The 62881-nt window shown below is 40.0% G+C and overlaps 4 protein-coding genes and 2 long non-coding RNA genes across 8 annotated transcripts in view; 4 read left to right on the top strand and 2 right to left on the bottom strand.

Annotated features, from left to right (window-relative positions):
• The first annotated feature begins 3342 nt into the window (after positions 1–3342).
• LOC144054161 (HUWE1-associated protein modifying stress responses-like) lies at positions 3343–9856 on the top strand. The gene is made up of 4 exons (XM_077569302.1): positions 3343–3425; positions 4155–4430; positions 9269–9473; positions 9556–9856. Exons 1-4 carry the CDS (start codon positions 3416–3418, stop codon positions 9572–9574), a joined length of 510 nt encoding a protein of 169 aa, XP_077425428.1. The 5' UTR covers positions 3343–3415; the 3' UTR covers positions 9575–9856.
• Positions 9857–19555: 9699 nt separating this feature from the next.
• On the bottom strand, positions 19556–23016 carry LOC144054157 (uncharacterized). The gene is made up of 2 exons (XM_077569297.1): positions 22600–23016; positions 19556–21857 (listed from the first exon to the last, which is right to left on the bottom strand). The coding sequence occupies exons 1-2, from the start codon at positions 22721–22723 to the stop codon at positions 20395–20397; spliced, it is 1587 nt and encodes a 528-aa protein (XP_077425423.1). The 5' UTR covers positions 22724–23016; the 3' UTR covers positions 19556–20394.
• A 3335-nt stretch (positions 23017–26351) lies between these two features.
• Positions 26352–45862, bottom strand: LOC144054155 (uncharacterized). 3 transcript variants are annotated; one of them, XR_013294615.1, is made up of 4 exons: positions 35632–36041; positions 34116–34362; positions 28262–28375; positions 26352–27871 (listed from the first exon to the last, which is right to left on the bottom strand). XR_013294615.1 is itself a non-coding variant. In XM_077569293.1 (3 exons), exons 2-3 carry the CDS (start codon positions 34123–34125, stop codon positions 29660–29662), a joined length of 4383 nt encoding a protein of 1460 aa, XP_077425419.1. In that variant the 5' UTR covers positions 34126–34362; positions 45726–45862; the 3' UTR covers positions 29129–29659. The 3 variants fall into 3 exon arrangements, 2 of the variants coding, with proteins under 2 accessions (XP_077425419.1, XP_077425418.1); XM_077569293.1 differs by lacking the exons at positions 26352–27871; positions 28262–28375; positions 35632–36041 and adding exons at positions 29129–33440; positions 45726–45862 and having other exon boundaries at positions 33524–34362; XM_077569292.1 differs by lacking the exons at positions 26352–27871; positions 28262–28375 and adding an exon at positions 29129–33440 and having other exon boundaries at positions 33524–34362.
• Positions 45863–46073: 211 nt separating this feature from the next.
• On the top strand, positions 46074–49318 carry LOC144054166 (uncharacterized). The gene is made up of 2 exons (XR_013294621.1): positions 46074–46483; positions 47313–49318. It is a non-coding gene; the product is annotated as an uncharacterized LOC144054166 (long non-coding RNA).
• Positions 49319–61712: 12394 nt separating this feature from the next.
• LOC144053140 (tyrosine--tRNA ligase, mitochondrial-like) overlaps positions 61713–62881 on the top strand; it is a gene marked incomplete at its 5' end in the record, with an annotated part of 6010 nt that continues 4841 nt past the window's right edge. The window contains 1 exon segment of the mRNA XM_077567252.1: positions 61713–62065. Coding sequence (XP_077423378.1) covers positions 61713–62065 — 353 coding nt within the window.
• Positions 62449–62881, top strand: part of LOC144054165 (uncharacterized) — an 809-nt gene continuing 376 nt past the window's right edge. Inside the window, exon 1 of the long non-coding RNA XR_013294620.1 lies at positions 62449–62720. This is a non-coding gene — a long non-coding RNA (uncharacterized LOC144054165). The remainder of the gene's footprint in view (positions 62721–62881) is intronic.

Below are 62881 nucleotides of genomic sequence, written 5' to 3'. Positions count from 1 at the left end.
CATGAAGCTTCATTTTACCATCACTACTTTCGGATCCCTTATTGCGCTACTTTTTGGCATTCAATTTGACGAGCTTCTTTTTTGCGATGGAACCAGCAAGAAAGAGGAGATTTTCCCCTGTTTGGGAGCACTTTGAGGAGCTCTCACCTCAGAAGGCAATGCACTGCAATTACTATTTAACAGATTCCAATAATGAAATAAAATAAAATGTGACAACACATAAAATTCACATTTTTCTTTTCTGAATACTTTTAGGCGAAGTGTCTATTAGTCTTCAAATGATGCCTTGAAAGGACGAATTTGAAGGAGCTTTGGATTTGTGACATTTGTATCTTACTATTGCCTTCAGAGGCCATATTTGAGGGGATCTTTTACGAATTTTATTAATGTCATCATCAAGCTTCCAATGTAGGGCACTGAAGGTGCCTTTGACTCGTCATTGGCCTTCAAGTAAAGCCTTTGAAATATCCTGCAATTTGGGCTAACTTTCCGTCATGGGCCTTTAAATGCTTTTCAAAGCGGTCATTGGCCTTCAAATACAGCCTTCAGAGGTTCCTTTTGATTTGGGACATGTGCGCTGCATTTTCACGTCATCTGCCTTCAATTGCAGATTCTGCAAAAATTCTTGCAAAACATAAAATTTTTGTATGTGTTAAAAAATAAAAATGTATAGAAGAATTTATAATGCACATGATGGATGTCATAATAATGCCTCCCTCTCCTAAAATGCCCAAGTGTTACTTACTATCTATCACATTAATGAAGTTGAAAAGCAGTAGATAGACCCATATGCTTTTTTTCAGAGCCGGTACTGGGACCGATTATCGGTGGTCAGGGAAGCCGACATACATTTGCAGGAAAAAAAAGTTGGCGTGAATTTTTTTTAGAATAAAAACTCCAGCACTTGACTGCTTAAATGCCTTTAAGCACGTGTTTATTAAGCAGATTTTATGATTAAAGGAGTTTTAGATCTTAGAAAATAGACAACTTTGTTTTAAAATTCTGACAGAAGGTGCATCGTGGTCCCAAGCTCAACATTCTGTCTTATAAAGTTAAATAAAAACAAATATCTCATTAAAATTGACTATAGTAAATAAGTTTCCCCCCAAATAAATATAACTAAAATTTTCAATGCTCATCTTTGACTTATCTTTGTTTTAAAGTTCTAAAACAAAAAGTGTATCCTCAACGTAGAAATGAATGTCTGATCAACGCGGCTGTTATCTCTCCTTTGCTTTTTGTGGGTGTTCCGTAATTTTTGTGTGCCGCAAATGGTGCTGCAGTCTTCACCATACAGTTTTTTTCTGTGGTAGAAAGTAGCGAAACAGACAATGAGTGACTTACACTTGGAGTGTTTGCCATCACATTCTGCATCAACTATAATATGGCTTACACGCACAGACACATATCGGAACGCACATGCACTCGCTAATTGCCTACTTTTATCAATATTTCCTAACCGTTCACCCCGCATGCTAACTCCCAAATAGCCGCTAAAAAACGGCTATTAGGTTAGCCCGCGGGCTAACTGTTTGCTCGCGGGCTAACCTAGTAGCCGTTAATTCGTGAGCTAGCCGGTTAGCTCGCGGGCTAATAGCCGCCAATTCGCTAACTAACGCATTGTCACCTGGCGGGGGCAGCTTTATTTATTTAAACTGCACACCGGCCCGGTGGCCCTTTTGCATTTGATTTTTCTCTTCTGCATGTGAGAGTCTAGAGAAGAATCCATCTTTCTCTGCTCATTGGCTGTTAGCACTGCACGAGCAACCAGATGTTGCTGTGGGTGGGCCAATGCTGCAGGGAATCAACAGCCACTGACTCAGAGCAGACGGAGGAGAAAAGCGCCCGTCGGAGCAAAAAAACCAAACAGTTTTTAATATACCAGCCATCGAAACAAACCGATATTAATAAAATGCTGAATATCGGCCGGGCCGATCCTAAAAAGCAGCAGATTCGCACTGGTCTCTTAACAACAACAAAAATCCAGTCTGGCTTGTCCGAGACAAGAATTTCCTCATGGGGAAGAGCTAACATGACACACAAAAAAGTGTGCAGCAAAAATATCAGCAGTGAATCGGCCAGTGATTAATTGAACCGGTTAAAACATAAAATATTGAATAATGAATTTTAAATATTGAAAAAACAAAAACATGTTGATTTTTATTGTATTTATTTGTACTGGCCTGGTCGGCCTAGTTGAAGGAAAATTCATGTGGTCCGACACATTCACATCGTTGCCCCCGTGCACTATTAAGGTCAAATCCTGTTGATTTCGTCCCATTTTAGTGCATAGTGTTTCATCACTATTTTTTTCAAGTTTTAGTCCTGGGGTTGTTCAAATCTTTTTTTAATTTTTATGGTGGAGAAAAAAATTTGTATTGTAGTTTTTATGGTGGAGAAAAAATGAGTAAAGTAATTGTACCAAATACTGTTGTAAGGTTTTCACAGGTCAAAATCCCAGGAGGACATTTTGGAAAGAAAGGAACAAAACACAGGCGGTTTTGCAGTAAACACAGACGGCTCATCATTTTGATGAGATTAATGGCAGAGGATTTGCCTTAAACGTGGTGTGACTCTGAGCTGGCCTTACTTATGCTCCAGATGTTTGATGTTCGGAAGCCACAAAAGCAATCGCACGACTTTACGTTGGGACTGACGGGAGGTGGGTCACGCAGACCTGCGAACACTTGAGGTTTGCATTGTCGTCTGTTAGGACTGAGACCACAAATTCTTAAAATTATGTTTTTTAAAAAAAAAAACGTTTTCCGAGGTTAGCTTCCATCCCTGCGGATGCGCTTTGCTTACACTAAGAACAGCAAAAGAAAAGTCGGGTTGGCAATAATTGCTTTTTATTTTTTCTTCTGCATTTAGCAGCTTTTCTGCTTTTAGTAAGTATCTTTTAAAAAAAACTACTTGCAAGTTTGAACATTTTGGAAACTATTGTCATGAGATGTGTGCTTCTGAGCTGCAAATAATGTGCTGTGTTTTGCTCTAATCGCAGTATCATGCTCAGCTCAGCAGCATCTGCAGCACGTGACTTGTGGTCAACAACTTTGACAACATGGTCATTTGCTCACTAGATGCTAATTGGATCAAATTGAATTGGCTTCATCTGGTGGCCAAATGGCACAATGACATTTTCAGTGACTCCAATTACTGAGCAGAAGTTACTCTATCGTGATTATTTTGAAAAGCGGCTGATAAAAATAGACAAACCGAATCAATTGGGCTCTAATCTGCTTGGTTGAATGTTAATTGCTTTTTGTACAAATGAAGGAGGAAATCGGTGAAGAACAATTGGAAGGGAGATTTTATTTGAAATGTGTGTGAAATGTGATTCACAGACAGAGAATGTCAGCAACAAGGTCTTTCCCTCTGGGTTTCCTTCCAGAATGCAGCCACTGCCGTTACTAACATGTACAAAGGTGAGTCATGATATCGGAAAAAATCATTTGCAGTTGTTTGTTTATTTCTATTGTTCAAAGTGGCGGTTTTCACAAATAACTAGAGGGGTGAGTACATGAATTATGCTTAAGTTTAACGTTGTGTGGCCAAGGTTAGCATGCTTGTTTTGTCTCAGTGCATTGTTTGTAATTGTGTTTATTTCTACTGTGCAAGGTGGCAGTTATTGAGAGATTGATTATATATCATAGCATGTAACTTGAGTTATTCAAGATGGGACGTTTCTTCTTCCTTGAGTTGAGAGAAAAATTTTGAATCGCAAGCACTTTGTTCTTTCCGAACTTTACAAGCCAACTGTAAGTTTTCTGTAAAACTAAACTGAATAAAGATATGCATTTAACTAAGCACCACAGAACTGTCTGAGGAAAGTTTGGTAGCTTAATGCTAAACGCTGCACACGGGCATAGAAAACTAACATTTCTGTTGGGGTGTTAAAATCGTGTAAGGAGTGGATTTTTGAACTCAAATGGTGCTGCTAGCGCATATAACAAGACTTCCAAGCATATATTCTTTATCCTCTGCAAAAACAACAAATATAATCACAGCTTACTGGGTAGTTATGACCGTCTTCTTTGCGCTGCTGCCATATAGCTTTGTAGTGCAAATTCAATTCTTTACATTGTGTTGAATTGGGTCATTACGGGCGGCGGTGCTGAGCATGAGTAAGCGTTGTTGTTTTTGTCGTGGTCTAGAGAGCATGGAGGCCCGCCAGCGCAGCTACGACCTGGGGATCCAGATCGGCTACCAGCGCCGGAACAAGGAGATGATGGCCTGGGTGAAGAAGCGGCGGAGAACCATCCGGCGGGAGGATCTCATCAGCTTCCTGTGCGGCAAGAACCCCCCTCCCAGGGCGTCCTGGGCCCCGCCCCGGGGAGCTGTGGTAGCCGCCAGCCGGCCGCCGCCGCCCGAGAAGGGCAGCTCCATGGAGACGGACCTGCAGCCCTTCAGAGAGGCCATAGCCCTGCACGGTGAGTACGGATACCGTTTACAGTTGGGGTGTAACGATAACGGCAATATCGTGATATCGCAATGTTAAAACTGCCACAAAATATCGTCGTCATCATGTCACGATATTAAAAGCTGCACATGGAAAAAAAAAATCTGATTGATTTCTATTTGTGCAGTTCTAGCACCCTCTGGTGGCTAGTTTTTTAGTGCAGTTAAATTTTCGCAAGGCATGTTTTGGCCCTTCTATGTTTAAAATCCATGCTAATGGTCAGATGAAGGGGAACGTAATATGATTGTGAATCGAGTCAATATGTGGAAGAACTCAATATGTATATATACTGAGGCACATACTTGCTCATGCACGCACATATTCAGATACAGATTTCAGCATATTGACAGTAATTGCTCACTTATTTCTGTATACAGTCATTCATGAAAGAAGACTGACTATCTTCTGTTTAATCAAACTAAGACATTTGCAAACATCTGTTTTTACTTTGAAAAACAATAACCAAATCGGTAACATCAATCCCCCTTTTTTTAATCACTATACAGATAGGAAGTACCAAATAAACACCAATCGCTGGTTAATAAACGGTAAAAATGGGGGGGGGGGAAATGCTTTTGTAATACACTTTAATGCAGAAAGAATAATTGGTTGAGTAATCGATTAAAAAAATATTTGATAGTGACGTCACTAGTTGACATAGGTGGAAAAACTAGTTTCATTCTAGAAGGCAAGAGTGTGGGAGTCAGTCTTGAGTCTGCGGCGATCTCAACAACTTATTATTCGTAAATGCCTTAACAAGCATTGTACTTTCAACCACTGTTTTATTCTTACCTAGCGTATTTAGGAAAAAATATTTTTAAATATACAATTTATTAAATCGACATATACTGTACTTGTACTTTTAAAAGCATATTTTCCTCAAGACCATTCCACTGTGACTGTCATGATTTGGGTCAGCTGGTGGGCTCCACCCACCATACACACCTGCTGCCCATCATGCCATCAGACCTCAATATAAGCCTGATGGACACAGCAAGGAGTGTCGGGTGATTACCTCGAGACGCTACTCTCCTGACCCGACTGGTTTCGCTCCCACAAGAATTTTCTCCTGCTTCTCATGACTTGCCTTTTTGCCGCCATCGAGCGTGATTTTGGTTTTGTTTGTTGTCCGCCTGTGAGCGTGATTTTGTGTTTGTTTTCGTCCGCCTGTGTGCGTGATTTCGAGTGTGTTTACTTTTGACCGCCTGTGTGCGTGATTTTGAGTGTGTTTACTTTTGTCCGCCTGTGTGCGCGATTTTGTGTTTGCGATTATCGCCACATTAAATCAAAGTTGTCCGCATCCCTGCCGTGGCTCGCCTTCCTCACTGCATCTGGGTCCTCCCTTCTCAAGCCGTGACAGTGACTGCATTGATTGAGTTGAGTTAATCGTTAAAATTAAAAATTACAATTTGGTGTCAAACAATACAAATGCACCAAAACTACTACATACTTAAACCTGCTATGTTAAAATGGGTGGAAAAGCTAACCCAGTGCTGGGTTATGCACAGCACATTGGGTTGAGGATTTGACCCAAACCATTGGGTCGAGATTTTAATCCCAACAGGTCAAAACTACCCAAACTGATGAGTTAAAGCTGCTAAGGATGGGTTGCCGGGTTATCAGTTATCAAGTGTGGTTAACAACAGCCTCATAAGCCGCCGCGTTTCCACCGCAGGAACATCACAGAAGCCGTCGCAAGGCGTTGACGTGTGGATGGAAACGTGGCAAAATGGGTCGAACTCGGCAGTGGAGACGAAAACCGCCACAAGCGGGCCGGCTTGCCAACGTACTCGCTATCTCTCCAAACCATCTTCATCTCTGCCACCTCTAGCTCCGCCTCCCGCCTTTCCTCAGCCCAAACAACATCGCTGGTCTCGCCAGTTTTATAAACCTTTCCAATGGGATATAGATTTGTGAAAGCAATATGAAATGGATCAAATTTTGGCACGAAGGTTTTGGCGTGACGCCGGCGGAAAATCAAACGTGAATCTTGCCCAGCTTTCAATTTAGAACACTGAATTTGTCATCAGAGCGTCCCTTCAGACGACACGGTTCGGTTGACAACGTGACTAAGCAATTTTATGATTTGTTCAGACTGACACATTTTGACATGTTCAGTGAAACAAATGTTTACTTTTGAGCCGCGTGCTCTGGATTTTGAGAAACAAAATAACTTTTGCAGGGGATCTTTTGCGATTTGTACAAATTGCCCTGAGAAATGCACATGTAATGTTTTGCTCATTTCAATTCTGACCTGAGAAATGAAGACCTTTCCAGCATGCATTATTGTGATCTATTTTTTAATCTTGCACCTGACGAGTACCCCGTGTTTAAACTAAACTAATTGTAAAACCACAATGAAATGCAAGTATGTTTTACCCCACCATTTTTGTCCTTTAACTACTTCTACATTTCTCAACTGATTCAAACCATTCCAACTTCAACATGTTCCAAAAATTCACGCTTTGTGGGCTATTACTTTTCTCATTCCTAACTTTCACCGGTTTCCCACAATTCAACCTTTTTCATGGCAAAAATCCAAATTCAATCGAAGACGTTCAACAATTCAGTTGAAATTAAAAATGTTTAGCCCATTCAAGTCACCTTGACATCAGTGGTCAACACTCCCCCAATTAGCACATGCCATTTTTTTTGTGCCAAAATGTTGTACAATTTTTTTTAAAGATGTATTGGTTTGGATTAGAGCTCGAATCGTTCCAATTCAAGTCATTCAATTCGATATAATTTTATCTATTTCCATATCGTTTAAATCATTCAATTCCCTGATTTTCACTCACATATTGCACATTTTCACCAATAACATTTCACCTCATTCAATATCATTCCACATCATTCAATGCATGCATTTGGCCACTACCCTTCTAGTTAATTCTATATCGTTCAATTGCATTTAATATCAATCCAAATATTTCAACATCATTCAACTTAACTTCATATCTTCAACAACTTTTTGTTCAATATGATTTCACGTTTCTATATTTTTCCATTCAGCATTTCAGCATTCACATTTCCAATGAAAATAAAGACACACTTCGGCAAACGGAAGCTCGTTATTGGCAAAACACGCAAATATCGCCCTAATGTAACAACACAACATCTGCTTTTTAAAACATTTGTATTTGCTGGCTCATTCTCCTTAATGTCTCTCTCAGATGACATTGTTGTACTAATGATTTCCAGGATGCTAAATATACACATTTAAAGCAAGATCGACCTTTAGCCTTGAGTCAAAGACAGATACGAGCAACTCTCCCATCCTGAGCTGGATACAAAATCACAACCTGTGTGGAACAAATGACGGCTGCCAGCAATGCTGGGAACTCGACAAGGACAAATAATTACTTGCTAATACTTTTTTTTGCTGTCTGTACTTTACTTAAAAGAACTTGGAGGGAGAAAAGTGTCATACAAATGAAAGTCCAGTTATCATTTTCTTCGCTTTATTTTTCCTGACCGTTTACATTCACTCCCTAAATTTTAAAACATTGGTGCATGCATAACTCAACAAAAATATAAACGCAACACTTTTGTTTTTGCTCCCATTTTTTATGAGATGATTCAAAGATCTAAAACTTCTTCCACTTACACAACAGCACCATTTCTCTAAAATGTTCTTCACAAAACAGTCTAAATCTGTGACAGTGAGCACGTCTCCTTTGCCGAGATAATCCTTCCCACCTCACAGGTTCGCCATATCAAGATGCTGATTGGACACCATGATTAGTGCACAGGTGTGCCTTATAGTGTTAATTTCGTCAACGAAAACCAAACAAAAATAATTTCATCAACACACATTTTTCACCGGACTTCGACAGGACGAGACTAAAACCCTCATTATTAAGCAATAACTGCGACTAATGCATTTTCATCGACTCATGAAGATGAGACGAAAATCAAGGGACATTTTAGTTCATGAACAAAAACGAGACGGAAATTATATGATTTTGTAAAATCTTGTCTGTGCTAATCTGTCACTGTGACATTGTCATGTGACACACAGTGACACGCCCCCTTTTCAAATCTGTAGCTAGCGAGTGCAACATGCGCAAGCAAACACATGGGACAGACAGGAGGTGGATTCACGGTGAACGGTTAAAAAAAAAATAGTTATAACGTAATATTAAACCAACGGCTATAACATTCCAACAATGATATTAATCCGACCGCTAACTAATGCTGGCTAATTTATTAGCTCGAAGCATGGAGCCATAGTAGCCACTTGTTGATATACTGTCATTGTGTGTCATCTTGTTTTTCATCAAAAAGATAAGAGAAAATTTTACATGAAATAGTTTTAGATCCGAAATGTTCAACATAATCTGCTGACAAAAGAAAATTCAGCGGTAAAATGATTGTCCTGAATAAAACTAGACTAAAATATTGACAGTTTTTGGTCAAATGTTGTTTACTTGGTCTAAAATAAAGACTACCATGCTAGATTTATAGTCAACTAAAATTGGACTAAATAAAAGCGGGATGTGGTTGACAACTATAATCAAAACTAACAAGCGTGATTGAAAGACAACATTTTAAAATGGTGGATCAAATTAATGCTAGTGCTTACACTAGACTCCGAAAACTCGTGATATTGTGTATGTGGAAGAAGTTTGAGATCTTTGAGTTCATTTCATAAAAATGAGAGCACAAACAAAAGTGTTTCGTTTATATTTTTGTTGAGTACATTGGCATTTATCACACTCTTTTTTTTCTCTTTTCACACTCTTTTTGTCATGTGTGCATGTCACGCCTCTCTCGCTTGTTCTGTGTTGATGTCACGGCCTTGAACAGCCGAAACGAAAGCTAAGCAAGCATATAAAAAGGGCCCCTCAGCTCACATTGACTCACCGCAGCCATCCAGACCGACTCGCGCTCTCGCACAGCCGAGACCTTCCTCCACAGACACAACTGAATCCAGACATGATGAAGATGGCGATGATGATGATGGTGGTGATGATGACCGTGGTCATCATGGACGTGTCCAGCCGTCCCATGGGTACGCACTCACACTCAATCTGCTACCTGCCTTTTGGCCCATCTATCTCGGGTGCTGACTCCTGTCTTTTTTTTCTTTGCAGATACTTACTGGGATACTAACCCGGATCGTCCCTTTGAGGGTGCCCTTACCGAGTCGGAAGGGAACACCGCTGCCCCCAACTTGGAACCGGAGGGGCGCCAAGTCGGGTTCTTCAATTCCTGGTCCAGGGCGAGGGATAACATCAAGAACTGATTCCTGAATGTCAAGATCGAGTAAACCGGGCACGCCAATGGGTTTCTGAGGCCGATTGGATCAAGGTGTAACCAAACAGCTCCTGATTGGCTGTCTTCTGTTAATTTTTGCAATCACCACATAGTAGTAAATAAAGGCATGGCAAAAGAGATGGTTGTATCTTTTCACTGGTATTTATCACAAAAAAACATGTCTTACAAAGAGTGTTTGAAATGTGGTATTTATAATGTCACTTTAAATGCCAATCTGTTTAAAGGGATACTTGAGTCATTTGGCTATTTTTAGAAGTAAGAAGTTAATATTTTGTCTACCTCTTACTGCTGAAAATGTCTAAATGGCTCAAGTAACCCTCTGAGAGGACTTATGTATCAAATTAAAAGGATAAAACATTTAATAATAATAATCAAGCTCTTAGACAAAATTCACAGCAGCAAAATATATTGTTTGTGCACGCACATGCCACATGAACACTCGTGTTTTGCATACACAAACACACTCACGGTACTCAACAAACGCGTGTTGTGACAAATGTAAAGGATAAAAAAAAACGCATTGAAATCTTATAATTATTTTTTGTATACTGATTAACCACAAACATGCAATAAGACTGGCCTCGTTTATTGAAGGATTTGCCTGTGAAATGTTTGTTTTAAATTGCTTTTGCTATTTGTAAATAAAAATGTTCACACACAAAAAAAACACACTGGCGTGTCACTGACAAGTGATGTCATCGGACGGCGCCTAGGTGCAAGTTCCCGCCAGTGGCCACTACTTGCACAGTTGCGACTAGGAGAAGGATGTTGTTACTTATGGCCATATTGCCATATGCAAGTTACAAGTTAACAAGTACGCTTACATTGCAAAGCAATATCTTCTCTGCCAGTAATCCCTGACACCAAATAAAATAACAACTCCCTAAAAGTAAAACAGGGATGAAACAGTAGTATTAGTCAAATCTGTTCCACAAGGCCATTCTGTCTCTATCGTTATCATCCTATCACCTTTTTATCTCCACCAATGAGGTAATGTGATCACAAGGGATTCTTGGTTTTTCTGTTGGTTAGCAAGATAACCCATAAAGTAATGTACAGATTTAGATTAAGTTTTCAGGTAATGTCCATAGGTGGACTATGAAAAAGTGATCATAATTTGGGGATGATCTGGCTCACCGTCTATATCCAGGAATTAATTTATTTTGAAGTTTATGCTGTGCTTTTCCAATTAATCATTTTATATAAAATATTAATATCATGATAATGAAGTATGATTTTCCTGTGACGAAGCAGCCATTCTTGTTTTTATATTTGTTTTACAGGTGGGGTTTTGTGACACATGCTGGTATTGATGGTAATTCCAGGCTTATAACATACATCCACAGCTTTGACAGTGTTGAAATATTTTGTCCAAGCCACTTGCCTGCATGGGCTGCCCTCCAGAATAAGGTCAGACCATGGTGGGGAAAACACAATGGTTGCTCTTTTAATGAACCTTCAACAAGAAGGACAAGCAAGGCACATTACAGGCCAATCTGTGCACAACCAATGTATCGAGCGCCTGTGAAAAGATGTTTTCCATCAGGTTGTGCACTACTTTTACATGCTTTTCTGTTCGTTTGAAAATGAACAAATATTGAACCCCGAAGACGGCATTCACAAAATGGCACTACAAATAGTGTACAAGCCAGAAATTAAAAAAAAGACTGGATTTACTCAAATGTGGTTGGAACAACCATAGGATGAGAACAGCAAACAACCATACTCCAACACAAATTTGGATGGAGGGAATGTTAGCCAACAGTGAGGAGGAATCAACAGCTCTCAACAATGTCTTTGGAGATGACCCTTATAGTCAAGAAAATCTGGAAGCCGCCTTGGCAAGACACGGCATACAGCTCACCCAGTTACAAGCAAACGATGAAGACCTTGAACGAGCAGTGGCTGTGTAACAGCCACTTAACAACCTGGATGTTCAAAATTAAATAAACAGGATAACATATTTGAGAGACTTGGTGAGCACTACAGAGTTACAAAACATTCTAGACAGAACATCAATGTAGCCCACTGCCTGACTGACAATGATTAGACCTTTCCAAATCCGAAAGAGTCTCCTATTGCCTGGGAAAGCATCTGATGCAGTTCGTCCTCCTGAGTAACACCTCTTGGCAGGTACAAGCACATCATGCAGGTTGATGCATAGGGCAAATGGCGCATGCCCTCATGCCATTCATAGAAGTCGATGCAGACTTTGGTCTGAAAGCCAAGTGCAGGAACTTCATCTGTATGTGAACATACATGAAAATAAAGTTATATTTGACTAAATTACATTTTGTAAGCACTTGTTTTGGTATGTGCATTGTCTTCAAATGGCAAAACATCTCACAACAACAATTTGTGGTATATCAAAGTATATTTTAAGCGTGACATTTTGTTTGTGTAGGGCATTATATTGTATATTTGGTGCTACAAATGCTTAGATACCTTCAATCATATTCAAAATCATTTCCCAGCTGTAGATGGTGTCCTACTCTGCCTGCCGATGGTTGGTTCCTCTGCTACTGTAATTATAAGTGAGGAGGGCTTTGAAGGCTGCCTTTGACAAAGGTTCATGCATGTTGGTGAACAAAGGCAAGAAGGCAATCCAGTTTTGCTTGACAATGTCCCACAACTTTCCGAATGCGTTCATTCCCTCTGTGAACTGGTGTATCATACTGGCAGTTCTAGAAGACAACAGAAAGAAACCATGCATTTGGAACATTAAAAAAAAGAATGAATAACTGGGCCAAAATTCATATGACTGTATTGTTTGTAAGTAATAACTTTATTTTTACGTCATAACTATCTGTTTATAATGGCTTGGCATTTTAGCATTCATGACCAGGACAGAAAGAAAACAAAGTCCCTATACTTGAACCTTTAAAAGATTTAATTTCATCTCTCTCTAGTTTTGTAAATGACAAACAAATGTCCAACTGTTGCTCTTCTGGGAGATTGTGTCTGTCTCTGTAATTTGTAACAGTAACATTATAATTTTTTTATTGGTAATTTGCGACATGCGGTTGTATTATTGTTGATACTGTACTGCCAAACCATCAAACTGTCCCCAAAAAAGTACATTTATATTAGTTATTGATTCAAAAAAAAATGCAGTCCAATATTTTATTTATGTTTTAAATTTCAAAATATAAGCTACTAAAGGCAGGGTCAGTTTAATATAGACACATCATTTTGTAAGTAGTAGTATATGTCATGTTTACTTTCAGTCTTGTTTACTCCCTGTCATGTTTTCCCCTTGTCTTGTCATTTCCTGTTTTATTGTGAAAAGTCTGACTCCTCTCGTTTCTGGTCACTTGCCCTTCCTCGTGTGGTGTCTGTGTCAAACTTGATTGTGTCCACCTTTCCCCATTACCCTCATGTGTCATCCAATCAGTGCCCTCAGCCAGGTGTGTCTTGTCATGTCATTAGTGTTGGTGTATTTAGTCGGTTGTCTCCCCCCTGTCTGTGTCGGTTCATTTTTGCTGTTGCCACGTTCGTAAGTCTTTCGCCACGTCACGCTGACCTCTTTGCCTTATCCGGATCCATGTCATGTTGTTAGTCTCGCCTTAGTTGTTTTTTCATGTTTTGCTTCAGGTTTTGTTAGTTCAGGTTATTTTGTATTTTGAAGTTAGTTTTTTTTTTGATTAGATATTAAAACGTCTTTTTGGACTGCACCTCTGCCTCCTTGCCCTGCCTTCCCGCATCTGGGTCCTAAAGCCCCCATCTTACTGACAGTATACTGTAAATTTATGTTTTGGAGTGGCACTGTTTCATTGTGTTTAAAGATGTGAATCTTGTTTACTTTGCGTATGTTTTTACCTGAGAAAGATGTAGTGCTTTACCACATATGCATAAATTGTTGGTATGTCTTCAACATGAGCATTGGATATTCCTGGGATGCCACACTCAGAAATCCAGTCCCCTAAGTCATGGCGGAGTGTTGTCATGTCCTCTGTTGTCTTGCACTGTTGAATCTTAGAGAGAAACATGAGTGGGAACAATGCTGCTCAGTCTCAGATTGACCTTTGTTTTTTTTCCACCCATAGAATTAAATGCAACAACTGGTGGCAGATTTTTTTTAAATTACAAATCTCAATACATGTTTACATGATAACCGTTAAGTACCCTCATGACTTTGCTTTGCACATCTGGGTCAGGCAACACATTCCAGTCAAACTGCTCCAGTGCTGGCTCCTGGCCGCACATCAACTGAAAGAGGCAAGGATCCAGGGCCTTGATGCATGGACCACCATGAGCAACTGACCAAGCAATAAGTTTGCCACCTCTGAAATATTTTTGCTGGTCAAGAGCTTTTTGGTCATAACGAAGACCTGACCGGCCTTTCCCTCAAAAATCCGAGAGAGGTCTGTACCTCTATCATCAGGAGTCTAGGAAAACAAAAAAAAGACATTAATTAAACTTCCAAACTGCTTATGCTCACTAGGGTTGCAGGCTTGCTGGAAGCCATCCCAGCTGTCTTTGGCCGGAATCAGGGTATCAACCCTGAACTGGTCACCGGCCAATCGCAGGATACACATAGACAAACAACCATTCAGAGTCACAATTACACCTACAGAAATTTGGAGTGTTCAATTGGCCTACCATGCATGTTTTTGGAATGTGAGAGGAAACCCACACAGGAACCGAGAGAACATGCAAAGTTGCAAACTCCACACAGGCCGGATCCACAATCAAACCATGAACCACAGAACTATGAGATAGACATGCTAACCAGTGCACAAGGACCAACAATTTGTATTACTGTGCTGTTCACCAGAATAAATGTTTACAAAATATGTATAAAATGGTATTAGCATTCAGACCTGAAAAATTCACGCTGCGGTCCCCCCATATCATCTGCATCTTCTCCTACAAACTCGATGTGTGGTGGATGGCTCCAACAAAAACTCACTCTAGAGAGTGCTTTAATGGCACTCTCTAGAAGCTTACTCCTTCTGATACAAATGGTGGATGCCATAGTGCCAGAAATGTGATCCTCGTGATAAGTCCTCAAGATAGTGACAAGATCCACTTCTTCCTAATATATATGAAAAGAACAGTACATTAGAAATGAATGGCAGAAACACTGGTAGAAAGTGGCAAAATCATTCATTCATAAAAAATTTAAATGCAGTCAAAAACAACTACAGAAATTTATTTTTAAGTTATAACTTACTAGAGGACTGTCATTTTCAAAAGGATCTGCAATGATGTCATCATCTCCCCCATCTTCTTCAGTATCATCAATAAAAAAGTCATTGGCAGGAGTCCTACAAAATATGATTACACAAGTCATAATTACACACAGGAATCCCGGAGACCTAAACCGTTTGTATTATAGAAGTACTACATTGTGATTTAGCTAGATGTACGGAGATTTCATTTATGCATGTGTATCTCATTTATTGTGATTCATTCAGTCATTTTTTTTCACAGAAATTTTGACTACTCCTTTGTTTTCTGTATTTGTCATATAGTTTCATAACTATCGTAAAGGAAAAACTTTGTGTTGTCCGGCATAATCGATGAGAGGGATGTTTAGCCCTCTGTCAATATACAGTATACAGCACAAGTGTTGAGGACAGAATTGACATTGAATAGAATACAATGCAACACGTGGCTCCTGTTTCTAAACCTACAAAATACCTGTTCATAGGTTGCACATGTTGCTCTGTAGAAGAGCTTGAAAAATAGAAATGGTGCATGTGATAATGGCATAAAATGATAAAGCCTATAGTCATATTTCTAGAACATGCTCAATATGACTGATTATTTATCATCACATCTGGGGTCCCAGCATTGAGCCACTGTGCAGGATCCAAACTTGACTTACATTCAGCTCTCTTCTATTGAGGTGTACACAGAAAGGGTGACTTCCAAATAGGGATGCACAATAATGCTATTTTCAAACAATACCGATAAACCAATAATTTAGAAAGTGTCGATGTCGATAACCAATAAGTTGATAATTGTTTCCAAAATTAACTTGTGTGTGTTTACTTTTGAGTCCTACTATAATTCTAACATACTACAAATACAATGAAACATTGTGTAAAGCACCATGAAGCTGAATTTTCTTGATATCTCTGCTTCAGACAACCAGTAATCCATTTTGAGTTTGCCAAAACAAAACAGTCATGTTTAAAAAATGCAACAAAAAACTATAAGAGTAACATTTTGGGGAGATACAGTAAAGAAAGCCCACAATGGCGACTGCCATGTCGCCATAATGCATCGTCTGTGAACATGAGGTTGTGCGCATTATGACGTGACAAATATGTGACACTGCCATAGAAGAGGGGAGTGGTTGGGCACAAGCACAACAGATGGAGCAACGTGACATGATATTAATATTGGTGGATTTCTTTATTATCTGGTTTATATATATATATATATATATATATATATATATATGATGTCAAATTGATTGATAATTGCTGATAACTATCAGCGGATTTCTTCATTATCTGGTTTATCTGTTTGACGTCAAATTGGTCAATAATTATCGGACACCGACATTATCGCGCATCCCTACTTCCAAACCTAAATCATTAACATTTAGACCACCATTTTCTTCAGTCTGAATTATTAAGTACACACAAAATACAGTATTGTTCACAAATACTTACGAGTACTGCGTTGAAGTCCGTCCTTGGTGCACTTCCTTCATTGTCCATGGATGTAGGCAAAGACTGGGAACTTGCACTACACTATAAAAAAAATACAAATAATAAAAAATAAATGGAATTTTCCAGCACCAAAAAAATAGTCAAATAACAGAAATGTATTATTTCTCATAAAACATGCCATTTAAGAAACAATACTTGGAATTTCTTTCTATTACATCCTGGAGATAACATCCTCCTGTACAAATCCATTGAAATCTGCTGTCGAGATTCCTCATTGACTGCTGCAACAGCTCAGCTGGGATTCCATCATTGTTTGATTGTAAATGGCATGTTTTAAGGTTTCAATTACTATGAACAAAATATGTTTCTTCCATCACACTTGGTTTTATTGGATTGTTAAAAAAAAGTTCCCTTTTTTTTGGTCACCCTAACAGTATAGGCTATGACAAAAATAATGTGATTCAGCTTCCAAAACATGTAAAAAAAAACTGTTGAAAAACTAGATATTGGGTTTAAAATTGCAACAATTTACATTATGGTACTGTAATTCATTTACCATACATAGCATTTTTCCACCTTATGATGCCCTCAAACAGCTTTACATTTTGACTACTCATTCACCTTCTGATGATGCAGGATCAGGAGTTCAGTATATTGCTCAAGGATACTTCCTTATGGTCACAAAGGGGATCAAACCCACAATTTAATGGATACTAGCCAACAACTTTACCACTGAACCATGTCGCTGCAGTTTTTAGCAATTTTAGATCACATGAAATGTATACTTAGTTGGTAGCGCTGATGCCCCATGGCATCCCTAAATCAATTGCAATTATTTGCTTTGCATATTATTTATCCTCTCATATTTTCCCCTTTCCCTATGCATCTTTAGATGTCCTTTCAAAATAAATGTTAATACAATGTCAATGAATGCTACCATCTAGTCAACTAATTAAGAATTTATTGTACAATTATATATTTTTAGTATTCATTTCTCAGAAATTGTAAATGTCTCTCATTTTTAAAGGGTTTTAATGTTGCATAAATTTGAGAGGTTATTGCCTTAAATAACAGACAAATATTTGAGGAATTACGATTTATTTGTGAACCTATTTTAATAATAAATATATGCATTACTAATAAGTTTTTCTGTAAAACAACAGAAATATTAAGTTGTGAAATATTGTGTCAGAGTTACAGAGATTTTATGTTATTTTTACATTCAGGTAAGAACAGTCTATTTTTGAAAATTAAATCTTTTTTTTTTATAGGAAAACCTGTAAATTCAAACTAAATAAATATCGAAATTCAGTTTCTTTAGATTAAAAAAAAATATATTGCAATGTAGAATTGATGTTAGATGTGAAAAATGGCGAGTGTATTAGTGCTCCAGGAAGTAGAGAACATGACCTGAGGGACTGCAGCTGAGGCTAGAGATCTGAGAGCTGATGATGAAAGCGATTGAGATTGATTATTGTGTGAGACTTCCGGTTCCGGTCTGCAGGCTGTTGTGGTAGCAGTTGTAGAAGCAATTGTCTCTGGTGTCCTTTCAGATTCAGTGATCTAAGTTGACAACACAAACTGTTTTAATAGTAAGTCAACACAAACTGTCTTATTAGTAAGTCACTACGCTAATATAAAAAAAGGAATGTTTGATCAATACAAAGACAAACACTAACCTCTATTGGCAGTGAAATATTTGTCTGGGGAAGAATATATATTCTGCTTCTGCCAACTGCTTTTCTGAGGTCCTTCAAAGTATTGGCCTGAATTTTACTCAGAAGCCTCGATTTGTCAGCTCTTGCCAGGTGAAAGCCAACTACGTTTAGGCTAACAGAGGGGAAGCTTTGGCAAATGTAGTTATTAAACTCTGGAAGAGTCCATGATAACTGCACAAAACATCGAGAGGAGGTTGCCCCTAGTAGCTCATGACTTGGGGTCCCTGGAAAATAATAATAATAATAACAATAAAAAAATCTAACAATATTATATCAGTACTGGTTCAACAAGTTTATATATATGTTTTAATCTGGCTAGGTATTTAATTGTGCTATTTTTTTTATATATAGTTTGATTTGTTATACTGCGTGTATACAAAAGTTTGTTATGTCTGTGTTTGTGCAAGAGATAACTCATGACAAAAACGTCACTGGCATAAAGCTGCCAGAATGTAAATATTTTTTGAAAAAAGCACTTAGTATTTTTTATATTTAACGCTACAATACTGCACAACCAACGAAGCAATATTACACATTGATTTTCTGCATACACAAAAAATAAAACACAAATACAATCTCACTGTGCAAATCAATAGTCTGTACATAACCCAAAGCAATTCTGGTTAGTTGACAGCATTGTGAAGCCGATGGAACCGCAAGATGATCAGCATTTGGCAACAGAAAGAGCCTTACTCTCCAGATTCCATTTGTTCCTTGTGTTTCTGTATTAACAAGAATGTGTTAATGAGATGCAATTGTCAGTAGCACATTCGGCAAAATGGGGTATCGTAATCTCATCATAAAACTACAGTATACAAGTACAGTAGATTATGGGACGTGGGGTAAAAAATAAATACATTTAAATTCCGTGACGACCATCTGGGGTGGGCGATGAACATTCTTAAATGTGCTCAAGAACCTTCAAAAGAACACTTTTTTTTCACACGCACATATGTTGCAAATTAATCAAGTACTGGTCCACTAAAGAATCAGTTCCATGGCTCAAGCCTGCCCCTAAATGTTGGCATTTTGCCTCAAAAATTTAAGATACTGTATAAAAAAAAGTATTTAATTTTTTTAAAGCAAACGTTTTCAGGAAGGAGACAATCTTGCCTTCGATTGACGAATTCCGTGATTTTGCACATATCCAAAATAAAAACTTGTTTCCCCATTTATTTCATTTCATTTGTTCATTTATTTAAGGCCGCAATCAACATCAACACTATATCAATTTTTCCAGACAATACTCAACTAAACCTAGCCTGAAAAGGAGTTGGAGGAAGAAAAACCTATTAAGTCCCACTCCCAATCTCATCAATATCAAGCTTTGAAAACAAATTTAGCTATTTTCCTGCAAATAATAAAAAATAAAATCCCTTCATAAGCAAGTGGAGTAAGCACATTCACTGACACTAGATTTCAAGAATATTAAATTTGGGATTGTAAAACAAGACAGAAAAAGGCAAATGAAGCTTTGCTAATAATGGCAAAACAGTTTATTGATAGATGTAGATTTACTAAATGCAGACCTTTGTTTTTGATTTATTGTAAGAAAATGGAATTGAAATAGAATTGAAAATTTGAAAGTCGTGAGTGTGAGCACGTCGTTGAGATGAAGGCATGCGAAGAGCAGTACTTTATTCAGGATCATAATCAGGTACACTTTTTCATCTCACCACAATGAACCAAAGGTTCTCCCGAATTGTCAGCACTCGTCCACGCAATACAAATAGAGCACAAAAATAGAGATCATTTAAAATCAGTCATTGTAATTACCTTTCATGCATATTAAACATGGAAAATGTATTATAAAAAAATATATAGGGCACAGAGTAGAGCTGTCAGAATTAATCAATTAATCGACAACTACTGTAATAATCGACTAATTGTTTGGAGCCATTTTTTTCTTCAACCCCACCTTTTTTTTCTTTTTAAATCACTATAAGAATATGAAGTATGAAATAAACACCAATAATAAACAATAATCAGGGGGAAAATCCTTTTGTAATACAGTGTTATGCAAAATTCCAATGAATCTGATTAATCGATTCTAAAACTATTTGATAGTGACAGCACAGCACAGCGCTAATGAACGGACATTTACAAGTAAACATGTCAGATTACAGCCGTCAGATAGTTTTCATCTGCAGCCCCTTGTCAGGTTGATGTAACATTTTAAATATGAATTTAAATGACAAAATAGGGTAAGTCAAGAGTAAGACACACACCACACAACACATGTACACGGATCATTGGAAATTTCTGCACCATTTTAAATGTAAATTCATAAATGAGATCATATCTAGCTTCATTCATCGCTGCTATTCTCACCAGCACACGTGTGCCTCTTAGCTTCAGCCTTACTTGGGAATCTTTGACAACAAAGTGAGCAGGTAAAAGGCTTCTCTCCAGTGTGGGTTCTCATGTGCATTGCTAAGCATCCCTTCCGAGCAAAATTTTTACCACAAACTGAGCAGGGAAAAGGCTTCTCTCCAGTGTGGATTCTTGTGTGTCTTTTTAAGTTTTCTTTCTTAGCAAAATTTTGACCACAAACTGAGCAGGCAAAAGGCTTCTCTCCAGTGTGGGTTCTTGTGTGCATTTTTAAGCTCCCCTTGTCAGCAAAATTTTGACCACAAACTGAGCAGGCAAAAGGCTTCTCTCCAGTGTGGGTTCTTGTGTGTATTTTTAAGTTTCGCTTGTCAGCAAAATTTTGACCACAAACTGAGCAGGGAAAAGCCTTCTCTCCAGTGTGGGTTCTTGTGTGTATTTTTAAGCGTCCCTTGCGAGCAAAAGTTTGACTACAAACTGAGCAAGCAAAAGGCTTCTCGCCAGTGTGGGTTCTTGTGTGTCTTTTTAAGCTTCCCTTGCGAGCAAAAGTTTGACCACAAACTGAGCAAGCAAAAGGCTTCTCGCCAGTGTGGGTTCTTGTGTGTCTTTTTATGCTTCCCTTGTGAGCAAAAGTTTGACCACAAACTGAGCAGGCAAAAGGCTTCTCGCAAGTGTGGGTTCTTGTGTGTATTTTTAAGTTTCCCTTGTGAGCAAAAATTTGACCACAAACTGAGCAGGCAAAAGGCTTCTCGCAAGTGTGGGTTCTTGTGTGTATTTTTAAGTTTCCCTTGTGAGCAAAAATTTGACCACAAACTGAGCAGGCAAAATACTTCTCTCCAGTGTGGGTTCTTATGTGTATTTTTAACTTTCCCTTCTGAGCAAAAATTTGACCACAAACTGGGCAGGCAAAAGGCTTCTCGCCAACGTGGCCAATCAAATGGGTTCTCAAATGACACTTGTAGCCAAAAGTTTTCCCACACTGAGAACATTTCCAACGTTTGCTGTCAGTGTGACATGTCACATCACCGTCAAACTGTTCATAGTCACTAGTGTGAGGAGAGTGTGACGCGTCTTCACCATCTGACGTTGGAGGTAACCGATTGTCTGCTTGGTCCTCATCATCTTCTGTTGTTATTTGTTGTCTTGAGCTGCTGCTTGGAAGCTCCGCCCCTTTGTTCTCTGCATATTGACATTCATCTTCAGTCTTCAAATGGACAGCAGTCACGGGCAACTCTGTGAAATGCTCCTCCTCTTTAATGTATGGCGGCAGCCACTCCTCTTTTTTTATGTTGGGAGGCTGTGGCTGCTCCTCTTCTTTAACTTGAAGAGGCTGTGGCTGCTCCTCTTCTTTAACTTGAAGAGGCTGCAAATCCTCCTCCTCCTCTTTCACACAAGGGAACTCTGGCTCCCTCCGCTCAGGACAAAGATATTTTTCACTGATGTCTGCGGGACACAAGATACACATGGTTTCGTAAAGTCCATTTATTGGGATGTTATGTATTTTATATTTAAGATTATCACATGGGCCAAATCCGTGAAAGAATAACAAATCCGGCGAATGTTACGTATCGTCTCAGTCTTCATTTTGTTCCAGAAATCACTTATCATAACTTTGTAACCCTGATTGTTCCGGATATAATAAAAAAAAAATGATATACAAACATTGAATATTAGGGATGAAAACACCAACCACTGTGTGGACGGACTCCAGTAGTCCCGGGAGAGGAGCTACAATACATAATTTACATTTTAAAAAATCTAATAAACAAAATAGCTTTAGTAGCTACTCAAACGGCTTGTATTGACGTGTAATAATCATTTTAAGCAATTACATCATTACAAGAGCTCAAGCCGTTAAAATTACGGCTCTGGGTGATCTAATTAGTCGTTTTAAAATTCGGATGACATAGTATTAAAGCAAGAAGCGACTCCTGTTCTTTTTCAGTGGATTAAAGATTTAGGCTTAAGAGTTTTACATCACATCAACTGTGCGCTCCGCTAAAGTCTCCCCGCACCGGAAGGTTGGGTGCACTCGTACGTCGAATGCGGAACTGATTTGTGCATATAGTCCATGGCGACTGAGGAAAAACTGTAATTGTACGTAACAACGTGCCCGGATGAAGATTCCTTTCAAAAATAAATACGGACATATTGTTGAAAAGTATGAATTAAACAAGTGACAAACCCGCTCTGTTCAACACAACTCGAGGCTGCTTGCAAACAGCGTCCAGTAGTTGACGTTGTCGCTCATTCTCCTCTTGTGCTCCACAAAGCTCCTCTTCGTACTTGACTTTCGTTCTTGCGCACATTTTCACACCAAATCACGACACTTTACGCACACATTTGACGGCCGTATCCTTTTTGGCGGCTAGCAAGCTAAGCTAAGCTAGGCTAACATAAACAGGGCCGAGAGATTTCGACGAGCACTGTCTGATACGATTTAATCAGACACGAAATGTAGCAATTAAGTTTGACTTCAATAAAGAAGTGACGGAGGCACAGTGTCGATGTTTAAGTCCGTTCAGTACGAAATTCGTACTTCTCGGGTCGAATCCCTGAAGCGTGTACCGACTAATGTAGATGAGTGGTTCATGAACGGCGCAGTCGATGCGCGTGTTGATGACGTACTTGGTGACGTTTGAAAACCCGCGAAGCGGATGTACCACGTGACTGATTCAGGAAATGATTCGGCTTAGCTGAGAAGGTTGACTTGGCTGAGCTGTTGGTCGATATGGTAATTGAGGATTCCCAGCCGTTTTCCTTGGTGGACGGCAGTGGATTCAAAAAGCTTATGAAAGCTTTAGCTCCTTCCTACGTTGTACCTACACGGCAGGTATGTATGTCACAACATGAAGCACTATATTATCGGATGAACCATTTCAATACTTTTCAATTCAATAAATTATACCTTTTTTTTAGACTTTGAAAACCATGGTGGAAAAAAGGTACAAGGAAACCAAGGATAAAACAAAAGCCATTGTGGCAAAAGCATCTGCATGTAGTTTGACATCAGATATGTGGACTTCCATCAATACTGATGCCTATCTAGCTGTCACATGTCATTTCTTTGATGAAACCACGTCTCTCCAATCAGTTGTACTGGGGGTGCAACATTTCCCTGAGACACACACTGCAGCAAACATGGCTTCTATGAAAACTTCGCTAATGTCTGAGTGGGGTATCAGTGAAAAAGTGACATGTCTAGTGACTGATGGTGCAGCAAATATGGGAGATTGTGCCAGAGAGCTTCATATGCATCACACTATTTGTGTGGCACATACTCTAAATCTTTTGATAAAAAAAGCTCTTGACCAATGTCCTGAATTATTCCACATCCGGACAAACTGTCGAAAGATAGTTGGTTATTTTAAGAGCAGCACTACAGCAAAGGTAAGCTCCTTACTTGTCATATGTAACATATTTTATTTTTTTCTATATATTTATTTGACACTTGATTTTGTTGTAGGAGAGACTAACTCAGATGCAAGTTCAAATGGGCTTTCCGGTGCTTAAACTTATTCAGGAGGTTGTGTTAGAGGAGTAAAATTAAATTGTCCTCTTTGCGTGTTCCAAAAATGAAGATAGATTTAATGCAAGAAAAAACACCTTTGCAAAGATGATTTAATAAAAAAAATCAGAGAATCTCTGGACATCATAACAGCCTCTATCATCACTTAAACAGGTGGGATTCAGAGCGTCAGAATGTGTCTCTTCCGGGTGTCGAACGGCTTTTATAGTTGAAGGACCTCCTCTCTTTTATTTGTAGACAAAACATATCTCTGGGTACTTTTCCATGAGCAGATGGCGAGACAAGGTCAGATGTGGGTGTATGTTCAGGACTGAATGTGTTATATAGTTGAAGGATTTTCCCCATAGCAAAATCTCACAAACAAGTTGCAAATAAAGAGTGTGTGTGTGTGTTATTTCAAAGCAGATTCTGTTCTCAAGATGTGCGTGTGCAAATAAAGCAAGGAATTTTGGACCAATCAATGTGTACCCGCCTAAGGTCAGACCATACCGAGATCAACGCCATCTGCTCTGCTAAGGACACAAAACATTTCGACAAGGTTAATATAAAGAATTGGAATGTTAATAATGTGTAACAATGGTTAATAAAATAAAATGAAGAATTAAAAAATGTTATAATATCTATCAGTTGATACAAGGTGGAACAGCACTTATCTCATGCTTCAGCGTATGTACACTTTGAGAGAGCCTTTCGGAGCAGCTTTGGCTGGTCTACGTACTGATCTGACAGCCTTGTCTGCTGAACAATACAGAATTATTGCTGACTGTTTAAAAGTATTAGAGCCATTTCACTATGCTACAATTGAGCTGTCTGAGGAGAAGAAGGTTTCCGGGTCAAAGGTAATTCCGCTCTTGTCCATCTTGCATCACTCTCTGGAAGAAGAGGAGATTCGACTGCTTCAAACTCCAGAGAGCACATCCATGGTTGAGTTTCTGCAAAGACAACTAAGAGAGAAGCTGAACAACCTCCAGTCTATGAGCATTATGTTTCTGGCTACTCTGCTTGACCCAAGATTTAAAAAAAAACTAGGCTTCTTTAGTCCCAATAAAGAAGCAGAGGCAGAAAAAAGGCTCACGATGGAATGCGCAGCTATTATGAGGCGCAGTGTCCTCATCTACTTCATCATCATCATCAGAACCTTCCCAGTCTGTTGGAGGTATTTAATATTTCCTAGTTGTGCTAATATTGAATAATAATTACTAATATCTGTTTATCTTTTCTAGGAAGCAAACTGTGGCATCATTTTGATACCTCAATTCATCAAGCAAGAACCACAAATGTCACGGCAAATGCAACAGTTGAGGTGCAAAAGTATCTTGGAGCACCAAACATCCCCAGAGTTGAAAGTCCCCTTCTGCTTCATCAGTACCATGTGAAAGAGTTTTTTCAAAAGCAGGTGAAATTCTCTGCAAAAAAAGAAACCGCCTGAGTCCAAAAACTTTGGAAAAACTATTGTTTTTGAATAAAAATGAATAAGCACTTTATTTTACCTCCTTATTTCACATTTTCACTTGTTGCATAAGCACAAAGTAACACAGAACAATTCATGTTAAAACACTCTTCAAATATATATTTTTTTGTATTCAGAGCATGATTTACACCCCACCATTTTATTATATGCAACAAGCATGTTATACATTTTTCTGTCCACATGATGGCGTAGTCGAGGAAATTAATCATCTTGAAGCCCCGACGTGTGTGTGAAGTATTGCCTGCAGGGCTTGGCTGCTTTATGGGGCTTCATTTTGCCATCACTAAATTTTCCAGGTCATGTGATTTACTCAAAATCTGTGTGGAATGATGCAACAAGGGCACACTAGAATCTTTTTAGCTCAACTCCGAAATGTGTTGCGAATATCCGTCCCAAAACAAACCACCTCGGTTGATAACTTGGTTCCTTCTTAATGGAGAAAATACGTTTGGCTAGGTAGCAAAGGTAGCCCACAGTTTGCCAGTCCTGGTGCACGTGTTCACCTGAGTAGTAAGTACAGGAAGCAGCCCATGACATAGGTGGGCCTCTTCATCCTCTTGTCCAACTTTTTCTTAGTACTGTACCTGCTCAGAAGACCAATCAATAGAAAAAGGCCGCCGTGAGCATCAAGTTACTCAGTGTCACCTAAAGCCCTGAGCCCCCATAACTTTTATGAGTCTGCTCTTATTCATACTTTTCCTGTATAGCGTGTATATGAAGTAGCGCTAGTCTTTTGCCTAAGTTGTGTACAATTCCATACAGGTGGTCCACACAGGATTTGGGGAACAAACTCTTGACAGGCCAAACTGAGGTCTTGCTTGACCAACTAGAACTTTTCCACATCTCAAATAAATGCAGCAGCATTCATTAATATTTAAAGATTCCTGGTAAATGTTTTTTAAATGTATTTTTTTATTAAGATGTTATCAACCACAAAATCTGTACTTGATCAACTCAGTTTGTAGACCAACATATTTACAGTTAAATCTCTACAAAAGGCTTCTTATACAGTGAGCCAGTAAAAAAACTCAAAAATATGTTAATATGAAAAACTATGAACAGTGGTTCTAAATCGTGGTGGTGATAAGCATAGCAAAGATATTTGTAGTAAAGTTGTTGCAACTGAGAAAGAACAGGTAAGAACAGTATTTTTGAAAATTAAATCTTTTTTTCTTTTTTTTTAAATAGGAAAAACCTGTAAAGTCAAATAAAATAAATATCGAAATTCAGTTTCTTTAGATTAAAAAAATATATATTACAACGTAGAATTGCTGTTAGATGTGACAAATGGCAAGTGTATTGGTACTCCAGGAAGTAGAGAGCATGACCTGAGGGATTGCAGGTGAGGCTAGAGATCCGAGAGCTGATGATGAAAGGGATTGAGATTGATTATTGTGTGAGACTTCCGGTTCCGGTCTGCAGGCTGTTGTGGTAGTGAAGGAATATTTTGATTACTATATTAAGTGTAATCTTTGCGTGTCCAAATAATTGTATTCAGGATCTGATGAAGAAGTTTTCTTGCAAGGATTTATTTAGAAGCTTCTAAAGACACAGTCAGGACACCCACATCTGAATGCAATGTGCAGCCCCCAAGTGTGTAACAATCTACAGAACATCGACTCATTTATACTCAAAAGATAAAAGGTTCCTCTTCCCCTCCTAAGTTGATTAAAGGACAGACATGTCGACTCCTAGTGAACAAATGTGTGATGTTATTAGTAAGCAGACGTTTACATACAGACATGTTGATTCCAGGTTAGACAAAGGTGTAATCTTATTAGTAAACAGACATTTACATACAGTTCCCCTTCTTGACTAGGGGAACAAATGCAATTAGGATCTGACCCCAGACTTTTAGTCTCTAATGACAAAAGGCTCTGACAACATCATGCACATTCCTATCTTCAATAGCTTTGAGGGTGAGAGGATAAAATAAAGCTCACAAAATCATTATTCCACTGTATTCTATTAAACACTCATGATTATATCACATCTATATGCTTTATAAGTAAATCCAAAAACAGTAAAATTAGAAATTGAAAATATTAAATGTCTTCAGTAGCAGTGGAAGAAGCAATTGTCTCTGGTGTCCTTTCAGATTCAGTGATCTAAGTTGACGACACAAACTGTCTTATTAGTAAGTCACTACGCTAATATAAAAAAAAGAATGTTTGATCAATACAAAGACAAACACTAACCTCTATTGGCAGTGAAATATTTGTCTGGGGAAGAATATTCTGCTTCTGCCAACTGCTTTTCTGAGGTCCTTCAAAGTATTGGCCTGAATTTTACTCAGAGGCCTCGATTTGTCAGCTCTTGCCAGGTGAAAGCCAACTACGTTTAGGCTAACAGAGGGAAAGCTTTGGCAAATGTAGTTATTAAACTCTGGAAGAGTCCATGATAACTGCACAAAACATCGAGAGGAGGTTGCCCCTAGTAGCTCATGACTTGGGGTCCCTGGAAAACAATAATAATAGAAAGAAAGAAAAAATCGAACAATATTATATCAGTACTGGTTCAACAAGTTTATACATTTTTTTTTTTAAATCTGGCTAGGTATTTAATTGTGCTATTTTTTATGTATAGGTTGATTTGTTATAGTGCGTGTATACAAAAGTTTGTTATGTCTGTGTTTGTGCAAGAGGATACCTCATGACAAAAACGTCACTGGCATAAAGCTGCCAGAATATAGTTAATATTTTTTGAAAAAAGCACTTAGTATTTTTTATATTTAACGCTACATTACTGCACAACCAACGAAGCAATATTACACATAGATTTTCTGCATACACAAAAAATAAAACACAAACGCAATCTCACTGCGCAAATCAATAGTCTGTACATTACCCAAAGCAATTCTGGTTAGTTGACAGCATTGTGAAGCCGATGGAACCGCAAGATGATCAGCATTTGGCAACAGAAAGAGCCTTACTCTCCAGATTCCATTTGTTCCTTGTGTTTCTGTATTAACAAGAATGTGTTAATGAGATGCAATTGTCAGTAGCACATTCGGCAAAATGGGGTATCGTAATCTCATCATAAAACTACAGTATACAAGTACAGTAGATTATGGGACGTGGGGTAAAAAATAAATACATTTAAATTCCGTGACGACCATCTGGGGTGGGCGATGAACATTCTTAAATGTGCTCAAGAACCTTCAAAAGAACACTTTTTTTTCACACGCACATATGTTGCAAATTAATCAAGTACTGGTCCACTAAAGAATCAGTTCCATGGCTCAAGCCTGCCCCTAAATGTTGGCATTTTGCCTCAAAAATTTAAGATACTGTATAAAAAAAAGTATTTAATTTTTTTAAAGCAAACGTTTTCAGGAAGGAGACAATCTTGCCTTCGATTGACGAATTCCGTGATTTTGCACATATCCAAAATAAAAACTTGTTTCCCCATTTATTTCATTTCATTTGTTCATTTATTTAAGGCCGCAATCAACATCAACAATATATCAATTTTTCCAGACAATACTCAACTAAACCTAGCCTGAAAAGGAGTTGGAGGAAGAAAAACCTATTAAGTCCCACTCCCAATCTCATCAATATCAAGCTTTGAAAACAAATTTAGCTATTTTCCTGCAAATAATAAAAATAAAATCCCTTCATAAGCAAGTGGAGTAAGCACATTCACTGACACTAGATTTCAAGAATATTAAATTTGGGATTGTAAAACAAGACAGAAAAAGGCAAATGAAGCTAATAATGGCAAAACAGTTTATTGATAGATGTAGATTTATTAAATGCAGACCTTTGTTTTTGATTGATTACAGAATTAATCAATTAATCGACAACTACTGTAATAATCGACTAATTGTTTGGAGCCATTTTTTTCTTCAACCCCACCTTTTTTTTCTTTTTAAATCACTATACGAATATGAAGTATGAAATAAACACCAATAATAAACAATAATCGGGGAAAATCCTTTTGTAATACAGTGTTATGCAAAATTCCAATGAATCTGATTAATCGATTCTAAAACTATTTGATAGTGACAGCACAGCACAGCACAAATGAACGGACATTTACAAGTAAACATGACAGATTATAGCCGTCAGATAGTTTTCATCTGCAGCCCCTTGTCAGGTTGATGTAACATTTTAAATATGAATTTAAATGACAAAATAGGGTAAGTCAAGAGTAAGACACACAACACACAATACAAGTACACGGATCATTGGAAATTTCTGCACCATTTTAAATGTAAATTCATAAATGAGATCATATCTAGCTTCATTCATCGCTGCTATTCTCACCAGCACACGTGTGCCTCTCAGCTTCAGCCTTACTTGGGAATCTTTGACAACAAACTGAGCAGGTAAAACGCTTCTCTCCAGTGTGGGTTCTCATGTGCTTTGCTAAGTTTCCCTTCTGAGCAAAATTTTGACCACAAACTGAGCAGGGAAAAGGCTTCTCTCCAGTGTGGGTTCTTGTGTGTCTTTTTAAGTTTTCTTTCTTAGCAAAATTTTGACCACAAACTGAGCAGGGAAAAGGCTTCTCTCCAGTGTGGGTTCTTGTGTGTATTTTTAAATCTCCCTTTTGAGCAAAAGTTTGACCACAAACTGAGCAGGCAAAAGGCTTCTCTCCAGTGTGGGTTCTTGTGTGTATTTTTAAGTTTCCCTTCTCAGCAAAATTTTTACCACAAACTGAGCAGGGGAAAGGCTTCTCGCCAGTGTGGGTTCTTGTGTGTATTTTTAAGCTTCCCTTCTCAGCAAAATTTTGACCACAAACTGAGCAGGGGAAAGGCTTCTCGCCAGTGTGGGTTCTTGTGTGTATTTTTAAGCTTCCCTTCTCAGCAAAATTTTGACCACAAACTGAGCAGGCAAAAGGCTTCTCGCCAGTGTGGGTTCTTGTGTGTATTTTTAAGTTTCCCTTCTGAACAAAATTTTGACCACAAACTGAGCAGGTAAAAGGCTTCTCTCCAGTGTGGGTTCTTGTGTGTCTTTTTAAGTTTTCCTTCTTAGCAAAATTTTGACCACAAACTGAGCAGGGAAAAGGCTTCTCTCCAGTGTGGGTTCTTGTGTGTCTTTTTAAGTTTTCCTTCTTAGCAAGATTTTGACCACAAACTGAGCAGGGAAAAGGCTTCTCTCCAGTGTGGGTTCTTATGTGTATTTTTAAGGTTTCCTTGTGAGCAAAATTTTGACCACAAACTGAGCAGGTAAAAGGCTTCTCTCCAGTGTGGGTTCTTGTGTGTATTTTTAAATCTCCCTTTTGAGCAAAAGTTTGACCACAAACTGAGCAGGCAAAAGGCTTCTCTCCAGTGTGGGTTCTTGTGTGTATTTTTAAGTTTCCCTTCTCAGCAAAATTTTTACCACAAACTGAGCAGGGGAAAGGCTTCTCGCCAGTGTGGGTTCTTGTGTGTAGTTTTAAGCTTCCTTTCTCAGCAAAATTTTGACCACAAACTGAGCAGGCAAAAGGCTTCTCGCCAGTGTGGGTTCTTGTGTGTATTTTTAAGTTTCCCTTCTGAGCAAAATTTTGACCACAAACTGAGCAGGTAAAAGGCTTCTCTCCAGTGTGGGTTCTTGTGTGTCTTTTTAAGTTTTCCTTCTTAGCAAAATTTTGACCACAAACTGAGCAGGGAAAAGGCTTCTCTCCAGTGTGGGTTCTTGTGTGTCTTTTTAAGTTTCCCTTCTTAGCAAAATTTTGACCACAAACTGAGCAGGGAAAAGGCTTCTCTCCAGTGTGGGTTCTTATGTGTATTTTTAAGGTTTCCTTGTGAGCAAAATTTTGACCACAAACTGAGCAGGTAAAAGGCTTCTCTCCAGTGTGGGTTCTTGTGTGTATTTTTAAATCTCCCTTTTGAGCAAAAGTTTGACCACAAACTGAGCAGGCAAAAGGCTTCTCTCCAGTGTGGGTTCTTGTGTGTATTTTTAAGTTTCCCTTCTCAGCAAAATTTTTACCACAAACTGAGCAGGGGAAAGGCTTCTCGCCAGTGTGGGTTCTTGTGTGTAGTTTTAAGCTTCCTTTCTCAGCAAAATTTTGACCACAAACTGAGCAGGCAAAAGGCTTCTCGCCAGTGTGGGTTCTTGTGTGTATTTTTAAGTTTCCCTTCTGAGCAAAATTTTGACCACAAACTGAGCAGGTAAAAGGCTTCTCTCCAGTGTGGGTTCTTGTGTGTCTTTTTAAGTTTTCCTTCTTAGCAAAATTTTGACCACAAACTGAGCAGGGAAAAGGCTTCTCTCCAGTGTGGGTTCTTGTGTGTCTTTTTAAGTTTCCCTTCTTAGCAAAATTTTGACCACAAACTGAGCAGGGAAAAGGCTTCTCTCCAGTGTGGGTTCTTATGTGTATTTTTAAGGTTTCCTTGTGAGCAAAATTTTGACCACAAACTGAGCAGGTAAAAGGCTTCTCTCCAGTGTGGGTTCTTGTGTGTATTTTTAAATCTCCCTTTTGAGCAAAAGTTTGACCACAAACTGAGCAGGCAAAAGGCTTCTCTCCAGTGTGGGTTCTTGTGTGTATTTTTAAGTTTCCCTTCTCAGCAAAATTTTTACCACAAACTGAGCAGGGGAAAGGCTTCTCGCCAGTGTGGGTTCTTGTGTGTAGTTTTAAGCTTCCTTTCTCAGCAAAATTTTGACCACAAACTGAGCAGGCAAAAGGCTTCTCGCCAGCGTGGGTTCTTGTGTGTATTTTTAAGTTTCCCTTCTGAGCAAAATTTTTACCACAAACTGAGCAGGGGAAAGGCATCTCGCCAGTGTGGGTTCTTGTGTGTATTTTTAAGCTTCCCATCTCAGCAAAATTTTGACCACAAACTGAGCAGGGGAAAGGCTTCTCGCCAGTGTGGGTTCTTGTGTGTATTTTTAAGCTTCCCTTCTCAGCAAAATTTTGACCACAAACTGAGCAGGGAAAAGGCTTCTCTCCAGTGTGGGTTCTTATGTGTATTTTTAAGGTTTCCTTGTGAGCAAAATTTTGACCACAAACTGAGCAGGTAAAAGGCTTCTCTCCAGTGTGGGTTCTTGTGTGTATTTTTAAATCTCCCTTTTGAGCAAAAGTTTGACCACAAACTGAGCAGGCAAAAGGCTTCTCTCCAGTGTGGGTTCTTGTGTGTATTTTTAAGTTTCCCTTCTCAGCAAAATTTTTACCACAAACTGAGCAGGGGAAAGGCTTCTCGCCAGTGTGGGTTCTTGTGTGTAGTTTTAAGCTTCCTTTCTCAGCAAAATTTTGACCACAAACTGAGCAGGCAAAAGGCTTCTCGCCAGCGTGGGTTCTTGTGTGTATTTTTAAGTTTCCCTTCTGAGCAAAATTTTGACCACAAACTGAGCAGGTAAAAGGCTTCTCTCCAGTGTGGGTTCTTGTGTGTCTTTTTAAGTTTTCCTTCTTAGCAAAATTTTGACCACAAACTGAGCAGGGAAAAGGCTTCTCTCCAGTGTGGGTTCTTGTGTGTCTTTTTAAGTTTTCCTTCTTAGCAAAATTTTGACCACAAACTGAGCAGGGAAAAGGCTTCTCTCCAGTGTGGGTTCTTATGTGTATTTTTAAGGTTTCCTTGTGAGCAAAATTTTGACCACAAACTGAGCAGGTAAAAGGCTTCTCTCCAGTGTGGGTTCTTGTGTGTATTTTTAAATCTCCCTTTTGAGCAAAAGTTTGACCACAAACTGAGCAGGCAAAAGGCTTCTCTCCAGTGTGGGTTCTTGTGTGTATTTTTAAGTTTCCCTTCTCAGCAAAATTTTTACCACAAACTGAGCAGGGGAAAGGCTTCTCGCCAGTGTGGGTTCTTGTGTGTAGTTTTAAGCTTCCTTTCTCAGCAAAATTTTGACCACAAACTGAGCAGGCAAAAGGCTTCTCGCCAGCGTGGGTTCTTGTGTGTCTTTTTAAGTTTTCCTTCTTAGCAAAATTTTGACCACAAACTGAGCAGGGAAAAGGCTTCTCTCCAGTGTGGGTTCTTATGTGTATTTTTAAGGTTTCCTTGTGAGCAAAATTTTGACCACAAACTGAGCAGGTAAAAGGCTTCTCTCCAGTGTGGGTTCTTGTGTGTATTTTTAAATCTCCCTTTTGAGCAAAAGTTTGACCACAAACTGAGCAGGTAAAGGCTTCTCTCCAGTGTGGGTTATTGTGTGTATTATTAAATCTCCCTTTTGAGCAAAAGTTTGACCACAAACTGAGCAGGCAAAAGGCTTCTCTCCAGTGTGGGTTCTTGTGTGTATTTTTAAGTTTCCCTTCTCAGCAAAATTTTGACCACAAACTGAGCAGGCAAAAGGCTTCTCGCCAGTGTGGGTTCTTGTGTGTATTTTTAAGCTTCCCATCTCAGCAAAATTTTGACCACAAACTGAGCAGGCAAAAGGCTTCTCGCCAGTGTGGGTTCTTATGTGTATTTTTAAGGTTTCCTTGTGAGCAAAATTTTGACCACAAACTGAGCAGGCAAAAGGCTTCTCGCTAGTGTGGGTTCTTGTGTGTATTTTTAAGGTTTCCTTCTCAGCAAAATTTTGACCACAAACTGAGCAGGCAAAAGGCTTCTCGCCAGTGTGGGTTCTTGTGTGTATTTTTAAGGTTACCTTCTCAGCAAAATTTTGACCACAAACTGAGCAGGCAAAAGGTTTCTCACCAGTGTGGCCAATCAAATGGGTTCTCAAATGACACTTGTAGCCAAAAGTTTTCCCACACTGAGAACATTTCCAACGTTTGCTGTCAGTGTGACATGTCACATCACCGTCAAACTGTTCATAGTCACTAGTGTGAGGAGAGTGTGACGCGTCTTCACCGTCTGACATTGGAGGTAACCGATTGTCTGCTTGGTCCTCATCATCTTCTGTTGTTGTTTGTTGTCTTGAAATGTTCCTCCTCTTTAATGTATGGCGGCAGCCGCTCCTCTTTATTTATGTTGGGAGGCTGTGGCTGCTCCTCTTCTTTAACTTGAAGAGGCTGCAAGTCCTCCTCCTCCTCCTCCTCTTTCACACCAGGGAACTCTGGCTCCCTCCGCTCAGGACATCGATATTTTTCACTGATGTCTGCGGGACACAAGATACGCATGGTTTCGTAAAGTCACTTTATTGTGATGTTATGTATTTTATATTTAAGATTATCACATGGGCCAAATCCATGAAAGAATAACAAATCTGGCAAATGTTACGTATTGTCTCAGTCTTCATTTTGTTCCAGAAATCACTTAGCATAACTTTGTAACCCTGATTGTTCCAGATATAATAAAACAATTTTTATATACAAACATTGAATATTAGGGATGAAAACACCAACCACTGTGTGGACTCCAGTATTCCCGGGAGAGGAGCTACAATACATAATTTACATTTTAAAAAAATCTAATAAACAAAATAGCTTTAGTAGTGAAGGATTATAATATATTTTGTAATCTTTTGCGTGTTCAAATAAATCAAAGATGAGATTCTTGTGATGAGGGTCCTTGCGAGGTTGATTTATTACAGAGATCTCTGGTCACACAATTGCATATCACAAAAGCAGTGTCATCCAAGAATGTGTGTCCTCTTTTGCCCACACAGCCTTTTTATTCAAAACATCAGGAAACGCCTCTGGCATCCCGGGAGGTACAGAATGAGTTTGCATTTTGCCAGTAAACTAGATCGTCCTTGAACTTTCACCTTTAGACAAAACAGGTTCTCAGTATGCTAGATTGAACTTGGACTTTCACATTTAGACAAAACAGGTTCTCAGTATGCTAGATTGAACTTTTTCAAACAGGACAAAGAAAGGGAATTTAGACAAAACAAGATAACAGATAGGTTAAGGTCGAGTTATATTCAGTTTGACATTATTACACCTGCTCTACACATCTATAACCAAATTCAAAATGGATAAAATATAAAATGAAGAATTAAAAATGTTAACAATGTTAACAGTAGCTACTCAAATGGCTTGTATTTACGTGTAATAATAATTTTAAGCAATTACATCATTACAAGAGCTCAAGCCGTTAAAATTACGGCTCTGGGTGATCTAATTAGTCGTTTTAAAATTCTGATAACATAGTATTAAAGCAAGGAGCGACTCCTGTTCTTTTTCAGTGGATTAAAGATTTAGGCTTAGAGTTTTACATCACATCAACAGTGCGCTCCGCTAAAACCGGAAGGTTGGGTGCACTCGTACGTCGAATGCGGAACTGATTTGTGCATACAGTATAGTCCATGGCGACTGAGGAAAAACTTTTAATTGTATGTAAAAAAAAGTGCCCGGATGAAGATTCCTTTCAAAAATAAATACGGACATATTGTTGAAAAGTATGAATTAAACAAGTGACAAACCCGCTCTGTTCAACACAACTCGAGGCTGCTTGCAAACAGCGTCCAGTAGTTGACGTTGTCGCTCGTTCTCCTCTTGTGCTCCACAAAGCTCCTCTTTGTACTTGACTTTCGTTCTTGCGTACATTTTCACACGAAGTCACGACACCTTACGCACACATTTGACGGCCGTATCCTTTTTGGCGGCTAGCAAGCTAAGCTAAAGTAGGCTAACATAAACAGGGCCGAGAGATGAGAGACTGTCTGATATGATTTAATCAGACACGAAATGTAGCAATTATGTTTGACTTCAATAAAGAAGTGACGGAGGAACAGTGTCGATATTTAAGTCCGTTCAGTACGAATTCAGGATGAATTATGTAAATAAGCGTGTGCGGCTATGTGAACGCAGCCTGGAATGTTTCTGTCACCGTCACGTGAACTCTACGGCAACTACATTTGGACAAATCTCATGTAACGAAATATATTATTAAAAAATAAAAATCTAAAATAACACTTTTAATTCTATATTTATATAGAGAGTAAAAAAAAAAGAATCTTCAAACTCCATTTGGACGATTAAGAAACATGTTTAGTTTCTGTATATCCTCATGAAATATGAATAAAGCCAATAGCGTTATTTTTCAGTTTTTATGGAGGAATAAAACGCATTATATTAAAAGATCCCAGTTAGTTAAGGAATATGACAAGGATGGTGTGAAAGCTCCATAATTTGAATCGATGATTGGTATATTTAGAGTGAATTGGATTAAGTCGTGTTTGTCACAGCCCAATTCTATGTGGTACCACATCCCTAGATCTTTGTTTTAAAAGATTGGTTGTTTGGATTTTGTGCTGAAATGTGATTTTGATGTGAGCAGAGTCCCCATAAAGTTGTCTAATTATGATAAACAAATTCTTTGTTGTTGTTGTTGTTTTTTTGGGGGGGGGGGGGGTAATGATAATTGCCCATAATTTTTCTGCAAATGCATGTAATCAGATCTCTTATTTGAACTTATTATGTGTTATGTATGAACACACTGATTCACAACAAGTATTCAAAACGTTGAAAATCAAAATCCATGTACAGTAAAAAATACTGTATACCAGGGGTGGCCAACCCTGGTCCTCGAGAGCCACAATCCACCCTGTTTTCCATGTTTCTCTCCCCTAACACACCTGGTTCATGATCAGGATCGTTATTAGGCTTCTGCAAAGCTGGCTGATTAGCTGATCATTAGATTCAGCTGTGCTGCAGGAGGGAAACATGGGAAACAGGCTGGATTATGGCTCTCGAGGACCAGGGTTGGCCACCCCTGCTGTATACCATTATTATACTAGTAATAACCTGTATTTTATATGCAGTGTAAAGCATTCCTTATATTATTGGCTTGTCAAATTCCTCAAAGGCAGAAAAAATAAAAATAAAACAAGGGAAAATATAAAAAAAAACGCTGTACAGCTATAGTTTGTGTAAGAAAGTTATCTAGTGTGTTGCGTGGAAATGATAGGCATGCTCATGGGCTACAACACGCTTGAGCGCACGCGCCCTCCTGTGGCCGAGGGTAACATGGCGTCCGTGTCTTCAGTTGGCCAGACTCTCTATATACGGCTGTTTTGCTCTATTGTACACTGCCATCTACTGGTCCCAATTGGTACAATCCAGAGCACACAAAAATGAAACAAAATCTCACAGTCGTGGATTCGCTTTTAATTCTAGTTTCCATTGTAACAAAAATACGAAATTGTTTTCAAACATGGCTTATAAATCCACCATTTTTTTGAACTACTGGTCCATTTTCTTTCAAAGTGTAAAAACAACAATTTAAACAGTAAAAAGCCTTCATCTCATTTAAGTTAAATTAACGTTACAATTTGGCAGATGAAACAAAACACATTTGAAATGCATCAACACAAACTAACAGCAACATTTAGAGGATAGCAATACTTTTTTTAATGAACAGGAAAACAAAGAGATGGCTATGAGTACATGTATCAACAAGCATCATCTACCTGTGAAATGGGTCATTACAGAAAGGGGGGGGGCAGAAAAAAAAAACAAGCAGAGAAAGATCAGAGTCAAGAGTCTACTGTCAGTTCACTAACTGTTTCCATGAAAAATGCAAAAAAAAACTATTTTATAAATATAACTACCGGTTACCAGACGCGCTCAAGAAAGCCGATTCTGTGATACCGAGCATGAACAAGGGTGGAGGAGGCCGGTGGGAGTAAACAGGAGTGGCGCAGGGGTAAGAGAAATTGGCGAGGGGAAACCAAAACCTCCACCGCAGCGGCCCTGCCTGATCTTTTTTTCTCCTCCACCCGGCGGTGACGGGAATAGAAACTGCAGGATCACAGAGTGGGATTTAAATCCATGCACGCACGCACGCACGCACGCACGCACGCACGCACGCACGCACGCCCACTCGGATTCTCTCATCTCCCATTTTTCTCAATGCTCCGAGGTGAGGAAAGTCTCGGCTCCATCAGCTCTAAATAAAGTGCTCTTCTTCTCTTTGATTCTGTTAAGCGCTTCGTTGGGGTCAGCGGAAGGAAACGCAAAGAAAACGCACACAAAATTGTACTCCTTCTTGATAACACATTTCTTTTTCATTTTCAGGAATATCAAGCACTCAATTCTCACCCTAATGGATAGTGAAGTGCATCTTCTGTTTCAATTTAATTATAAATGTTTTGATTTAGTTATAACTATTTAGAATTGGACATAATTGCTTTGATTTATTCAGTATAGTTCTGTGTGAGAATTTAAATGATGTGAGGGGGTGGTTCACACATTCCTGAACCATTTGGTGTGGGTGAAGCGAATGTGTTAATTAGATCCCTTTGTGTTTTACTACCAGTGCCAGCAGGTCTGGCTCTGACAAAACAACTCGACCCTTATCTGATTTTCTGTTTACCATCATTGTGACTGCTTGGAAGAAAACAAAGAGGGAGCATTTGGTAATTTGTATTGAGGTATCATGTGACTATCTGGGAGGGACTTTGAAGGACTAAAGAATATTAGTGATGAGCAGAGGGGGGGGGGGGGGGCGTCACAGATGGGAAGAGCATGGCGTCGTTTCGGCTGCATTCACCTCTGTCCACAAGCTTGTGAAAATAAATCCTTAAGGAAAAGCCTGATTTCACAGATCTCATTGTCTGTTTTGATAATCAACATCATTGACACAAAGAATCCTTCTTACAACAATAGATATACTGTGGAGGAGAGAGCAAACATTGTGGAAGCATATTTTGAATCAAAATCGGCAACGTTCCCTAAACGAACTTCTGTCTGCGGCAAAAATGCCACAGTTTTCGTCCATACACACAAATTGTCGCGCAAGCCACCGGTAATACTCGGGGTAAACAAATATGACATCATAGCAAAGAACCCCGTTTGTAGTGAGGAGTCGACCGACTACGTATTTGTTGTTGTCTTTTATTGACTGTAGAAAGTTAAAAGCGGAAATGACGTCAACGGGAGTAACGGAGTATCTCAAAGGTTTCAGAAACCGGAATTTTGACCTAATCCCGAATATTGACCGCGTGTAAACGTAGTCATAGAGGTAGGCCGAGGTCCGCCATCAACACTGAGACCGTGAAACACCGTCTCAAGGAATCGCCAACAAAATCGAGCAGATGTTTGTCACTGGAGACTGTCGAGATTGTCAGTGTTAGGGTTGTGCTGATAAATTGAGCTAGCCAAATAGCATAAATATGTCAGCATTGTACAGTCCGGTCAACGGTTCCATTTTTCGACTCTAGTACTGCACAATTACGCTTATTAGAGCGCAACACTGGCTAGTCGCTAGTCATGTGTTTTTGAACGAAATTAATCCGTCACATGAATTGTTTTAGGGAGGGGAAAAAGGGAAGGAGCTCGAGCTGGTGTGCGAGGCTGAGAAGTTCCGACTAGATATAGTCGGACTCGCCTCCACACGCGGCTTGGGTTCTGGTACCAATCCTCTCGAGAGGGGCTGGACCCTCTTCCACTCTGGAGTTGCCCACGGTGAGAGGCGGAGGGCAGGTGTGGGCATACTCATTGCCCCCCGGCTAGCCGCCTGTACATTGGGGTTTACCCCGGTGAATGAGAGGGTAGCCTCCCTCCGCTTTCGGGTGGGGGGACGGGTCATGACTGTTGTTTGTGCTTATGCACCGAACAGCAGCTCAGAGTACCCACCCTTCCTGGAGTCCTTGGAGGGTGTGCTGGAGAGCGCACCCCCTGGGGACTCCCTCGTTCTGCTGGGGGACTTCAACGCTCACGTGGGTAATGACAGTGAGACCTGGAGGGGCGTGATTGGGAGGAATGGCCCCCCCGATCGAAAACCGAGCGGTGTTTTGTTATTGGACTTCTGTGCTCGCCACGGACTGACCATAACGAACACCATGTTCAAGCACAAGAGTGTCCATATGTGCACTTGGCACCAGGACACCCTAGGCCGCAGTTCGATGATCGACTTTGTAGTCGTGTCATCGGATTTGCGGCCGTATGTGCTGGACACTCGGGTTAAGAGAGGGGCGGAGCTGTCAACTGATCACCACCTGGTGGTGTGTTGGCTCCGATTGCGGGGTAAGATGCCGGTCCGACCAGGCAGGCCCAAACGTATTGTGAGGGTCTGCTGGGAACGTCTGGCAGAATCCTCTGTTAGAAAGAGTTTCAACACCCATCTCCGGCAGAGCTTCTCCATTGTCCCGGGGGAGGCGGGGGACATTGAGTCCGAGTGGACCATGTTCCGCGCTTCCATTGTTGAGGCGGCCGATCGGAGCTGTGGCCGTAAGGTGGTTGGTGCCTGTCGTGGCAGCAATCCTCGAACCCGCTGGTGGACACCAGCGGTAAGGGTTGCCGTCAAGCTGAAGAAGGAGTCCTATTGGGCCTTTTTGGCCTGTGGGACTCCGGAGGCTGCTGACAGGTACCGGCTGGCCAAGCGGAATGCGGCTTCGGCGGTTGCTGAGGCAAAAACTCGGACATGGGAGGAGTTCGGTGAGGCCATGGAAAACGACTTCCGGACGGCTTCGAGGAAATTCTGGTCCACCATCCGGCGTCTCAGGAGAGGAAAGCAGTCCGCCGTTAACACTGTGTATAGTGGAGATGGGGTGCTGTTGACCTCGACTCGGGACGTCGTGAATCGGTGGGGAGAGTACTTCGAAGACCTCCTCAATTCCACCGACACGCCTTCCTTTGAGGAAGCAGGGCCTGGGGACTCTGAGGTGGGCTCCCCTATCTCTAGGGTCGAAGTCGCCGAGGTGGTTGGAAAGCTTCTCGGTGGCAGGGCCTCAGGGGTGGATGAGATCCGCCCAGAGTTCCTAAAGGCTCTGGATGTTGTGGGGCTGTCGTGGTTGACATGTCTCTGCAGCATCGCGTGGACATCGGGGACGGTGCCTCTGGATTGGCAGAAGGGGGACCGGAGGGTGTGTTCCAACTTTAGAGGGATCACACTCCTCAGCCTCCCAGGTAAGGTCTATTCAGGGGTGCTGGAGAGGAGGGTCCATCGGGAGGTCGAAACTCGGATTCAGGAGGAGCAGTGTGGTTTTCGTCCCGGCCGTGGAACAGTGGACCAGCTCTACACCCTCAGCAGGGTCCTCGAGGGTTCGTGGGAGTTCGCCCAACCAGTCCACATGTGCTTTGTGGACTTGGAGAAGGCATTTGACCATGTCCCTCGAGGAGTCCTGTGGGGGGTGCTTCGGGAGTATGGGGTACCGAGCCACCTGATACGGGCTATTCGGTCCCTGTACGACCGATGTCAGAGTTTGGTCCGCTTTGCCGGCAGTAAGTCGAATTTGTTTCCTGTGAGGGTTGGACTACGCCAAGGTTGCCCTTTGTCACCGATTCTGTTCATAACTTTTATGGACAGAATTTCTAGGCGTAGCCGAGGCGTTGAGGGGGTCCGGTTTGGTGGCCTCAGCATTGCATCTCTGCTTTTTGCAGATGATGTGGTGCTGTTGGCTTCTTCAAGCCGTGATCTCCATCTCTCACTGGAGCGGTTCGCAGCCGAGTGTGAAACGGTTGGGATGAGGATCAGCACCTCCAAATCCGAGACCATGGTCCTCAGTCGGAAAAGGCTGGAGTGCCCTTTCCAGGTCGGGGATGAGATCCTGCCCCAAGTGGAGGAGTTCAAGTATCTTGGGGTCTTGTTCACGAGTGAGGGTAGGTTAGAGCGGGAGATCGACAGGCGGATCGGTGCAGCGTCTGCAGTGATGCGGACGCTGTATCGGTCCGTTGTAGTGAAGAAGGAGCTGAGCCGAAAGGCAAAGCTCTCGATTTACCGGTCGGTCTACGTTCCTGCCCTTGACCTATGGTCGCGAGCTGTGGGTCGTGACCGAAAGAACAAGATCCCGGATACAAGCGGCCGAAATGAGTTTCCTCCGCAGGGTAGCCGGGCTCTCCCTTAGAGATAGGGTGAGAAGCTCGGTCATCCGGGAGGGACTCAGCGTCGAGCCACTACTCCTCCACGTTGAGAGGAACCAGTTGAGGTGGCTCGGGCATCTGGTTCGGATGCCTCCTGGACGCCTCCCTGGGGAGGTGTTCCGGGCATGTCCTTTCGGCAGGAGGCCCCGGGGACGACCCAGGACACGCTGGAGAGACTATGTCTCTCGGCTGTCCTGGGAACGCCTTGGGGTCCCGTCGGAGGAGCTGGCTGAAGTGGTATGTATGTATGTATCCATTCCACTTCTGGGAAATGCGTACACCAAGGTGATCTAATTATTGTGAGAAATCATTAGCATGATCAGTGTCTTCATAACTATAATGTATTATTAGTAATTATAATACAACAGCGTTAGCGAAAAAAGTATTTCTGAAGTGTATGTCAAACTGGTAGGACTACTCAAGAAGGTTCTCTTGGTTTCAAAAAGGTTGGTGACCCCTGTCAGAACACCCAGGATGTTTCATGAATATCTACATGGGGGGGTGGGGGGGTATTGTGAAAACTGCATGACATACTGTACTAGAGTAGTCAGAGCCCGAGGTAAGAGTACTGTTACTCTCTAGAACGGTGTCACCAAGCTTTTTGAAACCTAGAGCTGCTACTTGGGCACTGATTAATGTTTGATACACACTTATGAAATAACAATAATCCAGCCAACCATTTTCTTAACCCCTTATCTTCACTAGTAATAATAATAAATTAACATTGCTCAAATTACCGTTTATAATGTCCTTATACTGCATGTTGCTAAAAATTATTCACATGAATGATCTTAGACTTAGAAACATGCTAAGGATTTGACACAATAATGAGGAAACTGGTAAAGTTGAAGTTTATTTTGAACATAAACAACATAAACAAAACAAAAATCAATATAATATTCCATGTGAAAACATAAAACTGCTAGTCGGAAAAGGAGTAGGAAGAAGTGGTATTAACTGACTAAATATCAATATGCAATACTTTATTTAATTTTTATATCAATCTTAACCACTGTTTCTATTTTTAAATCATCATTTCAACAACATTCCTAGAAAATCTCAATGTTCCGTCACAGGTGACCTATTTTAAGAAGAGTCCCACGTGCTACTCAACAACTGCATTGAGCATATTTAAAAATGAGGGAGAGTGTTTGAAGCAGGAGTGGGGACTCCTGCCTGGGAGTTTTGCTATATGTTCTGTCCACATGTGTTGCTACAACTTCAAATATACTTTCTTTAAATGGTTATAGTTCGTATGCTAGCTTTGTTAGACCGTCCAAGGTGTTTTTCATTGTGTGTTAAGCTATTAAGCTAGCTGACTTTTGTAAGTTGTAACACTGAAGTTATTGTGGTTTGGTTAAATACACGAGGGGGTAGTAATTCTTTGTTTAGATTTGCCTTTAAATTGTGTGGGTGTTTGCAAATAATGAATCCGTTTTGTGTGTGTTTGAGAGTATTTCAGTAGCATGATAGTCTTATACAAAGAGGTTTGGGCAGTGCCGCCCCCGCTGCACTAGAGGGCGCTCTCCAGCCACCACCTTAACTCCTCCTCCTATTTTCGGTCTCGTGGTCAACATGGCGGCGTCCGTGGCCCGAGTTTGCCGCTAGGTTTTACAACACAGGTCTTGTGTTCCACAAACTACAACCTTTGCACTAAAATGCAAATTTCACCGTTCTGCTTCTGTGTGTTTCACTTGTCTTTTTTAATGACTTAAGATACCTGTGCGAGACCTCGTGTAAACAGTGCCTCAGAGCTGTTGCTGCTTCCTGTCACGAGGTGCGGATAAGGCATCAGAATTAAAGAGCGCCCCTGGTCGGCCAACCGGGAAATGTATTTTATTATTTCTCGTATTATGTCTCCAGACAGGGCAGCACGGTGGCTGACTGGTTAGCACGTCCGCCTCCCAGTGCAGAGGACGTGAGATCGAGTCCGGGCTTCGGCCTTCCTGGGTGGAGTTTGCATGTTCTCCCCGTGCTTGTGTGGGTTTTCACCGGGTACTCCGGTTTCCTCCCACATTCCAAAGACATGCATGGCAGGTTAATTGAACACTCCAAATTGTCCATAGGTGTGATTGTGAGTATGGTTGTTCGTCTCTGTGTGCCCTGCGATTGGCTGGCAACCAGTTCAGGGTGTACCCCGCCTACTGCCCGAAGCCAGCTGGGATAGGCTCCAGCACCCCCGCGACCCTAGTGAGGAAAAGCGGTCAAGAAAATGGATGGATGGATGGATGGATGGATGTCTCCAGACTGGGTCTGGTCTGGAGACATAATACCCATAGTGGAGATGGAGTCAAGTTTAACAAACAGAGGGAGGGTGAGCTAAAAGGAACTGTTTGTTGTTGTTTATATAACGAAAACAGTGGTGGTTTGGCCCTCAGCGCATTGAAAGATAAGATTAAAAAAACACACAAAAGTGGTCAGAGACAGGGACTTGCAGGATATGAGAGGCCAGCATTGACACCTTTTGTAAAAACAAGGTCCAATGTATTGCCATATGAATGAGTGGTACAGTTGACATGTTGGATAAAATCTGGACTAAAAAGAGAATCTAACAATTCCAATGCTGGAGTGTTCACTAGTTCAAAATTCAGGGTCGTCACCATCACACATCATTGGTGCGTGTAGACGTAAATTCACAAATTATCTGGCTTTCAGTCTGTTTCGTGTTTAGTAACAATTAATACTGAAATAACTTTATATTTCTGGTAAACCCCTCAATATTTTTATGGATGTAACTAAACATGTTTCTTACTCGTCCAAATGCAGACGATTTTTTTAAATGTATTCTCCAAATGAACATAGGCTCAAACGTTTATATAAGTTATGCCCCACCCCGTGACACGAGATTTGTTCAACTGGTGTTGCCGTAGAATAGATTTCACGTGACCAATACTCCATTCCAGGCTGCTTTTACATAGCCACACGCGGTTCACTATAATTCATAATAATTCATTCTGAATTCGTACTATACGATAGTAATGGGCAAATGAAGCTTTTGTGAAGCACTGAACCACTTGAGCCAATTGTTTTGAAAATAGGTTCATTACTCGAAGCTTCAGTTACAGTGACCTCTACTGGTAAACTGCAAGGCTGCAGTGGTTTTAAAGCATCTTTGCTTTGAAAATTCTTTGATGGACTCACACTAAGACCGAATAGCATGTTCTATTGACAAATAAAGACTGATGAATGTGTATTTGTTATTGAGGAGAAAGTGCTGGTAAAATATGGCATAGGTTGGGTCTGCTTGTGTAACTGACAGGGGGTCATGGGGGACACTCAAAGATTTTTATTGAGGTACATTATTTTTTCCACTGTTTTTGGATTGAGCCGGTTTCTTTTTTTGCTCACAACTTCTCCACATTTAGAGAAAACTCACTCGCACGGGACCGACGATGCTGGCGTGCATCATATTACATATACTGTTTCTACACATGCACCTGACTGAGGTCAAATCAATTGAAGAAAGTAGAAAAGGTAAAGCCTATTTACATAAGCTTTACAAACAAACATTGGTTGTTCAGTGGTAAAATTATCACCTGCCACTCGGGTTCCATTCCCGTCCAAGTCAAAACGTTTTTTATTTAATTTGCGCCTCGAAAAAAAAAATGCCCTTCGAAAAAATAAATCAATAAATAATTGTCCCCCGGGGATAATTAAAGTTTTTTTCTGATTCTGATCTATATACATAACTTTAAACAGCCAGCACACCTACCTTATCAGGAGTGATCAGATTGAAGTGTTCCCACATTTCAGAACGACCTCTCTTCCTGGCTGGCTCCAAGAATGACTAAATGTAACAACGCAAGGTAATGACAATTCAACAGCACCAACAACACACCGACAACCCACGAATAGTACATTGTTTAGAGCGGTCATAAAGGGTTGACGCTCAAAATCAAAAATGTTTCAACCTGTCACCTGTCAGAATCGAGAATCACGTGATTGGATTCATTTGGGCAACCAATCAGTCGCTGCTTTGGACGTCATATGTCACGTGATTTTTTCCGCACCAAAAGAAGCTTTGAAGCAGTGGTTCTATGGAATTGTAGTTCAGGGTTTGAAGCTCGTATCAAAGCTTCAGTGTCGCACTGCCATCACTACTATACGAACTTGCACATCGACACTGTGCGTCCGTCACCACTCTATTGAAGCCAAACTGCTCCATTTTGTGTCTGGTTACATTCGTATCACACAGTTTTTGTTTTTGTCAAAATCTTTCGGCCTTGTTTAGCTTATCTTAACTTAGCTTAACTTGCCGCCGAAAAAAAGGAGACGCGTTTGTTATCGACATATTGGCTCAACAGACGTCAAATGTGACCGAAAACGTTCGTGAATATCGTGTGAAAATGTTGGCAACAACGAAAGTCAAGTACAAAGAGGAGCTTTGTGGCGCACAAGAAGAGAATGAGCGACTACGTCAACTGATGGACGCTTTTTGCAAGCAGCCTCGAGTTGTGTTGAACAGAGCAGGTTTGTCACTTATTTAATCAATACTTTTCAACAATATGTCTATTTTGAAAGGATCCTTCATCCGGGCACTTGATATGTCTATTTTGAAAGTATCCTTCATCCGGGCACTTTTTACCTTACGTTTACAGTTTTTCTCAAGTCGCTTTGGTACATGTCCCAGATAAGAATAGGTGCTCCTATTTTTGATGGTAAATGTTATACGAATTATATAAGACAGCAGGTTTATTCTTTATTTCTAGAATGGAGGATGGAAGCCTAGTAGATAATTTGACATTGTCAACAGAAGTGACTAGTTGGACCATTGATTGTAACTAAGTAAAAATCCCAAAACTTTTTTTTTTTTGCATAAAATTAGCTAATATATTACATATAGCCACATATTTATGCTGATGGCACATTGACACTAAGCCCATTACAATGATTAAAAATACCCATTTAGGTTTGACATGCACTGTTGGCTAAATTGATTTCCCTCCCCTGGCTTCATTTGTTCTTCTTTGCTGCCCCCTAGAGTTTGAATAATTAAAAGTTCGTCAACTCCTCGAGGATGTTCTACAGCTCTTGCAGATGCATGCATTTGTTAGCTTTTTGTCAATGAATGCCAGATTTCACAACTTGAAATATTTTCTATATTTATGTGCGGAACAATCAGTGTTACAGGGGTTACAGAGTAATGTTCAGTGATTTCTGGAACAAAATACAGATACGTAACATTTGCTAGCTTTGCTACTCTTTCACTCAGGTGGCCCATGTGATAATCTTAAATATAAAACACATAACGTCACAATAAACGGTCTTTACCAAACCATGTGTAACTTGTGTCCCGCAGACGTCAGTGAAAAATACCTTTGTCCTGAGTGGCAGGAGCCAGAGTTCACTGGCTTGAAAGAGGAGGAGGACTTGGATCCTCTTCAAGTTAAAGAAGAGGAGCAGCCACAGCCTCCCAACATAAAAAAAGAGGAGCGGCTGCCGCCATACATTAAAGAGGAGGAGCATTTCACAGAGTTGCCCGTGACTGGTGTCCATTTGAAGAGTGAAGATTAATGTCAATATGAAGAGGACAAAGGGGTGGAGTCTCCAAGCAGCAACTCAAGACAACAAACAACAGAAGATGACGAGGACCACCGTGGAGGATCACAAGCAGACAGCATGTTAGCTCGAATATCAGATGGTGAAGACACGTTACACTCTCCTCAAACCGATGACTATGAACAGTCTGACGGTGATGTGACATGTCACGCTGCCAGCACATGGTGGAAATGCTGTCAGTGTGGTCAAGCTTTTGGCTGCCAGTCTCTATTGAGAAGACATGATCAGCCACACTGGTGACAAACCTTTTGCATGTTCAGTTTGTGGTAAAAAATTTGCTTACAAGGGAGACTTAAAAAAACACACCAAAACACACACTGGTGAGAAGCCTTTTGCCTGCTCAGTTTGTGGTCAAACTTTTGCTCACAAGAGAAGCTTAGAAATACATACAAGAACCCACACTGGAGAGAAGCCTTTTGCCTGCTCAGTTTGTGGCAAAAAAATTGCTGTGAATGAAAGCCTAAAAATACACACAAGAATACACACTGGAGAGAAGCCTTTTGCCTGTTCAGTTTGTGGTCAACATTTTGCTAAGAAGGGATATTTAAAAAAACACCAAAACCCACACTGGAGAGAAGCCTTTTGCATGTTCAGTTTGTGGTAAAAAAATTTGCTTGCATGGGAGACTTAAAAAAAACACACCAAAACACACACTGGTGAGAAGCCTTTTGCCTGTTCAGTTTGTGGTCAAAAATTTGCTCGAAAGGATTATTTAAAAATGCACACAATAACCCACACTTGAGAGAAGCCTTTTGCCTGCTCAGTTTGTGGCAAAAATTTTGCTGTGAATGAAAGCCTAAAAATACACACAAGAATCCACACTGGAGAGAAGCCTTTTGCCTGTTCAGTTTGTGGTCAAAAAATTTCTGAGAAGGGAACCTTAAAAAGACATACAAGAACCCACACTGGAGAGAAGCCTTTTACCTGCTCAGTTTGTGGTCAAACTTTTGCTCAAAAGGGAGGTTTAAAAATACAATCAATAATCCACACTGGAGAGAAGCCTTTTGCCTGTTCAGTTTGTGGTCAAAATTTTGCTAAGAAGGGACACTTAGCAAGCCACATGAGAACCCACACTGGAGAGAAGCCTTTTGCCTGCTCAGTTTGTGGTCAAAAATTTGCTCACAGGGGAAATTTAAAAATACACACAAGAACCCACACTGGAGAGAAGCCTTTTGCCTGTTCAGTTTGTGGTAAAAAATTTGTTCAGAAGAGATACTTAAAAATACACACAAGAACCCACACTGGAGAGAAACCTTTTACCTGCTCAGTTTGTTGTCAAAGATTCCCAAGTAAGGCTAAAGCTAAGAGGCACAAGTGTGCTGGTGAGAATAGCAGCGATGAATGATGGTGCAAAGATCATGTTTACCGCTGAATGAACGAATGATCTGTGTACCTGTGTTGTATGTGTCTGACTTAACCCTATTTTGAAATATATTTTGTATATAAAATGTTACATCAACCTGACAAGGGGCTGCAGATTTAAACAATTTGACATTAATATGCATTGTGCCTTATATCATTTTTAAATTACATTTTCCATGTTTAATATTAAAGGTAATTACAATGACAGTGATTTTAAATCCATAATTTTGTGATCTATTTGTATTGGTAAATACTTTCTTATAATTATTGTGTGTGCCAAAACACTCAAAGCTTTGTATATAGTTTGTCCTTTTTTGTTACATTTACACTAGTGTGACTCACTCTGTAAATATAATAAAATCAAATAAAAGATGTCACCCATTATTACTGAAATAACTTTCTCTTTTTTGGTAAATCCCTTAAAGTTACCTAGTGAAGTCCTGCGATTAATTACGAATAAAAAAAAAAAAATCACCTGACACCTCTAATTTTTAATAATAAAGAAAACATTATTAAAAATTAGGGGCGTCATGCGATTACCATTTTTAATCGTAATTAATCGCATGACTTCACTAGTTAACTCACGATTAATCACAAATTTTATATCCTACACTTCATGTCAAGTGGATTACGTTTTTGTATTCTTGCAGTTTGGAGTATAAGGGCCACATTGAAAACAAGTGGAATTGTGAAATTATTATTCATATAATTGACTTAGTCATAAAACTAGTACTTTTCATCATTTTTTTCTCAATTATAACAATCATTCTCTTTAAATGTACAAAATTATTCTCCTAAAATGTTTTTTTTTTCCTGCATTAAAAGCGCAGCGTTTCATCTTAAAATTGTGACTTTGCTCCTGAAATTCATTTCATTCTTGTAATTCTATGATTTTAGTTCTTGTAATGTTTCTTTTCAACGTGGCCCTCATACTGTATTCGTCCAGTTGTTTTGAGTGTCACCGTCAAGACTTTTTAAAAAGTACACATCATTTTTTTTATCCAGTTGAGACAAATCTGTTGAACTAATACGACTTTATGTTGGGAATCAATTCGCCGAGTGCGATGTTGACGCTTCAGGTGTATAAAAAGGTACAAATGGTAATCCACTCTTGTGTGTGGTAAATATTTTCATTTTGAAACAAAATATACAGCAATTATAATAATGTACTGTATGCGTTGTGCTTTAGCTGCCAGCTAATTGTGTTGAATTGAATTGGATCGTATTTTTATACCACTGTGTGTGTGTGTGTGTGTGTGTGTGTGTGTGTGTGTGTGTGTGTGTGTGTGTGCGTGCGTGCGTGCGTGCGTGCGTGCGTGCGTGTGTGTGTGTGCAGTATGTATGACGACCCATTCTGATTGTTTGAACTCAGATTGAAGCACAGCCAGGATACGGCTTAAAGGAATATAAGAGTTTGTGTGATGGACGTGGGGGTTTTAGGAATGGAATGTTGCAAACAAAGGATGCTAATTGCAAGGGGAGATGCAGAACCGTGATAAGGTCAAAGTATGTTGTAAACCACATTTGTTTTACACCGGGGCGGAAAAGTACAAAACAGGAGAAGCCACCCAGTGACGCTGCGGATGAAGATCGGCCAATGAAAAGCAAGCTAAAGTTAAACTGCAGAAAACACATAGCCAATAGAATAATGCCAGGATGCCTTTGTTTCTGTGTCATTTAAATATTGTGTAGTATAACTATTCACTGGGGCAACTCGGATGAGACTACGTTGGCTGCTTGAGACAGAGACGTATAGAATTGTATTGATAGGGACCCGGGACCCCAGCTGTTTGTATTAGATTTGAGTGTTAGGAATAAATCCACTCGTGTGTGAAAATGCCGGCTTCCTGATACCTTTCTATTGCAGAACGAGCATGCTATTGTTGGATGGGTGATAGTTTGGTAAGGTCACAAATTGGAGTCAGATTATTAACTTAAGTTTATATTAATGTAGCAATAAATTCCAACAATTTAGGGTGACCCCGACGTGATGCAAGAGAGGTAAAAAAGAAGTCTGGGACTTCGAGAAAAAACACAAGAGTCTGGGACTCGAGGATCTGGGATCCAAGTCCACACCAGGTGACGACCTGATAAAGAAGCCATACCTCCGACCGTCTTTTCTCTTGGGCCCACAGTCAAATAAGGTAAGCAGATTCCTTTTCAAATTCTGCACATTGGCGACGCTAAATTATAAGAGAAAGGAGGAGCGGAACGGCGTAAAAGTGTAACAGTGTGGACATTAGTAGGGTATAAAATCTGGGATTTACCTACTAGAATAGGTCGCAACTATTCGTGGTTAGATACGGTGTAAAATCTGGGATTTACGTATCGATACGGTTTAAAATCTGGGATTTACGTATCAGTGTGGAAGCGGTGTGAATGTAAAAACTAAAATTGAACTGCAAGAGAAGTGATTAGGACACGCGCGAGTGGATTTAAGGATGGCAGAGAAGAGAAAGTGTGATGAGGGTCTCGGGTCCCCTGAAGTCTGGTCGGAGATTAATGGTCATTACGCTAAGATGGAATCACAGTTGATTAGTGGAATAGAAAGTAAGAGAATTAAGAAGAAAAGAGAACGGTGTCAGAAGTTGTTTCGGAAATTAAAGAAGGATGAATTGTTTCGCGGAGAACCTGGAACATGGGATATGTCGAAGTTAGCGCGGCAGTTACAGGAAAAGGAGAGCAGAATGTTGGCAAATATTCAAGATATGGAGGAGGAACAGAGCCGAGTTGGATGGCGAAAGCGTCATAAACTTGGAAAAGAAGTTGAAGATGTAGAGAATGATAGACGGGGCATTCACCAATTGGCGACTATTGCGACTGCGCTGGCAGCGATAAGAGAGGAAAAGAAAGAGGTTGAGTACCACGGGGGATTGGCTTTTGGGTTGATTGTAGGTGTGTTATTAGCCGCTAAGTGTTGATCACACTTAAGTGAGTGCTGTTGTGTGTTGTGCTATCAGCGGTCTGTGTTGATCACACAAGACGTCTGCTGTGTTAAACGCCCGTTTATTGACGGTGCGTGGTGTGATATTAGCCGTCCGTGAATTTTTTACGTTCGAGGGCTGTGTGTTATAAGCCGCCGTGAAGATCCAGGATATATTTGTTGAAGTCGCGCAAAAGGTATTTAATATCTGTTTCGTTTTCGTCTTGTTTGTGTTTGTCTGAAAAAAAAAAAAAGAAAAATATTTTTTGGGGGGGGATTAATGAGAATAGTTTTGATCTGTTATATCGTAGTATCATAAGTGAGACGTCACTGACTTTATAAATATTAAAAACGACTAATTACTACATATTATGGACGAAAAATTGACCGTAACTAAGGAGGTTTGCATAGACTTCCGGTCGAGAGTCAGAATTGGTCGCTAAGCGAACAGTGAGTTCATGATGCTGGACGCATTTCCACCACAGCGTCAACATAAGTATGAAACTCTTTTAAATGTATGAATGCGCACGAATTGTGATAGTGGTTGGTTCTCACCGTTGTAAAATGTGGTGTGTTTGTGGAATTTGATTGTGTAAACAGCGCCAGACGCTGATTACCTCCGTGAAAAACACTTCTATAAGTTTCTTCGAATGGAAGAAAAGTTAGACGGTGTGGGGTCGTGAGCCAAATGTTGGTTTGTGCTAGAATGTTAGCGTTGGATAGCTCTGTGAAAGTTGCGCAGATGACGATGTTAAGTGATTTTGAGAATGAGGAAACTGATGCTAAGCTAGTGGCTCTGCCAGCGTACGAGTTTTGCGCAGGAGATGAGTTTTTGGTAAGATGCTACTGTGCGAATCTGTTTTTAAGGCTAAGGATGAGTTAGCTGCGGGCAGCCGCATCTGTTAAGAAATTGGAACATAAATTGGATGAAGTGTTGACTGTGAAAGATGACCCGCGGGGAAAATTTGAACCAAGCGAGAGCTCTTGGCTTAGAAATGAATTGTTGAGTGTACGCGTTTGTTTGTTTGTTAAGCTCCATGGTGTGTTGTGGCCACGCGTTTTTTCGTTGTTTGTTTTAAATTGTGCGCGACGTGTCTGTGTCGCAGCCGTAACGTTGCGATGGATTGTGCGCGAATAAGTCGACATTTGAGCTATAAGTACGTGGTGAAGTTATTATTAGACGAATAAACGGTGTATTTTACAAATGAGTGCGCACTTCAGAGAGGTTTGTGTTCGTCTGTTGTTCAACAACTGAGACGCCACTGAATTAAGTTGAGGAGTTTGTGTTGTGTGAGTGTTTGTTGAGCCCAGTTGGTGAAATGTTTGGAGCATGTGTGGATTGTGTGATTTTTTCCTTGTTTGTGTGCCTGCAGGGAGTTTGTGACTGTTTGTGTGACTCTGACAATGGGAAAGGTGTGTTGTGTGATGTTCTAGCGAGATTTTAGAAATCAAAATGGCCGTTTGGTCTGTTTCTCCTCACTGCCTTTGTGGAGATGAGAAAAGTGCAGAAGTTAAGTGAATGGAAGTGTAAGTTTGTTTAAGACAGTGATTTTTAAGTGTGTGGAAAAAAAAAAGGTGAAAAAGAATGGTAAGCAGGAAATCTGCATATTTTGAAAGGATGGGGGCCGTGAGCTGCTGGTTTAAGAAGGTGGTGATTTGTACTGTTGTCTGTTAAAATTAAATTAAACTAAATAAAAAGGCCAGGGGGTGTGATAAGTTTAGTCCTCTCTCCCATTGTCTCCATTTGGGAGACTTGTAGTCTGTTGTGTGTGTGAATAGCAGGGGTCTTCTAATCATAAAATCAAATTGTTCCTGTTAGGCGGAAGGATATAGAGGTCTAGGTGTTAACTACAGGCCACTATCATATTATTTTTAAAATCAGATCCGTGTTTTTTATAGTTGAATAAGTAATAAAACCAAATTTTAATTGAAATAGACTTTTCATTTTTGATTTTTATATTTCCCCTGCATCTCTGATAACTTATTCGTAGGTGTGAAAATGATTTAACCTTTGTCTTTATCTGAGTCCCATTCTAGAAGTCTGGAAAGGACTTCCATCCAAGTGGCTAGGGTGACTGACAGCTGTCACATGTTTCTTAAATTTGAGGTAACACGTAATGAAGATGTCTATGGTAGACATATGCGTAAATATAGTACTACTACTTGCTATAGTGTAGTGATCAAATTCAAATAAAACCACAAAATAAATAAATGAATAAATTAAAAATAGTTTGAAAACCAAAAGATTTTGGGGGAATTTTTTATTTATTTTTTCTTGGAAATTGTATGACAACAAGCAGTGTTCTCTTGCTATGATCTCATCTCCCTCTGTCTGTTCCGAGTGTATAAATGTTTCAAGCAGGTTCAATCTTTGACTGAAAGGTGTTTCACTTGGGTGACTCAACCAAAAAGTGCTGGAAATGGAATGAACAGCATTCTCCTGCTATGCTTGATGTTCAGAGTGGACGGCGAACTGAACAATGGTCACTTTCGGGGGGGAAGTGACCACACGGACTGCGAAAAGGATGGTACACTGTAAATCCGCTCGTCCTGTGACTGTTCAATGACTCTTATGCATTGTTTGAGCAGAATGTCCAGCAACTTTTTGAGCAGACAGGATTATCATCGATTCTGCCATGATGAACTTTTCCTGAGAACTCCAGTACACAAAGCCCAGTGCCCGCTTTGAACTTTGCCCTGCATAAACTGCTATCGACAAGGACAGGAAGGAATATGAATTCCAGTTGTGGACTCAAAGTTCTGGAATCATCTGAGTTTGGTGCCTGAGGTCGTATGTTGTATTCTGTTTGTAGACATTTGCACTCTGTACTATGTCAGAAAGGAGATGTGATCTAGAGCAACGCAGTTTTGGAAATTGAGAACAGCTTATGTGAATTAGGGAAGTATAAAATTTATTCTAATCTTTAAATACTATATTTTCCGTTGTTTGATGCTTGTTGAATTTGGCCTTCTATTTTTTTTCCCCATTTCTCTTTTATAACTTTGGCTTCTCAGAAGTGGACTCAGATATGGAACACTTACGGCGAACTTGCTGGTTAAATTTTTAATTTTGATTTAGGTCGCAGCACTGATTTTTAATTGGGTCATGATCTGCAAAGTTGCCTGCTGTGTTTTTACAAAGCCCCCACTACTCTGTAGAAGAGGTGAGGTTAGTTAGCATTTTAAGAATACTTTTTGGTTGGTTTAAAGTAGGGATTTTGTTTTGTTTTTCTGATTATAACTCGTTTCTTTTTATTAGTTGAGATGGCAGATATTTGGAAGATTCGTGACCTGCAATAGATTAATGGGGTTATTTTAAATCTTTTTCTCATCTCTTCCTGACCCTAAAAGTCCTCCGCTGCAGTATCTTAATTTACATCTGCTTGAGTTGTTTTTCTCACTTAAAGTTGCCTGAACAGGATTCAAATTTACATTACAAACTCTTGCCTCAAAGGCTTTTGTTTTTATGGCTCCTGGCTAGCTCAGCTGGAGATCTTTTTATAGTTCTGGTGTTGGCCAAATTGTCACAATTTGGTTGTTTTTCTAATCTACAGGACACAAGGTGTCTGTTTTTTTTTAAGCAGCAATTTGGAAGCGGCTGCAGTTTTCACATTCAGGTCTGAAATGATCAAAATTGATCTTTATCAGATGGGGGAATGACTGGTCTGTCTGTGTATGGTTGAAAAGGAAGTCTGATGTGAGAATGACTGGTCTGTCTGTGTATGGTTGAAAAGGAAGTCTGATGTGAGAATGAAGTTTGGTGTGAGGAATTTACAGGCAGCGAATGAAGAGGATGGGAGTTGGAAAAATAAGTTCTACAAAGATGACAAAAGACGACCCTTATAGCAGAAATACGGTAAGTATGTTCCATCTCAGAAACAATTGAAAAGTATAATTTCTAGAGCCCATGGAATATGCCATTTAGGTGTGGAAGGAACATTGACACACCTGGGTGACATTTTTTCATGAGACAAGTTGTTAAAAATGAACTGCAGTGTTTATTTAAGGTATAAGTATAAATCTCTTCTCAGACTGTTCATGGCCCGGCCGGACATGAATAGGTCTGAGTTAAGATGATGTTGTTTTTAAATGATTTACACTGCTATAATAAGAAACCAGCGTTAAAAATACAGAAATTTGATGTACGACAAAGAGCAACATTATGCTCAGGCATTGGAGCTGTGGATTGAGACCACAGGTAAACACCCAGGCAGCTACCCTGAAGCTGAGATGATGTTCAGGACGGCGATGCTGAACGGCCTCCCAAATGAGGTGCAAGCGATTATGAGAATTGAAACTAAAGGACAAAAGTGGTACCATTACTCACAGTTGCGCCCGGCCCCAGACTTTGTGCCTGCCAATGGTGAGCTTAAAGATTGACTGCCAGGACGGGCAGGTCAAGAGAGGGAATGTGACGATGGCGAGAATTGGATCAAAATCGGACTCGGAAGTGTCTGAACAAAATCGACGACGATGCAAATGTTTAACTTTATTGACTATTTTGTTTGCAGGCTTGTGCTTTGTGTGGACTATGTTAGCGTTTGAACATATGGGGCGGGATGACAGAAGTGATGGAACGAAAGGAGAACGAGTGATGGTGTATCATTCCTGTAATGGAACGGTATGGTATGAAGCAGAGCAAGATGGTGGTAAGACGCTGACACAGACACAACAACTACTGTTAAATCTGAAGTGTAAACAACCGACACAGGTGAACACTTGGGTGAAAGTTACATGGGAGTGGCCCTGGGATTGGAAACATCCAGGAGTCATGGTGTAATGAAAATGTGTCTTTGCCAGCAGGAATACCTCTCGCTCGTGCTGATGTTTGGCTGTGGTGTGGAGAGAGAGTGTTGTACGATAGGCTTCCCCCAATGCCTCAGGTAAGTGCGCCCTAGTAACGCTGATCATGCCAATTAGTGTGACAGCATTAGACATGGCTAGGATAAATTGGGAAGGAGTTAGACAGTGGGGAAGAATCCCCTTCCTTGGGAGGAAGAAAAGGGACATGCAAGAATGGTTGAATGCAGGAGACCCCACATACATAGATGCAATTGGAGTTCCGAGAGGGGTCCCTGATGAATACAAATTGGTGGATCAAGTGGCGGCAGGATGGGAGAGTATTTTTCTGTTTATTACAGTAAACAAAAATGTGGACCGGATTAATTATGTCCACTATAATGTCCAACGATTGGCGAACTTTACCACCTCGGCACTCCAGGCAGTGCACGAGCAATTAGCAGCCACGTCTCTTATGGCATTCCAAAATAGAATGAGTTTAGATATGGTGTTAGCTGAAAGAGGAGGAGTGTGTGGTATTTTTGGGGAGCAGTGTTGTACTCTGATCCCCAACAATACATCTCCTGATGGTCGCCTTACTAAGGCATTGGAGGGTCTGCGCACGCTAAGTAATAAAATGAAAGAGCATTCAGGCTATTATGGTGTTATGCGGATGTTGTTGTATTCCATGTATCAGATCATTGACTGTTAAGACAATTGAACGCACGTTGGGGCCACTACCGCCGGGTGGTCAGTATATGATGATCCCTCAGAAGGACCCCCAGGAAGCGGAGACAGCTGTGGCCCTCCGGGAGTCCGGGATGTGAGTATGTGAAGGTAGCCTCAGGGATCTGAGGCCATGAGAGAGAATGAAATTTTATACTGATTTTCTACTAGAATGAAAGTTTATACTGATTTTCTACTAGAATGAATTTTTTTTACAAATTTTTAGTTGTTTATTGATTTATAGCTCATGTTTAACAATAAAAAACAAGGTATTCGAGTGATGACCTCAGTCGTCTGAGGTCATGAGAGGGAATAAAGGAATATAAGAGTTTGTGTGATGGACGTGGGGGTTTTAGGAATGGAATGTTGCAAACAAAGGATGCTAATTGCAAGGGGAGATGCAGAACCGTGATAAGGTCAAAGTATGTTGTAAACCACATTTGTTTTACACCGGGGCGGAAAAGTACAAAACAGGAGAAGCCACCCAGTGACGCTGCGGATGAAGATCGGCCAATGAAAAGCAAGCTAAAGTTAAACTGCATAAAACACATAGCCAATAGAATAATGCCAGGATGCCTTTGTTTCTGTGTCATTTAAATATTGTGTAGTATAACTATTCACTGGGGCAACTCGGATGAGACTACGTTGGCTGCTTGAGACAGAGACGTATAGAATTGTATTGATAGGGACCCGGGACCCCAGCTGTTTGTATTAGATTTGAGTGTTAGGAATAAATCCACTCGTGTGTGAAAATGCCGGCTTCCTGATACCTTTCTATTGCAGAACGAGCATGCTATTGTTGGATGGGTGATAGTTTGGTAAGGTCACAAATTGGAGTCAGATTATTAACTTAAGTTTATATTAATATAGCAATAAATTCCAACAGGCTCATTTGAATAGTTTCTTATTAGGGACATTCCGATGTGTTCTTTGATGATTTTTTTTTTTTAACTCATTCACTGCCATTGACGGCTATAGATGTCCTAAATTCATTTTAACTATTTCTATTAGTTCAACTTTTTTTCCCCACTTTTTTTAACAAGAGTATGAAAACCTAGATTTCTTTTTGGGTACATTTAGAACAGATAAAAAATGTGTGATTAATCGTGAGTTACCTAGTGAAGTCCTGCGATTTATTACGAAAAATTTTTTATCACCTGACACCCCTAATTTTTAATAATATTTTCTTAAATAAATAAATAATTGTAATTTTTTTTTCCAATTTTTTTTTTTTAGAAAAAATTCTTAAAAATTAGGAACGTCAGGTGATTACCATTTTTAATCATAATTAATCGCATGACTTCACTAGTTAACTCACAATTAATCACAAATGTTATATCTGTATTAATACAATAGAAAACATTCTAGGTTTTCATACTCTGTGGGGAAATTTTTAAACTAATAGAAATAGTTCAAATTAATTTTTGACGTCTATAGCCGTCAATGGCAGTGAATGAGTTAAGATTGAGTGCCACCCAAGCTCCAACCATTTTTTTTTTACCTTGTATATTTCATACAAGGACTAATGATTTTTCCCCCTTGCCCATCTGTCATTCAGTAATGATTATTGGAGCATCCATACTTTCATACCATGTTCTCAGGTGTCTCATAAGGATAATCAGAATAATAGATGCTAATATAAGCATGTATGACATCGCTATAAGTGATGATCACAACTTGAGTGCAGTCGTGAAAATGCAGTGTGTGTGGTTTCATCAAAACTTAGTAGGATTTCCTACAAAAAAAACTACACTTTTAGTAGAAAACTTTTTTTATACACAATTATAGCAAATTATGTTTGTGTTTTTTCCTTTTGTCTCTTTGTGAATCAAATTTGCATTTATTTTTGTATAATTTCCTACTAAAGTGATGCTTTGTCCTGCTGCTCTCTCGTGTCTCACCACACGCCATGAGTAGGTTACTGACCTTTTAGCTGCCCCATTTCCTCATATAGTGATGTGTACATCTATTGGAGATATTGTACATTTTTATAATACGTACAGTTTTTTATTAACTCATTCACTGCCATTGACGGCTAAAAACGTCAAAAATACATTTGAACTATTTCTATTAGTTTAACATTTTCCCCCCTCTTTTGTTAACTAGAGTATGAAAAGATAGAATTTGTTTTATTGTACATTTAGAACAGACGTAAAATTTGTGTTTAATCGTGAGTTAACTAGTAAAGTCATGCGATTAATTACGATTAAAAATGGTAATCGCCTGCCGTCCCCAAATTTTTAATAATATTTTCGTGATAAAAAAAAAGATTATTAAAAATTGGAAAAAAATTATAACAATTATTAAAAAAAAAAAAGGTTTAAAGAAAAGATTATTCCAAATTAGGGATGCCAGGTAATTCAATTTATGCGATTAATTATGTTTACAATTTTCATCACCTGATGCCCCAAATATTTTATAATCTTTTCTTCTTTTTTTTTTATTCATTCGCTGCCATTGACGGCTATAAACGTCAAAAATTCATTTTATCTAATTTCTATTAGTTAAATTTTTTTTCCACTTTTGTTAACAAGAGTATGAAAACCTAGATTTTTTTTCATTCGACATTTAGAACAGATATAAAATTTGCGATTAATCGTGAGTTTAACTAGTGAAGTCATATGAGTAATTACAATTAAAAAAAATTATTGCCTGTCGCCCCTAATTTGTTATATATATTTGTTTAATGAATTTATGGCAGTGAAATTAGTTATATAAAAAAATATATGAATTGTGATTTTATTTTTTATTTTTTTAAATTTGCGGTGCGTTTTGAGAAATTATCTGATTACTGAAAGATTTGTTGATTATCTGCAGCGTCAGCTTTACAAGCCACGTGTGCTCTGCAGGCTACATCCAATCCATAGACGCTATTTGAGGAAATGGGGTCACTTATTTTCAAAGACTGTGCCTTACCTTGTGTGCAAAAAAATATATAACAATAGAGATTACAATGGTGTGCACACATTTGGGATTGCACGGGAATGATGTTATAACTTTAGATCATGCACAGTATAAGTGAACTCGCAGCTTTAAAATAGGTTGGAAATATGCAATGTGCACAAACTGGGCCCATTCTTAAAGTAAGGAAGTTTTTTTGTGTTTATGTTGTTGAAAGGCTTTTTTTTCTTCTTTAAATGTGTCAAGGAAACACTGTTCCTTTGTTGAACTCAGGATACATTAGACGTACTGTTTTTCATTTTCTAACTCTTTGATGTCATCTATACTTCTATGCCTTATAGCACCAATAATACTGATTCACACGACCTTTTGTTTTTTTGTTTTTCTTTCCCCCAATTCTGGCTAAATGCTACTTTGGGTTGCAGGTGTGATAGGAATAAGATGATAGGATTGCTTGTGTTAGTCTCCTTTTATGGTGAAGGCAGAGACTCAACGAGGACGTGATGTCATTGTGTATTGTGGCACGGTACAAGATACTGTAAAATGTATATGAGGAATGTATACGTTGACATTTAATTGATACGATAAACTGACAATGAATGGATTTTAAAAATAAATATTTAAAATGAACTTTTGCGCACTTTGATTTCATCTGACAACACATTACATCACCATCATCACCTATTAGTACAAATAATGAAAGTCCACCTTGCGCTTTCCGTGCTAAGAAAAATAACACTGCAGTATTTTACTTCATAAAAACAAAGCAATAGAATAGTTTGTGCATCCTGATAATACAATGGTCATTGTGCTGCTTGTTATCATATGCATGCCACCAGGTGGCAGCATAACACACGGTAATATAGAAGCACAGAAGCAGACTCAAAGCAGCTATAATATTTTTATTGTTTTTCAGAGGTCAAATAATATTTGCCTGGGAGTTTTGCTATATGTTCTGTCCACATGTGTTGCTACAACTTCAAATATACTTTCTTTAAATGGTTATAGTTCGGATGCTAGCTTTGTTAGCCCATCCAAGGTGTTTTTCATTGTGTGTTAACCTAGCTGACTTTTGTAAGTTGTAACACTGAAGTTAATGTGGTTTGGTTAAATACACGAGGGGGTAGTAATTCTTTGTTTGGATTTGCCTTTAAGTTGTGTGGGTGTTTGCAAATAATTAATCAGTTTTGTGTATGTTTGAGAGTATTTCAGTAGCATGATAGTCTTATACAATGAGGTTTGGGCAGTGCCGTCCCCGCTGCACTAGAGGGCGCTCTCCGCCACCACCATAACTCCTCTTCCTTTTTCCGGTCTCGTGGTCAACATGGCGGCGTCCGTGGCCCGAGTTTGCCGCTATGTTTTACAACACAGGTCTTGTGTTCCACAAACTACAACATTTGCACTAAAATGCAGATTTCACAGTTCTGCTTCTGTGTGTAACGGACTGCTACACACAGTCTAAATAAACGCGGAATTGTCAAGGATTCTTTCCCGGATGACGCGGTGTACGACCGACTCCCCCGCCTGCTGCAGTCCGCTGCTCAGACCGTATACTGCGGCTTTGACTCCACGGCCGGCAGCCTCCATGTCGGCAACCTGCTCGCCCTCATCGGCCTGCTGCACTTCCGGAGCGCCGGCGGCGGGGCCACGGCGCAAATCGGCGACCCGAGCGGAAAAACGAGCGAGCGGGAGCGGCTGTCGGCGGACGTGGTGGAGGAGAACACCCGCCGCATCCGCGACAGCGTCCATAGGATTGTCGGCAACCACGAGTTGTACTTCCACGACGCTGGGGACCGTGACTAGTGATGTGCCCTACTGTGCCGAGGCGCCGATACGTGTGCCGAGTAAACCGGAAACAGAATCTGCAAAGCGCGCATCGAGGCACGTGTCGATTACGCTTGTGGCCACGCCCGAAGCCTCGGAACGCGCGTTGCTACGTCCGAAGCCTCGCCAGACGGGCTTCCTACGTCATCGCCAACACATAGTTTCGTGGGTGATTCGAAATAAAATGGCGCACCGAGACGACAATGAGCTCGCAGGTGACACTGACACAACTCGCATCTACAAACCTCAATTCAATCGGATTCGTTTTACAATGGACGCACCGTCCAGTCCACAACGAAAAAGAAGAGAACATCCCCTGTCTGGGATCATTTTGAGCAGATCTCTCCTAAAAAGGTACAAATTATAATAACCAGTGTGAATATATATTGTAAATTATTGTGACAACACAGTGTATCCCTCGTTTTAATGTCTTTCTTCTACTTGCTGATATTTCAAAAGGTGAAGTGTAAACTTTGTTCTAAAGAACTTGGGTACCAAGAGAACACTCTTTAGCCCCAATAAAGCACAAGAGGCTGAGAGGAGGCTCACAGCTGAATGTGCGACAGTGATCCGGCACAGGGCATCTTCCTCCTCCTCCAACCCATCATCTTCATCAACAGCCTGTGGAGCAAGGTAATATTCGATACATTCTTTTTTTTTTTTTCCTTTTTCTTCTTCTCCAGAAAAATAAAAAATATTCGATACATTCTAATGGTGTTAATTAAGCGATAGGAAATGAGCGGCAGTACATTATTGTGGAATAAGGCATTCTTTTGCTCCCATCTCTACGATGG

This window comes from Vanacampus margaritifer, chromosome 6 (genome assembly GCF_051991255.1).
Source record: "Vanacampus margaritifer isolate UIUO_Vmar chromosome 6, RoL_Vmar_1.0, whole genome shotgun sequence".
In the NCBI taxonomy this organism is placed as follows: Eukaryota; Metazoa; Chordata; class Actinopteri; order Syngnathiformes; family Syngnathidae; genus Vanacampus; species Vanacampus margaritifer.
Note: the sequence above shows the minus strand (reverse complement) of the source record. Positions and strands in the feature narration are given on the sequence as shown.

Excerpts from the sequence above, each read along its gene's own strand:
- LOC144054161 (XM_077569302.1), top strand. Across the intron at positions 4,431-9,268 it reads AGAGGCCATAGCCCTGCACG|CCGAAACGAAAGCTAAGCAA; the intron begins GTGAGTACGGAT and ends GGCCTTGAACAG.
- LOC144054157 (XM_077569297.1), bottom strand. The coding sequence starts at position 22,723 with ATGTGCGCAAGAACGAAAGTCAAGTACGAAGAGGAGCTTTGTGGAGCA. Across the intron at positions 21,858-22,599 it reads AGTTGTGTTGAACAGAGCGG|ACATCAGTGAAAAATATCTT; the intron begins GTTTGTCACTTG and ends TGTGTCCCGCAG.
- LOC144054155 (XM_077569293.1), bottom strand. The coding sequence starts at position 34,125 with ATGTCAGACGGTGAAGACGCGTCACACTCTCCTCACACTAGTGACTAT. Across the intron at positions 33,441-33,523 it reads ACTGGAGAGAAGCCTTTTGC|CTGCTCAGTTTGTGGTCAAA; the intron begins CTGCTCAGTTTG and ends AGAAGCCTTTAC.